Consider the following 71,615-nt stretch of genomic DNA (forward strand, 5'->3'; position numbering starts at 1 on the left):
GTTGAGATCGCTCCAGCCTGGGCACTCTCTGCAGCCTCTCTGGTCCTTGTTTCTTAGCATTGAAAGTATCCCCAGGTGCGTCTCATTCATGTTGGTAAAGCCCCTCAGAGAGCTAAAGAGTGTCAAGGTGGGGCTGGGTGAGGTGGCTTAGGCCTGTAATCCCAGCACTTTGGGAGGTAGAGGTGGGTGGACTGCTTGAGGCCAGGAGTTCCAGATCAGCCTGGCCAACATGATGAAAACCTGACTCTAGCAAAAATAAAAAATTAGCTGGCCATGGTGGCATGTGTAATCCCAGCTACTCGGGAGGCTGAGGGAGGGGGAGATAAAGCCTGAACCCAGGAGGCAGAGGCTGCAGTGAGCTGAGATAGTGCCACAGCACTCCAGCCTGGGTGACAGAGTGAGAATCTGTCTCAAAAAGTGGAAAAAGCAAGGTGGAGCCCCTGTTTCTGGGCCTTTCGCCCTCCCCAGCTGTCCTCTCCGGTCCCTGGACACTTTACCTTCCCTCTCCACCCCTGACCCCAGCTAGCCTCAGCTTGTGGACCAATGCACCTTGGGGCATTGGAGCAGAGGTTGCTGGGATCCCCGAAGCTCTCGTTCCTGGCAGATAAGCCTCGCTCGCTCTAATCCAACATGTGGTTTTAGCTTTAAACAAACCCGGCTTTGAAGAAGTGGCTGGTAGTGATGCAGATTTGAACATACTGACATCAAATGATGTCCAAGGCACAGATGAAGGCAACACATGTCACAAAACAGCATGTTCAAGCTCCCCTCCTGAAATGACCAAGTCGGTGTCTCTGCAGCCAGGCCGGGCACACACACAGGGTGGTGTGAGTTTTTAAAGGTTAACTTGGTGAAGGAGTGGGGTTACTGGATGCTAACACTCAATGTATTTCTGCAGTATTTATATCCTTTAAGCCCTCACTATGTGTTACTTAGAAATCGGAAAAATGCTATTTTGTAGAAGCCAACTCTTGGATCTTAACAGGTCTTAATTTAAAACGGCTTTCAATTCATGAAAGTTGCTCACAGGAAAAGCTTGGCTAGATCTAGAAAAGTATAGGAAGCACAAAAATGGCCTGAAATGCCCCAACCAGAAGCAGTGACTCAATACCATTAATAAGACTTGGAAGTCTGTAATGGTCCTTTACCCAGAAGGATTGAAAGGGTGACAGATGGCCGGGCACAGTGGTTTATGCCTGTAATCCCAGCACTTATAGAGGGTGAGGCAGATGGATCACATTAGGTCAGGAGTTCAAGACCAGCCTGGCCAACATGGTGAAACCCTGTCTTCACTTTATATTTTTATATATTTTTATATAAAAATATAAAAATTAAGCCGGGTGCGGTGGCTCACACCTGTAATCCCAGCACTTTTGGGAGGCTGAGACTGGTGGATCTCTTGAGGTCAGGAGTTCAAGAGCAGCCTGGCCAACATGGTGAAACCCTTTCTCTACTAAAAAAACGTGGTGGTGGGTGCCTGTAATCTCAGCTACTCAGGAGGCTGAGGCAGGAGAATCACTTAAACCCGGGAGGCGGAGATTTCAGTGAGCTGAAATCGCACCATTACACTGGCCCGCCAGCCTGGGCAACAGAGTGAGACTTTGTCTAAAAAAAGAAAAAAGCCAGGCGTGGTGCTGTGCACCTGTAAAGCCAGCTACTTGGGAGGCTGAGGCATGAGAATCACTTGAACCTGGAAGGTGGAGGTTGCAGTGAGCCGAGATTGTGCCACTGTACTCCAGCCTGGATGACAGAGCCAGACTCCATCTCAAAAAAAAAAAAAAAAAAAAAAGTGGGGAGGGAGGTAAGAAGCTTGGGAGCCTGGGGGACCTTGAGCATGGTAGGGTTCCTTGGCGAGGCCTCTGCCACCTGTCACACAGGGAAGGGGTCTTGTAGTATGTGTGTGTCAGCAGCCGAGCTGGCCTGAGACTCCAGGGATAAAGAAAATCCTGGCCGGGCGCAGTGGCTCACGCCTGTAATCCCAGTACTTTGGGAGGCCGAGGCGGGTGGATCACGAGGTCAAGAGATCGAGACCATCCTGGTCAACATGGTGAAACCCTGTCTCTACTAAAAATACAAAAAATCAGCTGGGCATGGTGGCGCATGCCTGTAATCCCAGCTACTCAGGAGGCTGAGGCAGGAGAATTGCCTGAACCCAGGAGGCGGAGGTTGTGGTGACCCAAGATTGCGCCATTGCACTCCAGCCTGGGTAACAAGAGTGAAACTCCGTCTCAAAAAAAAAAAAAAAAAAAAAAAATCCTTAGTGGATGACATTTGCCTAAATCACCAGTAGGCTTGCTTAGGATCTCAAACTTAACCAATGAATGAAAGTACTGTGGCCAGGTGCAGTGGCTCACGTCTGTAATCCCAGCACTTTGGGAAGCTGAGGTAGGAGGATTGCTTGAGACCAGCTGGGGCAATGTGGCAAGACCCCTGTCTCTAAAATGCAAAAAATTTAGCTGGGCGTGGTGCTGTGTGCCTGTAGTCCCAGCTCCTCAGGAGGCTGAGGTGTGGGAGATCACCTGAGCCCGGGGAAGTTGAGGCTGCAGTGAGCCATGACTGCGCCAGTGCCCTCCAGCCTGGATGATGTGAGTAAGACCTATCAAAACAGAAAAAAAGGGATGGGGTACTGACTTGGATTGTGTATAACTCAATGCTTTCATTTTTCATTTTTTTTTTTAAATTAGAAAAGGGGTCTCTCTTGCCCAGGCTGGAGTACAGTGGTGCAATTGTAACCTGCTGCTGCAGCCTCAACCTACTGGACTCAAGTGATCCTCCTGCCTCAGCCTCCTGCATAGCTGGGACTGCAGGTGTACACCACCATACCTGGCTATTTCTTTCTTTCTTTCTTTTTTTTTTGTGGAAATGGGGTTCACTATGTTGCCCAGGTGGGTCTTGAACTCCTGGTCTCAAATGATCCTCCCACCTCGGCCTCCCAAACTGCTGGGATTACAGGCATGAGCCACTGTGCCTGGCTGTCAACATTCCTAAGTAAAGAACAACCGGGCAGCCAGCTTGCTTGGTCACCACCAACAGCCGCATGAGGGGAAAGGAGCGGATGGGGCTGTGACTTGAGAAGCCTGGGAAAGTAACAGGGATCTGCTTTGCAGCTGTTTGCAGACTGTCCCTACACAGTGATTTGCTCAATCTGTAACCTTCAACCCTCTCCCTAAAGATACCTCAAGGAGTAGGGAGGACTCTGTCTGATCTGCAGTTGAGCTTTCTCTGCTTCTAACCATCTATGATATGTGGTTTGAAGGAAGGCAGCAAACATCTTTTATTTTTTATTTTATTATTATTTTTGAGACAGTCTCGCTCTGTCACCCAGGCTAAAGTGCAGTGGGTGTGATCTCAGCTCACTGCAACCTCTGCCTCTTGGGTTCAAGCGATTCTCCTGCCTCTGCCTCCCAAGTAGCTGGGACTACAGGTTCACACCACCACACCTGGCTTTTTTTTTTTTTTTTTTTTTGAGACAGAGTCTCGCTCTGTCTCCCAGGCTGGAGTGCAGTGGTGCGATCTTGGCTCACTGCAACCTCTGCCTCCCAGGTTCAAGTGGTCCTCCTGCCTTAGTCTCCCAAGTAGCTAGGACTACAGGCATGCACCACCACACCTGGCTAACTAAAAAAATTTTATTTTGTATTTTTAGTAGAGATGGGGTTTAGCCACACTGGCCAGGATGGTCTGAAACTCCTGACCTCAGATGATCTGCCCACTTCAGCCTCCCAAAGTGTTGGGATTATAGGCATGAGCCAGTGCACCTGCCATGGTGATAATTTCATGCTTTCCTAATGATGTCTTGGTACAGATCGTTGGCTGCAAAGCAGGAGTCAACTCTGATGTCCTGGTTCTCATACTTCACAGCTATGAGAACTTCGGGAAAATGTCTGATATGGCTCCTTCACCTGCAAAATGGGAATTTTTTTTTAACCATAGTATTAGATGTTACTTCATTTAATCCTAAATGTCTAAAATTCTGGGCACATAATAAATGTTTTGGGCCAAGTGCAGTGGCTCATGCTTGTAATCCTAGTGCTTCGAGAGGTGGAGGCAGGAGGATTGAGGTCAGGAGTTCCAGACCAGCATGGGCAACATAGCAAGACCCCATCTCTAAAAAATGAAAACATTAGTTGGGTATGGTGGTGCACATCTGTAGGCCCAGCTACTTGGGAGGCTGAGGTGGGAGGATTGCGTGAGCCTAGTAATTTGAGGCTGCAGTGAGCTATGATTACATTACTGCGGCCCAGCCTCGGTGACAGAGACCCCATTTCTATAAAAAAAATTAGAAAAATGAGTGACGTGTGGTGGCTTGTTCCTGTGGTCCCAGCTACTCATGAGGCTGAAGTGGGAGGATCATTTGAGCCCAGAAAGTGAAGGCTGCAATGAGTTATGATTGCACCACTGTACTCTAGCCTGGGCAACAGTGAGACCCTGTCTCTTAAGAAAAAAGTTTTGTTCATTGCTCCCTAAATAGACCCATAATTCTTATCTACTCCAGTCTTATAAATGGCCTGTGTCTTAACTCTTGGAGACTTAGAGCTAGAATCTCATTTAAACCCAAATTTTGGTTCAACTGATGACCCTCTTGACACTGGTTATTCTGACCACTAGGAATCTAGTATTCCACATGATCTTTAAAGGATACTGTAATCAATAGCAATGCTTTTTTTTTTTTTTTTTTGAGATGGAGTCTCCCTCTGTCACCCCAAGCTGGAGTGCAGTGGCATGATCTTGGCTTACTGAAAACTCTGCCTCCTGGGTTCAAGCCATTGACCTGCCTCAGCCTCCCGAGTAGCTGGGAGTACAGGCACTTGCCACAATGCCTGGCTAAATTTTTTTTTTTTTTTTTTTTAGTAGAGACAAGGTTTCACCATGTTGGCCAGGCTGATCTCGAACTCTTGACCTAAGGTGACCTACCCACCTTGGCCTCCCAAAGTGCTGGGATTACAGGTGTGAGCCACCACTCCCAGTTTTGTCTTTTTTTTTTTTTTTTTCTTTTTGAGACAGGGTCTCACTCTGTCACCCAGGCTGGAGTACAGTGTCACAATCATGGCTCACTGCAACCTCTACCTCTGGGGCTCAAGTGATCTTCCCACAGAGCATCTGGGACTACAGGTGCCCACCACCATGCCAGATTAATTTTCTTTTTTAATGTGGCGATGGAGTCTCTCCATGTTGCTGAGGCTGGTGTGAAGTGCCTGGGCTCAAGTGATCCTTCCTCCTTGGCCTCCCAAAGCGTTGAGATTACAGGCATAAGCTACTGTGCCTGGTTGATGTGTTAAAAAGCGACTCTTCTCTTCCTTATGGGGCAGAATTTGAGATTGCTTAAAAGTATGCTGGACATGGTGGCTCATGCCTGTAATCCCAGCGCTTTGGGCGGCTGAGGCGGGTAGATCACCTGAGGTCAAGAGTTTGAGACCAGGCTGGTCAATATGATAAAACCTGGTCTCTACTTAAAAAACAAACAAAAAAACCCAAAAAAAACTGGCTGGGCATGGTGGCAGGCATATGTAATTCCAGCTACACAGGAGGCTGAAGGCAGGAGAATCGCCTGAACTGGGAGGCGGAGGTTGCAGTGAGCCGAGACTGCACTACTGTACTCTAGCCTGGGCAACGAGAATGAAACTCTATCTCCAAAAAAAAAAAAAACAAAACCCACAGATGAAAGTGTCAGGCACCGGTGTTTCCTCCGGTGCTGAGGCTGTCTTACAATGCAGTTCCCTTCCCTTCCCAGATGTACTGAGTTCCAGTATGTTGCTAGGAGTAAAGCTACCTTGAGCTTGAAGTTGCATTGAAGGAATCTAAAGCCTGAGATTGTCTTAAGCCAACTCCTGTGAGGGCTCTTTGGACAGCAACCGAAGGACTCTGGATTCACCAAGGTCCCTTTGTCCACAGTGGCTGGGGAAGAGGTCAGTGTGACTCACCATGATTGAGAGCTTTGTGATGTTTAAACCGGTTGCCACTCTCCACCTTTCTGGCTTTGAGATTGGAGAGTGGGAGAGATTGGTCAATTCCAGGAACTAATTTGCATTTCCCATGATCAGATTTGCAGACGAGGTATAGGCTATTCTTGCCCAGGCTCTGGTGGAAGCTAATGCTTTAAGGCAGGCAGAGCAATGAGGATCTGAAACCCAGAGGGACAGTGTGGGCTTTTGGTTTCCTCTGCTCTGCGGCTCAGCTGACGTGCTCTCCTGCAGCTCCTGTCTTGCTGTGGGTGGCAGGAGCTTTAGCTTAGGGACTTGTCCCTGGGGCGGTGGCTGCTGTTACCGGCAGTGCCTCTGACAGAAACTCTGTTGTTCTGTCTCCAGTCCCCTTCTTCCTCCTGGTTTTTTGATAATTCTGCATTCTGTCAGGTCCTAATGTGAGCATCCCCAAGACTCAATCCTTGTTCTGATCTCACATAGAGCTTGTCTCTCTTCTTACAACATCAGTCTTGGCCCTAAATTCTTTCTTTTTTTTTTTTTTTTTTTTTTTTTTCTGAGACAGCTTTACTCTGTTGCCCAGGCTGGAGTGCAATGGCTCGATCTCGGCTCGCTACAACCTCAGCCTCACAGGTTCAAACCATTCTCCTGCCTCAGCCTCCCAAGTAGCTTGAATTATAGGTGCCTGCCACCACGCCTGGCTAATTTTTATATTTTTAGTAGAGACAGGGCTTCGGCATGTTGGCCAGGTTGGTCTTGAACTCCTGACCTCAGGTGATCCACCTGCTTTGGCCTCCCAAAGTGCTGGGATTAGCCACCACACCTGGCTGGCTCTAAATTCCCTGATGTAAATCTCTAAGTTGTCTACACTGTCCCTTTCAAATTGGTATGTCTGAATTACTCTTTTCTACCAAAATTATTCTCAGCTGCTAGTCACTGAAGACTAGAGTCAATTGACCTCTTTATCCAGTTTTCTCTTTTATATAATATAGCCTGGACCATCTTGTATGCTCAGAAACAGATGAATATTCATTGCATACCTATAAGAAGTATTGCCAGCTGCCTTGTGAACATTCAAACTTGGGGCCAGGTGCAGTGGTTCATGCCTGGGAGGTTGAGTGGGAGATTGCTTGAGCCCAGGAGTTTGAAACCAGCCTGGGCAACACAGTGAGATCCCATCTCTACAAAAAATGCAAATTAGCTAGCCATGCTAGCTTGAGCCTGTAGTCCTAGCTACTTGAGAGGCTGAGGCAAGAGGATCACTTGAGCTCAAGAGGTTGAGGCTGCAGGGAGCCGTGATCACACTATTTATTTCACTCTAGCCTGGGCAATAGAGCAAGACCCTTTCTCAAAAACAAAACAAAAACACAAAAGCAAACTCTTTCTAATTAAGAAAAGCAAAGCTCAGACTTGGTTTGATTTGAATAACCACCTCTAATTGAAGGTCAACTCCCCGTCACTTATCACGCACCACCCTCCCTTGACAAATATTTGAGTACCTACTTTGTCATGTATTGTGAAAGAGGTGAGAAATCCCTGCCTAAGACACACATGGTCTTGTCTTGGGGGGAGGGAAGATGGACAGACAAGAAAATATCACGCAGTGGTTAAAGCTGAGAAGAAAATAAAAGACCGGGAAAATAAAAGACTGGGAAGGGCTTTCAGAGATGTTTAACCAGAGGCTGAATGAAGAGGAGCCAAGTGTGCGGAGATCATGGGTGGAGCAGCTCCTTCAAAGACCCGAGTATGATGAGCCTGAAGGCTTGATAATGAAGTCAAGGGGTCTAGAACACAAAGATCAAGAAAGAGTTGTTGGAAGTGAAGGGGGCCGGGCCTGTGTAGAAAGTGTGAATTTTCTTCTAAACTCAATGCGTAGCCAGGAGGGTTTTTTTGAAGCGGGAGAGTTAGATCGGATTCTTTTTTTTTTTTTTTTTTTGAGACAGTCTTGCTCTGTTGCCCAGGCTGGAGTGAAGTGGCTCAATCTCAGCTCACTGCAAGCTCCACCTCCTGGGTTCAAGCAATTCTCCTGCCTCAGCCTCCCAAGTATCTGAGACTACAGGCCCACGCCACCACACCTGGCTAATTTTTGTATTTGAGTAAAGATGTGGTTTTACTGTATTGCCCAGGCTGGTCTTAAACTCCTGAGCTTAGGCAATCTGCCCACTTCGGCCTCCTAAAGTGCTGGGATTATAGACATAGGCGTGAGCCACTGCACCTGGCCTTATTTTTAAAATTTGTTTTGGAGACAGGGTCTTGCTCTGCTGTCCAGGCTGGAGTGCAGTGGTGCAATCATGGCTTACTGAAGCCTCCAACTCCAGGGCTCAAGCAATGTGTCCACCTTGGCCTCCAAGTGCTGGGATTACAGGTGTGAGCTACTGCACCTGGCCAGAGAGAACATTTTCTTTTCTTCTCTTTTCTTTTTGACAGGGTCTTGCTCTGTCACCCAGGCAGGAGTACAGTGGTGCAATCATGGCTCACTGCAGCCTTGACTTGATGGACTCAAGTGATCCTCCCACCTCAGCCTCCCAAGTAGCTGGGACTACAGGTACGTGCCACCATGGCAAGCTAGTTTTTTTATATTTTTTGTAGAGACAGGGTCTTGCTTTGTTTCTAACACTGGTCTCAAACACCTGACATTAAGCAATTCTCCACCTTAACCTCTCAAGTTATGGGGATTACAGGCATGAGCCACTGTGCCTAGCTAATCAGATTTTTTTTTTTTTTTTTGAAACGTAGTCTCACCCTGTTGCCCAGGCTGGAGTACAGTTTGTGATCTTGGCTCACTGCAACCTCTGCCTCCTGGGTTCAAGTGATTCTCCTGCCTCAGCCTCCCAAGTAGCTGGGACTACAGGTGCCTGCCATCACACCCGGCTACTTTTTGTATTTTTAGTAGAGATGGGATTTCACCATGTTGATCAGACTGGTCTTGAACTCCTGACTTTAGGTGACCCACAATCACGTGGAGTCTGTGCAAAGCACAGATTGTAATAAGGCAATGGGAGAAGCAGGGAGACCAGCTAGAAGGTAACGGTCGTAGTGTGGGTGAGGCGATAGTGGTCTGGATTGGGGTGGAGGCAGTCTATTAAAGGATTCTCAGTGACTTGTGCTTGAGACTGCCCTGACCCCCTGTGCTGGTGCGTTGAGTGTAGGATTTTCCTGTTGCAGCCCTTGGGTGGGGGGGGGAGCTCCTCACCATCCTGTATATATGCCTGATTCATAGCTCCTCAGACACACCCTGTGAAAGGCGGCTTCTTTTTTTTTCTTTTTGAGACAGAGTCTCACTCTGTCACTCAGGCTGGAGTACAGTGGTGCAATCTCAGCTCACTGCAATCTCCACCTCCTGGGTTCAAGTGATTCTCCTGCCTCAGCCTCCCAAGTAGCTGGAGTTGTAGGCATCCACCACCATGCCTGGCTAATTGTGGTATCTTCAGTAGAGACAGAGTTTGACCATGTTGGTCAGGCTGGTCTCAAACTCCTTACCTCAAGTGATTAATCTGCCTCAGCCTCCCAAAGTGCTGGGATTATAGCGAGAGCCACTGCAACTGGCATGAAAGGCTTCTGTTTATTACAACCAGCCTACCTGTCTCGTTGAGGACCTAGTCGAAGCCAAAGCAACTTTAAAAGGTTTCCTTCACTGTTAATGCCCAGGGCTGGTCATCTTGGTGCTCTCACGGTGCTCACAGCCTACTGAGCTGGCGTGGCAATGCTTGTAGGAGCTGTCTTCAAGTGGGAGGCTGAGGTGGGAGGATCACTTGAGCTCAGGAGTTCAAGACCAGTCTGAGCAACATGGTGAAACGCCAACTTACTGTGTATACACACACACACACACACACACACACACACACACACACACGCCAGGTGTGGTGGCTCATGCCTATAGTCCCAGCTACTCAAGAGGCTGAAATGGGTGGATTACCTGAGTCCTGGAGGTCAAGGTTGCAGTGAGCCATGATTGTGCCATTACACTCCAGCCCAGGTGACAGAGTGAGGCCCTGATGCCAACAAGCATGCCTTGCAGACATAGGACTTGGAACTGAGAAGTCCAGACTGTTGTTCTTGCTTCCAGGCTGAGCCCAAGGGCTGGGGATGGGGAGTCTGTGCTGTGTATGTGGATTCTAACTTGCACTCAGCTTCTCTGGTCTCAAAAAAGAAAAAAGTGCTGACTTACTGGGTCTGTCCTCTGTTCCACTGGAAGCCCTTGAAAGGTTAGAGCCTGATAAGACTGATATAATAACCTACACAATGGGCACTGAAAATCTCTTTGTTCTTGTCCAACCTGCAGGTAACTTACTACTACCCACCAATATGCCAAGTTTAGATGCTCCAGAAGAGAGGCTGAGAAAATTTAAGTACCGAGGCAAAGATGCCTCTGTGAGTATAAAGCACCCATATGCTTCTATCAAGGACCAGTGCAATGTGCATAAAAAATAGAATGGAGAAGCCAGGCGCAGTTGCTCACACTTGCAATCCCAGCACTTTGGGAGGCCAAGTCCGGTGGATCACTTGAGGTCAGGAGTTCAAGACCAGCCTGACCAAACATGGTGAAAGACCATCTCAACTAAAAATACAAAATTATCCAGGTGTGGTGACGGGTGCCTGTACTCCCAGCTACTTGGGAGGGTGAGGCAGGAGAATAGCTTGAACCCAGGAAGTGAAGGTTGCAGTGACCCGAGATCGTGCCACTGCACTTCAGCCTGGGCAACAAGAGCAATATTCCATCTCAAAAAATGGAGGGTGGGGTGGGGTACAGCAGCTTATGCCTGTATTCTCAGCACTTTGGGAGGCTGAGGTGGGCAGATCATGAGGTCAAGAGATCAACACCATCCTGGCCAACATGGTGAAACCCTGTCTCTACTAAAAATGTAAAAATTAGCCAGGCATAGTGGTGCATACCTGTAGTCCCAGCTACTTGAGAGGCTGAGGCAGGAGAATAGCTTGAACTCAGGAGGCTGAGGTTGCAGTGAGCTGAGCTCTCACCACTACACTCAGGCCTGGTGACAGAGGCCTGTCTCAAAAAAAAAAAAAAAAAAAGCAGGGGTGGTGGTGGTTGGTGGTAGAGAGATGGGTTGACAAGGCAAATACAGCAAAATATTTTTAGATAGATGCCTGAGTGTTCCCTTGAATTATCCTTTCAACTTTTCTGTATGTTTGCTATTTTCATCATAAAGTATTAAAGGTGGGAGCCAGACAACTGTGAATTCCAAGTTTCTATGGGCTCTGGCAATTATTTTATTTCAGAAGCCCAGTTTCTTCATCCATAAAACAGGGCTTCATGGTTAGGCGTGGTGGCTCATGCCTGTGTTCGCAGCACTTTGGGAAGCTGAGGTGGGAGGATCGCTTGAGGACAGGGGTGCAAGACCTGCAACCCTACAACAATCAGCTAGATATGGAGGCGTGTGCCTGTAGTCTATTACTGAGGAGGCTGAGGTGGGAGGATTGCTTGAGCCTAGGAGTTCAAGGCTACAGTGAACTGTGATTACACCTCTGCACTCCAGCCTGGGAGACAGAGCCAGATCCTGTCTCTAAAACAAAACCAAACAAAAAACCAGGCTGGGCCGGGCGCAGCGGCTCATGCCTGTAATCCCAGCACTTTGGGAGACTGAGGCGAGCAGATCACCTGAGGTCAGGAGTTCGAGACCAGCCTGGCCAACATGGTGAAACCCTGTCTCTATTAAAAATATAAAAAATTAGCTGGGCGTGGTGGTGGGTGCCTGCAATCCCAGCCACTTGGGAGGCTGAGGCAGGAGAATCGCTTGAATCTGGGAGGCAGAAGTTGCAGTTGCAGTGAACTGAGACTGCGCCACTGCCCTCCAGCCTGGAAAACAGTGTGAGATTCCATCTCAAAAAAAAAAAAAAAAAAAAAAAAAAAAAAAAAAACCGGAAAACACAGGCTGCTATTTATCTCACAGGGGCTGGATATATTTATCTCCAAGGGCCAGCATATAGGTGTTTAACTACAACTGCTCATGTCAATGATGAGTCGTTCTTGCTGCCAGGCTGAGCCCAAGGGCTGCGGCTGGGGAGTCTGTGCTGTTTATATGATTCTAACTCTGACTCAGCTTCTTTGGTTGCATAGTTTTCTGTTGCTAGTTCTGTATCTCCATATCTTTTTTTTTTAGATGAAGACTCGCTTTGTACCCCAGGCTGGAGTGCAGTGTTGTAATCCTGGCTCAGTCCAACTTCTGCCTCCCAAGTTCAAGCAATTCTCATGCCTCAGTCTTCCAAGTACCTGGGATTACAGGCGTGCACCACTATGCCCAGCTAATTTTTGTATTTTTAGTGAAGGCAGGGTTTTGCCATGTTGTCCAGGCTGGTCTCAAACTCCTGGCCTTAAGTGATCCGCCCTCCTCGGCCTCCCAAAGTACTGGGATTACAGGCATGAGCCACCACGCCTGGCCCCATCTCTGCATCTTGACTGGCATCATAGAAGGTTAGCTCTGCTTTGGGAATCTGAAAGCCTGACTAGGGATGAGGGAAGCACAGGGTGACAGCAACCTGGTCAGGCCACCATCAGGAACCAAATCCCTCTTATAGTAACCTGTTCCAACAATGAAGCTGTCTGGCTTCTAGGACCACTGCAATTAAAGGAAACCAGTCAGAACAAAGGAATTGAGTTCTCCACATGGACAACAACAGGGAGGGCCTGCCAAAGGGAAGAGAGAAACATACAAAACTTTTCACAGGGAAGGTCTGCCTAGCCATGGGGCAAGAGCATGATGGACTCAATGATTCCCACAGGTGTTCCTGCCTTGCCATATAATGCCACCATGGCCCTTTAAAATTTTTTCCTTTTATTATTATTGCTATTATTTGATCACGGTCTCACTGTCATCCAGGCTGGAGTGCCGTGGCATGATCATAGTTCGTCACAGCCTCTGCCTCCCAGGCTCAAGTGATCCTCCCACCTTAGCCTCCCAAGTAGCATCATGCCCAGCTAATTTTTTGTAGAGACAGGGTCTTACCATGTTGGCCAGATTGATCTTGAACTCCTGAGCTCAAGCAGTCCTCCTGCCTCGGCCTCACGAAGTGCTGAGATTGCAGGTCTGAGCCACCATACTTGGCTGATGACCCTTTTTCAAACAAGAATTAAATAGCTTAAGGAACCAGAAGTATCTCATATATTGTGACTTCTTTATAATTACTCTTTAAGACTTCAGTTTAAACTCAGTTATCTAGAAAGTTTAGGTCATTTTCCTCAGGATTCTCAACACTATAAAGTTTGAGTCATTAACTGACAAAAGGAGAAAGAGTGTGAGTGTGTGTGTGAGTGTGAGTGTGTGCAAGTGTGTGCGAGAGTATGCGAGTGTGTGAGAGAGTGTGTGTGTGTGTGTGTGTGTGTGTGTGTTTTAGAGGCAGGGTCTCAGTCTATTGCTCAGGCTGGAGTGCAGTGGTACAATCACAACTCAAAGCAGCCTAGACCTCTCTGGCTTAAGGGATCCTCCCACCTTAGCCTCCCAAGTAGCTGGGACTATATGTACATGCCACCATGCCCAGCTAATTTTTTTTTTTTTTTTTGGTAGAGATAGGATTTTGCTATGTTGTCCAGGCTGGTCTGGAATACCTGGCCTTAAGTGATCCTCCTGCCTTGAACTCCCAAAGTGCTGGGATTACAGGCATGAGTTGCCATGCCCAGCCTTGTTTTAATTTTAATCACCCTCAGTACGTAGTCTTGGGGATGAAGGCCTTATGGCTTACAGACAGGTTTCATTAATAGTGGAAATGGGCCACGCGCAGTTGCTAAGCCTGTAATCCCAGCATTTTTGGAGGCTGAGGCAGGTGGATCACTTGAGCCCAGGAATTTGAGACCAGCCTGGCCAACATGGTGAAATCCTGTCTCTGCTAAAAATACAAAAATTAGCAGGTGTGGTGATGCATGCCTGTGATCCCAGCTATTTGAGAGGCTGAGACACGAGAATGGTTTGAACCCCAGAGGCAGAGGTTGCAGTAAGCCGAGATCACGTCACTGCACTCTAGCCTGGGTGACAGAGTGAAACTCCATCTCAAAAAAGTAGTGGAAATGATCAGGGCATCTAGGACATGGACAGTCCCCTGATCATCCATGGCACCACCTGTCAAACCACCACCGAAAAGGCCTGGGTACATTCAGGAAGCAGCCATACTCTTCAGGAACTGATCAGCATTGGTGAACATGTGTTCAGAGTTATGGAGGGCAATGGGATTCTTTGCCAAGGTGTTTTTACAGCTGAGAATCCTGACCTGTCAAGGTTGTACATGGTCTTGCTTTATTTTGGAACGAAGATCGAATTATTTTCTAGACATGGTAGAAGAGAAAGCAGAAGAGGATGTAAACAGCTGAGATGATTTATTAACTGTGATCTGAACTCTTTCAGCCTGTTGGATTTGTAAAAATGAGATTGGATACTTTGAAATGTGTTTGACAGACTAAATGTGGTGACATCCCACTCCTGGTTCTAAATGCTCCAATTTCTTTTCCTCACTAGCTGAGGCGACAGCAGAGGATGGCAGTCAGCCTGAAGCTCCGAAAGGCCAAGAAAGATGAGCAGACCTTAAAAAGAAGGAATATCACCAACTTCTTCCCTGACACACCTTCTGAAAAAACAGCCAAAGGGGTGGCGGTCAGTATATAGTGTTTAGAGCAGTCTTGTGCAAAATATATTCTTAGTAAGTGTCTCTGACTGGTAAATGCTTAATAGATTCAGAACTTGCAAACTCCCATTTGGGGCTTTTAAAGAAAAGAGTGAAGAGATCACGGTTTGAGCTAAACTGCCTTTGTCAAAAGGAAAATGGCCATTACTCCTGTGTTTGTGAGCTGTGGAATCTAGATCCTAGTGGGGATGGAAAGGGTGCTATTTCTTTTTTTTTTTATTTTACTTGTTTACTTTTTTTTTTTTTTTGAAACAGAGTTTCGTTCTTGTTTCCCAGGCTGGAGTGCAATGGCATGATCTTGGCTCACTGCAACCTCCACCTCCTGGGTTCAAGTGACTGCCTTAGTCTCTCAAGTAGCTGAGATTGCAGACATGCACCACCACACCCAGCTAATTTTGTATTTTTAGTAGAGATGGAGTTTCTCCATGTTGGTCAGGCTGGCCTCTAACTCCTGACCTCAGGTGATCTGCCCGCCTCGGCCTCCCAAAGTGCTGGGATTACAGGCGTAAATCACTGCACCTGGCCAAAAAGGTGATATTTCTAATTGAAAATTCACTTGCTACCTGTAAGCCTGAAAACTGAGGAAATGAGTGTGGGTGAAGGTTATTTCTCAGTGGAGGCATCTAGTCCTTGAATGGGTTAAGTCTTCCCTTCTCCATCTACCGCAACCTCATTAAATGCAGATTCTGGGTTGACTTCAAGATTAGTTTGGTTTCTGTGAATCCCGAATGCCTTGACCAGGAAGTTTCCCTTCTTAGCACCTCAATAATGTTGCCTCTATATGTCTTTTGGGGTACACCACTGTCTGTGTCCTACCTTTACCCACATGTACCCTTTTTACCCTGCTAGGCTTAGGGCTCTTAGACGGCACAGTCTACTTTCATTTTTACCACGTGGGTCCAATGGTGCCTTCCCATTCATCAATGAAATGAGTAGTCATTCTCTGAATTGCCATAGGAATCCGAACTATATCTCTAGTTAGCTTAATTTGTTTGGAGCAGTCCCTGGAATCCCCCATCCAAGAAAGGTATGAAACAAAAGGGAAAATAAGGCCAGATGCAGTGGCTCACACCTGTAATCCCAACACTTGGGGAGGCTGAGGCGGGTGGATCACCTGAGGTCAGCAGTTTGAGATCAGCCTCGCCAACATGGTGAAACCCAGTCTCTACTAAAAATACGAAAACTAGCCGGGCGTGGTGGCGTGTGTCTGTAATCCCAGCTATTCAGGAGGCTGAGGCAGGAGTATCACTTGAACCTGGGGAGCAGAGGTTGCAGTGAGCCAAGATCGTTCCACTGCTCTCCAGCCTGGGTGACAGAGCAAGACTCCATCTCAAAAAAAAAAAAAAAAAAAGTTGCTTACCTTTTGGTTCTATATTAGCCTTTTTAAAAAATTATTATTATTTAAAGAAACGTAGGTATAACTCATACTTCAAAATTCACTCTTGAAGTACCTAATCAGTGGTTTCGAGTAGTCACCAAGTTGTGCAACCATCACCACTAGATAATTCCAGAAACTACTCATCACCTCAAATAGAAACTCCACACTCATTCAGTAGTCACTCCCCATTCCTCACCCGCTATAGTCTCTGCAAACACTAGTCTACTTTCTGTCTCTGGAATAACCTCTTCTATACATTCCCTATAAATGCAATCATACAACATGCAAGCTTTTGTGTTTAGCTTTCATGTTTTCAAAGTTCATGTTGTAGCCTGTATCAGTACTTCCTTCCTTTTGGACAGAGTGATACTCTGTTGTATGGGTAGACCACAGTTTGTGTATCTATTTGTCTATAAGATAAATAAATATAAGTCTCACTCTGTCTCCCAGGCTGGAATGCAGTGGCGCAATCTCGGCTCACTGCAACTTTCGCCTCCTGAGACCAAGCGATTCCCCTGCCTCAGCCTCCCAAGTAACTGGGATTAGAGGCGCATGCCATCATGCCCGGCTAATTTTTGTATTGTAGTAGAAATGGGATTTCACCATGTTGGCCAGGCTGGTCTTGAACTTGTGACCTCAAGCAATCCGCCCACCTTGGCGTCCCAAAGTGCTGGGATTACAGGCATGAGCCACCGTGCCCGGCCTGTTTATCCATTTATTAGTTGGGGGACATTTGAGTTGTTTCCACTTTTTGGTTATTATGATGAGTGCTGTCATTAACATCTGTGTACAAGTTTTTATGTGGATGGATGTCTTCAGTTCCACTGAGAATAACTAGGTTATATGCTGAGTCTGTTTCACTCTTTGTGGTAGACTGTATCGTGGCACCCCAAGTGTCTGCATCTTCTAATCCCCAAATATGTGAATGTCGCTCTATGACAAAAGGGACCCTGTAGATGTGATCAAGTTAAGAACTTTGAGATAGAGAGGTGATTCTGTATTATATGGGTGGGCCTGGCATTCGATGGGTCTTATAAGAAGAGCAATGTGATGATAAAAGCAGATGCGAGGGATGGTGGCTTGTGCCTGTAATCCCAGCACTTTGGGAGGCTGAGGCAGGAGGATCACTTGAGATCAGGTGCTCGAGACCAGCCTGGTCAACATGGTGAAACCTCGTCTCTACTAAAAATACAAAAATTAGCCGGGTGTGGTGGCGCACACCTGTAATCCCAGCACGTTGGGAGGCCAAGGTGGGAGGATCACTTGAGGTCAGGAGTTCAATTCCAGCCTGGCCAACATGGTGAAACCCTGTCTCTACCAAAAACACAAAAATTAGCTGGATGTGGTGATGTGTGCCTGTAATCTCAGCTACTCAGGAGGTGGAGGAAGGAGAATCACTGGAGCCTGGGAGGCAGAGGTTGCAGTGAGCCGAGATCACACCACTGCACTCCAGCCTGGGTGACAGAGCAAGACTCTGTTTAAAAACAAAACAAAACAAAACAAAAAACCACATGTGGGGAGGTGGGCAGATATTAGCATGGTGTGCTTTGAAGATGGAGGGTGGGACCACAAATCAAGGAATATAGGTGATTCCATGAGAAGCTGAAAAGAGCAAGGAAACAGATTCTCCTCTCAGAGACTTCAGGGGGAACCAGCCCTGTTGATATCTTAATTTTAGCCCAGTGAAATCTATTATGAACTTCTGACCTTCCAAATCACAGGAATAAGTCTGTGTGTTCTAAGCCACTAAGTCTGTGGTAGCTTTTGCAGCAGCAATAGGAAACATATGATGTCAAGCTGTTTTCTAAAGTGGTTCCACCATCATACATCTTGACATTCCTAACAATACTTGTTATTGTTTATTTTAAAAAATTATAGCTATCTAGTGGGTTCAAAAAGCTATGTTACTATGATTTTATGATTTTCATGTTTTACCTTTTGTTGTTGTTGTTGTTGTTGTTGTTGTTGTTGATGTTTTGAAACAGAGTCTTGCTGTGTCACCCAGGCTGGAGTGCAGTGGTATGATCATAGCTCACTGCAGCCTCAAACTCCTGGGCTCAAGCAATCCTCTTGCCTCAGCCTCCCAAGTAGGGGGGACTACAGGCATACACCACCACACCTGGCTAATTTAAACATTTTTTTTTTGGTAGAGATGGGGGTCTCACTATGTTGCCCAGTCTGGTCTTGAACTCCTGGCCCCTGTAATCCCAGCACTTTGGGAGGCCAAGGTGGGTGGATCACTTGAGGTCAGCAGTTTGAGACTAGCCTGGCCAACATGGTGAAATCCCATCTCTAGTAAAAATAAAAAAAAATTATCCAGGTGTGGTTGTGGGTGCCTGTAACCCCAGCTACTCAGGAGACTGAGAAGGAGAATTGCTTGAACCCAGGAGGCAGAGGTTGCAGTGAGCTGAGATCATGCCACAGCACTCCAGCCTGGGTGGGGGAGGGGGGAAGGTAGTCTATTTAAGCCCTTTGTCTATTTTTAAGTCAAATAAGTTGGGTTTTATTGAGTTGTAAGAATTCCTTATATATTCTAGATATTAAACCTTAGCAGATATGACTTGCAAATATATTCTACTGCTCTACTGAAATATATTTTCACTTTCTTGATAGTATCCTATGAAGCATAAAAGTTTTTAATTTTGAAGAAATCTGGCTTATTTTCTTTGCTGTGTTTTAGGTGTCATATTCAAGAATCCATTGCCTAATCTAAGGTCACAAAGATTTATGCTTATGTTTCTTTATAAGAGTTTATAATTTTAGCTCTTACTTTTAGGCCTTTGAGCCATTTGGAGTTAATTTTTGTAAATAGTGGGAGTAGGAGTCCAACTTTGTGCTTTTGCATATGATACATAGTTGAACCAGCACAATTATTTGATGAGACTGTTTTCTACCCATTGAATTTTCTTTGTATATTTGTCAAAAAATCAATTGACCGTGAATATAAGGGTTCATCTGTGGACTGTCAGTTCTCTTCCATTGATCTATATGTTTATCTCTGTGTCATCAAATATTTGATTACTGCAGTTTTGTGGTAAGTTTTGAAATTGAGAAGTGTGAGTCTTTCAGCTTTGTCCTTTTTTCAATATAATTTTGGCTATTCTGGATCCTTTGTATTTCTATACGAATTTTAAAATCAGCTTGTCAATTTATTCAATAAAGGCAGCTCAGCTTTTGATGGAGATTGCATTGAACCTATAGAGTGGAGTCATTGAACCTATAAGGTGAAATATTGCCATCTTAATATGAAGTCTTCCCGTCCATGAACATGGGATACCTTTTCATTTATTTCAGTTCTCTTTATTAATTTTTTACAGTTTGCATCATATAACTCGCATTTCTTTCGATAAGTTTATTATTAAGCATTTCATTGTTTTTATGTTATTATAAATTGCTTTATTTTGATTTTTGATCACTGTTAGTGTGTAAAAATACAATTAAGTTTTGTATATCAATTCTGCAACCTAGCTGAATTTATTAGCTCTAGGCTTTTTGTGTAAATTCCTTAGGATTTTCTGTATATAAGATTATGTTGGCCAGGCTTGGTGGCCCACACCTATAATCCCAGCACTTGGCACTTTGGGAGGCTGAGGTGGGCAGATCACGAGGTCAAGAGTTTGAGACCAGCCTGGCCAACGTAGTGAAATCCCATCTCTACTAAAAATACAATAATTAGCTGGGCACGGTGGCACGTGCCTGTAATCCCAGCTACTTGGGAGGCTGAGGCAGGAGAATCACTTGAACCCAGGAGGTGCTAGTTGCAATGAGCTGATATTACGCTACTGCACTCCAGCCTGGACGACAGAGCAAGACTGTGTCTCAGGGGAAAAAAGATTGTCACTTGCAAATAGTTTTATTCCTTCCTTTCCAATCTGGGTGCACTTTATTCATTGCCTAATTAATGCATCTAGAACTTCCAATACCATGTTGGATAAAAGTGAAAAGAGCAGCATCCTTGTCTTATTCCTGATCTTGGGGGAAATCTTTAGACTTTCACCATTAAGAATGAGGTTACTTCTGAGTTTTTTGTAGATGCCTTTATCAAAATGAAGTTACCTTTTATATCAGTTTGTTGAGTGTTTTTTAAATTATGAAAGTATGTTGAATTTTGTCAAATGCTTTTTCTGCATTGAGATGATCATGTGGGTTTCCCTTTTTACTAATACAGGGTACTATGTTGATTTTTTTCACATGTTAAACCACTTCTGAATTCCTGGATTAAATCCTAATTCATCATGATGACCAATATGTTGCTCATATGTTTCATATGTTTATGCATTTGGTTTCCTCCTATTTTGTTGAATTTTGCATCTGTAGTTATACGGGATATTGGTGTGTACTATTCTTGTAATGTCCTTGGTTTGGTATGAAAGCAATACTAGCCTCAAAGAATGAGTGAGAAATTTCTTTTGTAAAGTTGGTAAAGATTTTTTTTTTCTTCTGTTTTGAGATGGAGTTTTGCTCTTGTACTCCAGGCTGGAGTGCAATGGTGTGTTCTTGGCTCACTGCACCTCAGCTTTTTGGCCTTGACATTTTCTGATAAGAGATCAGCTGTTAATCTTATTGAGGCTGTGTACATGAGTTGCTTCTCTCTTGCTGGTTTCAATGTTTTTGATTCTATAGTTTTGGCTTTCAACAGTTAGATTATAATATGTCTGGATCTTGGGATTTATTCTATTTGGAGTTCATTGAGCTTTTCAGATGTGTAGACTAATTATTCTGTTGGATTTGGGAATGTCTTTGTCCATTATTTCTTTAAATATACTTTCTACCTCTTTCCCTCCTCTCCTTCCTATTGTGCATTTGTTGGTATCCTTGAGGGTGTTCCACAGATCTCTAAAAATCTGTCAGTTTTCATCTTCAGTTTCTTCTGTGTGTTATCTTTCTCAGACTGGGTAATTTCACATAACCTATCTTCAGCTTCATTGCTGCTGTATTCCATCGGCTTAAATCTGCTGTTAAGCCCCTTTAGTGAATTTTTTGTTTCAGTTATTGTATTCTCCAATTCCAGAATTTATATCTGGATCCTTCTAATAACTTATATCTGCTCATTGATATTCCCTATTTGCTGAGACCTCATTCTTGTACTTTAGTTCTTTAGACATGGTTTACTTGAGTTCTTTGACTATATTTAAAATCTTTTTCTAGTTGAACATCTGGTCTCCTCAGAGACCATTTCTATTGATTGCTTTTTTCCCACATATATATGTATATGTGTGTGTCCCACTTTCTTTGCTTGTCTCATAATTGTTGAAAACTTGTCATTTAAAATAGTGTGACAACTCTAGAAATCAGATTTTCCATTGCCTCAGGGTTTGTTGTTGTTGCTGGCTGTACTTGTTTAGTAATTTCTGAACAAATTATCTAAAATCTGTATTTTTTGTGATGTGTGGCTACTGAAGTCTCTGCTCAGTTTGCTTACTGTCAACTAATCCGAGATTTATTTTAACACTTGGAACCACAAGGAAAAGAACACTCAATTTTTGCCAAGAAGCTGTGTGTTGGGGACATGCCTTCATCACTCAGCCAGGCAGTTGACAATTCTGCCGTAAGCCTTCACTTCCTGTTTGCATAGAGCCTTAAGATCAGCGAGAGGTGAGAGCTGAGGGTCTTAGTTTTTGTTGTTATTGTTTATAGCATGTGCATAGCCCTATACGTGCACATGACCTCCTAGATTCTTAGGAATATGTCAGAGCTTTCAAAGCCCCAATGGACATCTAATTCCTCAGATATTCCTTTCAAGTTTTTGTGTTAGCCTCTTGTTTATCCCAACTGTTATTCAACCTCACAGGTAGCTGTGAAGTTAAACAACTTACTCCGTTTTCAATGAACATTCTTAGGGAAAGGACTTTTCACCTTGAGTAAGCTCTGAGTCAGCATGGTCTGTAAGTGGGATCTTTCAGGGAATGACCAGGAAGATCAAATAATAATTTTCTGGGAATGGAGCTTCAAAGGAGCACCTACCCATTTTGCCTCTTCTGGTGGCTGTGGTGGCCATTGGTTTCACACAATGATTGTGGACTATTGGTTTTCAAGGCTACCATGGAGCTGAGGGTGGACAGGAATAAGGCAAAGTGCCACAAAGCTCTCATGATTCTTTTTTTTTTTTTTTTTTTTTTGAGACAGAGTCTCTGGTGGGCTGGAGTGCAGTGGATCACTGCAACCTCTGCCTCCCGACTTCCAGCTATTCTCCTGCCCCAGCCTTGTGAGTGGCTAGGACTATAAGAGCATTTCATCATGCCCAGCTGATTTTTGTGTTTTTCATAGAGACTGGGTTTCACTATATTGTCCAGGATGGTCTGGATCTCCTGACCTTGTGATCTGCCTGCCTCGGCCTCTCAAAATGCTGGGATTACAAGTGTGAGCCACCAGGCCCAGCCACTATCATGATTCTTACTGAGATTCAGCTGTCTTTCCTGGATGAATACTTCCTGGCTTGAATAAAACAACTGGCTGCAAGCCTTTGGTCAATTTCTACAGTGCTGAAAAAGTTGATTCTATTTTGGTCAGTTTTCTTATTGCTTCTATGGAGGAGAGAATTTTTTGGACGTCCTTAGTCTGCCATGTTTCGTATCCAGTAGCAAGTTCTTACTGCATGGGATAAAAATGTTCTTGGGATCCAAGTAATGATAGGAATGACTTCTCCCCTAAGCATGGGAAGTGTCACCCAGATCTGTGAGATCCGTGGACCACCAAATGTTCTTGCCTCTCCCAATAGAGAACAGCATGCAAGATGGGACGTCCTGTTCAAGTCAGCCTATTTTAACCAGAGAATGACGGCTAGACGAGGTGATGTTGACAGCTCCTTTTGGCAGAGAATCTGACCTGAATGTGTCTCTCCTTGCAGGTCAGCCTCACTCTGGGTGAAATCATCCAAGGTGTGAATAGTTCAGATCCAGCCCGGTGTTTCCAGGCCACCCAGACAGCCAGGTATCTCTCCAAACAGACTTCTGCTGTTAGCAGGTTCATAGTTAGCCATGAGGTCCAGTGGCCTATTTGGTTTCTTGGCATTGGCAATATGCCTGTAAAACACACACAAAAAGGTAGCCCATCTACAAGTGAGATGAGATTGTGGTTCTACACTGTCCTTGAGGGCAATTTAAAAGATTCGATGTGTTGTCAGAAATGAATTGCTTAATTTACAGAAATTTCCGCTTGTAGATAATACCTTAAAGGGGAAAGTGTTGCTTGATCACTGCAAAATGCTGTCTTCTGAACAGTAGGATATAAAATAGCTCAGACCCAGTTATGTGCCTCATCTGATAGTTAGGAATGCCAAGAACATGTATAAAAGGAGGTTCTTTTTTTATTATTATTCTTTTTTGAGACAGTGTCTCACTCTGTCACCCAGGTTGGAGTGTAGTGGCATGATCTTGGCTCACTGCAACTTCTGGCTACTGAGTTCAAGTGATTCTCCTGCCTCAGCCTTCCAAGAGGCTGGGATTACAGGTGTGTACCACCATGCCCAGCTAATTTTTGTATTTTTTTGTACAGATGGGGGTTTCACCATGTGGGCCAGGCTGGTCTTGAACTCCTGACCTCAAATGATTTGCCTGCTGAGGCTTCTCAAAGTGGTAGGATTACAGGTGTGAGCCACTGCACCTGGCCTAAAAAAAGGTCCTTAAAACCTCCCTCACATGACCTCCCCCTCCCCACCCTCTCTTTCATTACATAGGAAAATGCTATCTCAGGAAAAGAACCCCCCTCTGAAATTGGCTGTCGAAGCGGGCCTCATTCCCAGGATGGTGGAGTTCCTGAAGTCATCACTTTACCCCTGCTTGCAGTTTGAGGCCGCCTGGGCCCTCACCAACATTGCTGCAGGGACCTCGGAGCAGACTCGAGCCGTGGTAGAAGGGGGAGCCATCCAGCCCTTGATCGCGCTCCTGTCTTCCCCCAACCTGGCTGTGTGTGAACAGGCAGTGTGGGCTCTTGGTAACATAGCCGGTGAGACTCTCCCCTTAGCGGGCTAAGAAAAGGGCGGGCCTTTGTTGGTGGGGTACACTCAATGCCCCAGAACCCATTGCCACGTAAATACCTAGAAGTGCTGTCAAGAGTACAATGAGCTATTTCATAACTTAGCGCGAGGCCAGGCACAGTGGCTCACAGCTGTAATCCCTGCACATTGGGAGGCCGAAGTGGATAGATCACTTTGAGGTTAGGAGTTTGAGATCAGCCTGGCCAACATGGCAAAACCTCATCTCTACTAAAAATACAAAAATTAGCCGGGTGTGGTGGCGTGTGCCCTGTAGTCCCAGCTACTTGGGAGGCTGAGACAGGAGAATTGCTTGAGCCTGGGAGGAGGAGATTGTACCGCTGCATTCCAGTGTGGGCAACAGAGGGAGACTCTGTCTCAAAAATAAAAAAAACCCTCAAATCCAAGTTTAGAAGCCAAATATTGAAGCTGAAACAGGATGATACAGTGTGTACTGAAGCCATAGGCTAATTAGAGCTATCTGTCAATACCAGGGTCCTACAGCCTCAGGGCTTAGTGGCTCCAAGAACAAGTCTTTGGCTCATGCAGTGTGGGAGTTTATGACAGACCCTGACATAACTCGAGATCCTAGAAGGACTCTGCCTTCCATGGAAGCTGCTAAGGGAACACGCCAAAAACAAAAACAAAAAAACAAAACTCCTTGGTTTGGGCTAAAAAGCATTCCCTGCAAATGCAATCCGAAGACTCCCTTTTTGAATGTGGCGCTCAATGCCGTGTTTCCTTCGGGGTCTAGTGAGTTAGTGCTGTAGGGTTGGAAGCCCTCAGATTCCTGGCTGACATCAATCTAGTATCTTTTTAAGGAAAACTCAGCTGAGTCCCTCAGGATTTTGACAAATTAAGATCAGCCAACTATTAGCATTTTCAAGTTCAGAGAAGCAGCAACCCACCATGACTGAGTCAGCAGAAACGGTACGATTAGACCTCCAAGGATTTCACATATTGGAATTAGCAAACAGAATGTAAAATAACTGCGAAAACAAAACAACACAAAAATGCTTGCAGAGACTTAGCGTAGTGGCTCATGCCTTTAATCTTAGCACTATAGGAGGCAGAGGTGGGGGGATTGCTTGAGCCCAGGCATTTGAGACCAGCCTGGGCAATGTAATGAGATCTCATCTCTACAAAAAATAAAAATATTCACTAGGCATAGTGATGCATGCCTATAGTCCCAGGGACTCAGGAGGCAGAGGTGGGAAGATTGATTGAGTCCTGGAGGTCGAGACTGCAGTGAGCTATGATCGTACCACTGCACTCCAGCCTGGGCAACAGGGTAAGATCCTGTCTTAAAAAAAAAAAAAAATGGCTTGCAGAAGTACCTAGTAGAGAAGCTGTCTTCCCATTTTGCTTGGCGTGCAGTAAAGTAGGCAAGACTGTAGGGTACGATGTGACGCCTTGCCTTATGGTTAACAAATACAAATAGAGACTTATGGGTCTAAAATTGTTATGCTAGCTAAAGTAGCCGATGGCTGGTCACCAGCACCTACGGATCCCCAGACTATTCTGAGTTGCATTGGAAGTATTGCCCTGTGCCAGGGTCTTCTGGGAAGACACCTTGGTCTGCACCAGCCTTCGTCTTCCTAAGAACCATGCTGTGAAATGCCATCAGCCCACCTTTGCTGAGTTGGCTGGCTCTGCTATGCCCATAGCCTCTGTTTCTAACATTGCTGACGAGGGATGCCTGCTTGTTACATCAGGACTGTCCACCCACCAGCCATGCCAGACACCCAGAATTGAGTATGTGGCTATGTTACCTACTTGCCAAACCTGGGAATGAGTTTTTTTCTCTTGCCCTTTGCACAGACCCTTAAAAAACAGGTCACCCGCTTCAGGATTGTCTTTGTTCTCTCCCTGAATGTCACATTCTGATGTATTTGTAGGCGACGGCCCAGAGTTCAGAGATAAGATCATCTCAAGCAATGCTATCCCACATCTGCTCGCCTTGATTTCACACACCCTGCCAGTGAGTGTCTTTTTCTCTCTTTATTTTTTTGAATTAAAAATTTAAAATAATTTTAATAGAGATGGGTGTCACTATTCTGCCGAGGCTGGTCTTGAAATCCTGGCCTTAAGCAATTCTCCTACCTCAGCCTCTCAAAGTTCTGGGATTATGGACGTGAGCCACAGTACCAGGCCAAGCGAGTGTCTAAATGTGAGAGAACCTAGCTAGGTAACAAATTCTAATGTTGGGAAATTGGGAAGTACTTCCAAATCAATGCTAGATCATGTGGCTGCTGTCTAGTCTCTTAGGGACTTGAAAACAAGGCTCAGGGCTGGGCATGGCGACTCATGTCTATGATTCCAGTGTTTGCTGGACCAAGACAGAAGGATCACTTGACACCAAGAGCTCAAAACCAGCCTGGGCAACACAGGTGAGACCCGGCTTCTAAAAATAAAAAAAAATTAGCCAAGCGTGATGGTGTATGCCTGTAGTCCCAGCTACTCAGGAGGCTGAGGCAGGAGGATTGCTTGAGCCCAGGAGATGGAGGCTGCAGTGAGCCAATATCACACCACTGCACTCCAGCCTGGGTGACAGATTGAGACTCTGTTTCATAAAAAACAAAAAACAACAACAACAAAAAAAACAATAATAGCAAGGCTTAGGACTGAGTATCATTTTAGGTAAAGATTGACTCAGTTCTGTCTTTAGGGACCAGTAGCACTGATCCCTCTGTTTGAGGCACTGGAAGAGGTCCACAAGCTTACCATCTTGCAAAATAGATGGCTGAGATCTCCATTCTAGGATCATAGTTTAACATTTATGCCTAGTGTTCCATTATTGGAACGCTAAGCTTGTGGGAGTTATTTATAACCTGCTCAAGGTTACCAAGGTCTGATTTTTCACCACAAAAATGTCGCAACCTCTGGCATAAATGGGTTAACGTCTCACCAGTTCTGTTCATGGGGAACAGGATCTTTTGAGGCTGAGAGTCAAGGTTGGTTGATTGTGGTTGTTGATTGAAGAGGACTTCTGGTTTAGGAACTGGGTTCTAGGTTGCCCTCAAACAAAAAGAAGCTAGGGGACTATGTTCAAAACCTTCAGCTGGGCGCTGTGGCTCACGCCTGTATTCCCAACATTTTGGGAGGCTGAGGCAGGTGGATCACCTGAAGTCAGGAGTTCGAGACCAGCCTAACCAATATGGTGAAACCCAGTCTCTACTAAAAATACAAAAATTAGCCGGGCATGTAAGTGGATGCCTGTAATCCCAGCTACTTGGAGGCTGAGGCAGGAGAATTGCTTGAACCTAGGAGGCGGATGTTGTAGTGAGCCAAGATTGTGCCCCTGTACTCCAGTCTGGCAACAGAGTGAGACTCTGTCAAAAAAAAAACAAAAAAAAACAAAAAAAAAACCCACTTCAAGCTGGAAAGAAAATCTGACATGGTTGAGCAAAAAAAAAGACTAGCCATGACCCAAGGAGGGTTCCAACTAGAGAATACTTACAATGTCAAGCAGGGAAAGGGCTTAGACACCCTCTTGCTGGCAATGGGGAGGCTTTGGAGGATTTTGAGGCAAGGGAATAAAGTGGTCTGATCTTCCAGAAACACCCATCTGGCTGCTTGCAGTAGAATTATATAGCAGAGGGAGATGGTGGAGCAGGTGGGTCTGGAATGTGGCTATCATAGACATGAAAGGGAGACAGGAAGAAGCCGGGATGCCCCTAGGTTTCAGGTTAGGTTGTTCAGATGACTGTCTATTCTTAGAGAAAGGGGAAAGTGCAGGAAAAAAAGAAATCGTACCTTTCATTGTGGGGGTTAAGTTGAGGCAACTTAGAGACGCATTACAGCAGAGTCGGGTTGAGAGATGTGCCCCCCTAGGTGACCTATGTGTATGTATCACCCAGCTGGGCAAGGTCAACTGGGGCCAGGGGTCACAAACCTGTCCTGACAAGCTGCTTGCTTTGTAAACAAAGTTTTATCAGCTGGGCATGGTGGAGCACGTCTGTAGTCCCAGCTGCTTGGGAAGGCAAGGTGGGAGGGTTGCTTGAGGCAGAGGCTGCAGTGAGCTATGATTGCATTTCTGCACTCTAGCCTGGGTGATGGAGTGAGACCCTGTCTCAAAAAAAAGTTTTACTGGCACACAGCCACGCTCATTTATTTACACACTGTCTGAGCTGCAAGGATAGAGTTGAGTTGTTACCACAGAGGCCACAGGCTGAAAATGTTTACAATCTGGCCCTTTATAGAAAGAGCTTGTCAACCCCTGACCTTGAGTGTGAGGAGGGCCTGGGACCCAGTCCTGCGGGCTCTAAGGTTCTAAAGTCGGGCAGAGCCTGTCAGAATGACTGAGCAGCAACAGTTCATTTGGCCGTAGAAAACCAGGCGTGGTGTCATGGTTGCCAAGAAGATCTCTTTCAAAAGGTGAAGGGCTGACTTCTAACCACAGCAGAGAGGGACAGTCACTTTAGGACCAAGAAACAGTTGCTGAGTTTGGTGACTTGGAAGGAGGTGATTCCCATTCCTAACCCCAAAGAATTAGGGGCAGAAACATGACTAGAATGGCCTGAAGAACAGCTGGAGGCCAGGCGCTCATGCCTGTAATCCCAGTACTTTGGGAGGCCGAGGTGGGAGGATTCCTTGAACCCAGGAGTTTGAGACCAGCCTGGGCAACATAGCAAGACGCTGTCTCTACGAAAAAGCATGCCTCGAGCGTAGCTACTCAGAAGGCTGAGGTAGGATCACTTGGGTCTGGGAGGTGGAGGCTATAGTGAGCTATGATCGTGCCACTGCACTGCAGCCTGGGCAACAGAGTGAGAGCCTGTCTCAAAAAAAAAAAAAACCCCAACAATTGGGAATCTGGGAGGTAGTGAATATAGATGCCTCCTTGAGGATGGACACTGAAAGAGGTGGGGTGATGGCTAAAAGGGGTGGAAGGGGGAGCGGCTCACAGTCCTAGAATGTTTTTTTTTTTTTTTTTTTTTAATTGGTGGGAGTGACTTGGAGTCAGAGGTAATTCTGGGCAGAATCTGTAAAGGCAAAGATTAAGGGCCAGGTGTGGTGACTCACGCCTGTAATCTCAGCACTTTGGGAGGCTGAGGTAGGCAAACCAGTTGAGCCCAGGAGTTGAAGTCCAGACTGGGGAACATAGCGAGACCTCCTGTCTCTACAAAACTTAAAATTAATAATCATTAAAGGCCAAAATGGATGGGATTCAGAGGCAGAGTAGGAAGACTTATCCTCAAATAGAAGACCAGAAATATGGGGATGACATGCCCGTGGTGTTCTAGACCAGTGGAAAGACCAAGTAAACCTTGCTTGGGAAGGAACACTTTGAAAGACACAAGGAAGGCTCCACCTAAAGTTGGAATGTGAAATATAAAGCTCATCCTGTGTCCCTAATACACATCACTGCCTACAACACATTTCTATTTGAAGCTCAACGCTCTGATTCAGCTGGGCACACAGCCTGTAATCCCAGCACTTTGGGAGGCCGAGGCCGAGGCTGAGGCCGGCAGATCACTTGAGGTCAGGAGTTTGAGGCCAGCCTGGGCAATATGGCAAAACCCCATTTTTACTAAAAATTTTAAAAATGAGCTGGGCGTGTGTGATGGGTGTCTGTAATTGCAGCTACTCAGGAGGCTGAGGCAGGAGAATCGGTTGAATCTGGGAGGTAGAGGTTGCAGTGAGCCAACATTGTGCCACCGCACTCCAGCCTGGGCGACAGAACAAGACTGTCCAAATGAATGAATGAATGAATGAAAGTGTTAAAAAGTTCTGGTTCATGCTGATCCATGATACTGATTGGAAATGGTAAGAACACACTGCTGTTTGCATTTTCTCTCCTTTACACCGGATGCTGGAGGCAGTCTCCTTGTTACAGATCACATTCCTGCGGAATATCACGTGGACCTTGTCGAACCTGTGCCGAAACAAGAACCCGTACCCTTGTGACACTGCGGTGAAGCAGATACTGCCGGCCCTCCTCCACCTCCTACAGCATCATGACAGCGAGGTTCTCTCTGACGCCTGCTGGGCGCTGTCCTACCTCACTGACAGCTGCAGCAAGCGCATCGGCCAAGTGGTTGACACGGGGGTCCTGCCCAGGCTGGTGGCGCTCTTGAACAGCTCAGAGCTCAATGTCTTGGTAAGTGTCATCACGGGCCCTGCAGATTCGTGTCCTTGAATCATAGTCACTTCAGCAGGCTCTGGGGCAAGGCTTGTCATCTGCATTTCCCTGGTCTTTGCTATTGTCTCTCTCTCTCTATTTTTTTTTTTTTTTTTTTTTTTGAGATAGAGTCTCACTTTTTTCACCCAGGCTGGAATGCAGTGGTATGATCTCAGCTCACTGGAACCTCCACCTCCTGGATTCAAGTGATTTTTCTGCCTCAGCCTCCCCAGTAGCTGGGATCACAGGCGCCCACTACCACCATGCCTGGCTAATTTTTGTATTTTTAGTAGAGACGGGATTGCACCAGGTTGGCCAGGATGGTCCTGAACTCCTGACCTCAGGTGATCTGCCCACCTCAGCCTCCCGAAATGCTAGGATGACCGCACAAGCCACTGCGCCCTGCCGCTTTGTTATGTTATTAAACATGTTGCCTACGTCATACCCTGCTTTGAAAGGTGGGTGCGTTATATTGACGATGCCTCTGTGCTGCCATGATACTCTTGACTTTCCTAATCTTTTACCTACTTTCATACTCTGCAGCCTTAATGATCATCTGTTTTGAGATTAGCATAGGATTTCTCAGATGTCAAGGTTGGTTTTGGGATGGTGCTAGGGGCATGGAGAACATGAGGTAAGACAAGCTTTTTTTTGGGGGGGGGGATAGAGTCTTACTCTGTCACCCAGGCCAGAGTGCAGTGGCATGATCTAGACTCCCTGCATCTTCCATCTCCCGGGTTTAAGTGATTTTCCTGCCTCAGCCTCCCGAGTAGCTGGAACTACAGGCATGCACCATCACGCCCAGCTAACTTTTGTATTTTTAGTAGAGATGGGGTTTCACCATGTTGGCCAGGCTGGTCTCGAGCTCCTGACCTCAAGTGATCTTCCCTCTTTGGACTCCCAAAGTGGAGAAGCAAATTCTATAAGTTGCTTATCCCTGAGTTCTGTGGTCTATTTGGAGATGCCCTGGTAAGGCTGTGACTGGCCTGAAGTACCACTTATACCTCTCACTTTAGTATCACGTAAGTAGCCTAATAGGCTAGGAACATTCTAGAACTGTTGCTGGACTTCACTGGGGCTGCCACTACAGTGCAGAAAAACCCAAATAAAGCCATCATCAGCCCTTGTAGGAGAGTTGTTTTGAGCCCAATCATAGACCTGTCCTGGGGATCTTCTGAGTTTTTGTGAAGGAGTTCCTGACTATACCAAGAAATGCCATTGCGATCTCATTATCTCCAATTAAATATTCAACAAGCTTGATACTGCTGCTAAATACTAATTCAGTCATTATTACATGATAAAGGCTATAGTCACCGGGCACAGTGGCTCACGCCTGTAATCCCAGCACTTTGGGAGGCCAAGGCGGGCAGATCTCTTGTGGTCAGGAGTTCGAGACCAGCTTGGCCAACATGGTGAAACCCTGTCTATACTAAAAATATAAAAATTAGCTGGCTGTGGTGGTACATGCCTATAATCCCAGCTACTCAGGAGGCTGATGCAGAATTGCTTGAACTCTGGAGGTGGAGGTTGTAGTGAGCCAAAATCACACCACTGCACTCCAGCCTGGGGGACAGAGCAAGACCCTGACTCAAAAAAAAAAAAAAAAGGCTATCATAAATTTAGCATGCGATGATGAAATTGAAAGCATATGAAAAGCACAACAGCATTTCTCAATAAAGATATTTCTTGGGTATTTCTATCCTACTTGAGCCAAACAGGTCGGAGACCTAAAAGTTCCTTTAAATCACATGGAGATAGTGATGGGCCAGGCGTAGCAGCTGATGATTGTGATGCCAGCACTTAGGGAAGCCAAGGCGGGAGGATCACTTGAGGCCAGCCTGGGCAACATAGCGAGACCCCCGCCTCTACAATAAAATTTAAAAATTAGCTGGCCATGGTGGCACACACCTGTAGTCCTGGATACTTGGTAGGCTGAGGGAAGAGGATCACCTGAGCCCAAGAGTTAGAGGCTGCAGTGAGCTATGATCACGCCGCTGCATTCCAGCCTGGGTAACAGTAAGACCTTACCCCTAAAAAAAAATAAAAAGGCCATGCATGAGTTGAATAAATAATGATCAGAGATACAGTTCCTGTGCAGACTTCCAGACTACCGTCAGCAAAGCATGGCAATGTTTGAGAGGGAACGGGTTGGTGTGATTGTTGCCTTCTCCTGTGACAGACTTGCAATACTTGGACAGCTAGTCTTGTTCTTCCAGACCCCTTCTCTCCGCACCGTGGGAAACATTGTCACGGGCACAGATGAACAGACGCAGAGGGCCATCGACACGGGCATACTGAACGTGCTCCCCCAGCTCCTCCAACACAACAAGCCCTCTATCCAGAAGGAGGCAGCCTGGGCCCTGAGCAACGTGGCAGCAGGGCCCTGTCACCACATCCAGCAGCTGCTTGCCTACGACGTCTTGCCTCCTTTGGTGGCTGTGCTAAAACACGTAAGTGGTGCACACAGGGACCATGGCAAAGGACTACTTTCCAATAGCACTGTGTTGAACTCCTTCAGGAATCCAGACATAGGCAAGCAAATTAATTGAGATCACAGGGGAGCTATGAAACCTGAGATTCCTAGGTCTGCCTGAAAAAAGGAAGGGGGCATTCCATTCTGAAGAACCCATTCGAGATTCGCAAGATGTGGCCGGGCGCGGTGGCCAGGCTGGATTCAAACTCCTGACCTCAGGTAATCTGCCCACCTCAACCTCCCCAATGTGGTGAAAACCCATCTCTACTAAAAATACAAAAAATTAGCCGGGTGTGGTGGCGGGCGCCTGTAGTCCAAGCTACTTGGGAGGCTGAGGCAGGAGAATCGCTTGAACCTGGGAGGCAGAAGTTGCAGTGAGCTGAGCTCGTGCCACTGCACTCCAACCTGGGCGACAAGAGCGAAACTCCATCTCAAAAAAAAAGATTTGAAAGATGGAAAAAGCATTGTTCAGTGACAAAGTGACCCCATGGCTCAACCATCCAGAAAGCTCTTGAGCTACTAAATATTGGCTTATGTCTAAGTGGTAGCGAAGGAATGTGCTGTCTATTCTCTCCCTACCAAAAGAGGGTGGAGTTTTTGTTTTTAGGAGGAAAACCCTATCAGGCTATGGTGATATTAGACACTGAAGGGAAGCCAAGTTAAATTGATTAAAGTGGCAATGTCAACAAAATTCTAATCTAAATGTAGAAATACAATAAAGCAGGCTGAGCACAGTGACTTATGCCTGTAATTGTAACATTTCGTGAGGCTGAGTAGGGTGGATAGTTTGAGCTCAGGAGTTCGAGACCAGCCTGGGCAATGTGGCAAAACTTTATCTTTACAAATTATATATATATGTACACACACATACACAAAGTAGCCAGGCGTGGTGGCATATGCCTGTAGTCCCGGCTACTTGGGAGGCTATGGTGGGCGGATCTATTGAGCCTGAGAGGTCAAGGTTGCAATGAACTAGCATCACACCACTGCACTGCAGCCTGTGTGACAGAATGAGACCCTGTGTCAAAAAAAAGAAAAAAGAAAAAAGGGTCAGGCACAGTGGCTCATACCTGTAATCCCAGCACATTGGGAAGCTGAGGCAGGTGAACCACCTGAGGTCAGGAGTTCAAGACCAGCCTGGCCAACATGGTGAAACCCTGCCTCTACTAAAAATACAAAAAATTTGCTGGGCATGGTGGTGGGCACTTGTAATCCCAGCTACTTGGGAGGCTGAAAGAGGAGAATTGCTGGAACCTGGGAGGCAGAGGTGGCAGTGAGCTGACATCGCGCCACTGCACTCCAGCCTGGGCAACAAGAGTGAAACTCCATCTCTTTAAAAAAAAAAAAAAAAAAAAAAAGAAAAGAAAAAAGCTTCATTCTTCTGATTTACACTCCCCTTTCGCAAGAGCAATGACTATCCTTTGCATTTTTCTTTTTGCCACCTTTAAAGAATTGAGCTGTGTTTAAACCATCTGTAGTCAGGAGTGGTTACCTTGGGCTAGGGGTGGGGAGGCAGGCGGAGTCCCATGGGGGTGAGGAGAAGCTACTGGCAGTGTTCCTGTTCTCAGGTTGGGTAGTGGGTTCCCAGGGGTGCATCAGGTATGACAGGCTAGGCAAGAAAGGCCAGGCGTGTCACCGAAATTATAGCTTCTTCCAATCTATTCGGTACTACTTGTCCTGCACTCCCCTGTGAATCTGTACATATTCTAGTGAGAAACGTCTAGTTATAAACCAAAGAGCATTTATATTTCAAGTGGTGTCTTTTGAACTAGAACTTGATTGGACCCATAAGTTATTTGTTTTGTGTTTTTACACTGAGGTCAGTTTTCCCCAGCCATAAAATGGGAATAATAAAATGGGAATAGAAAAATAGAAGATAAACTCTTCCCATATCTCTGGGCCAAGTATACATTATAAATGCAAAGATTTATTGAGTAATCTTCCTTTCTTTTTTTTTTTTTTTTTTTTGATACGGAGTCTTGCTGTGTTGCCCAGGCTGGAGCGCAGTGGCACGAGCTTAGCTCACTGCAAACGTTTCCTCCCAGGTTCAAGCGATTTTCCTGCCTTAGCCTCCTGAGTAGCTGGTATTACAGGTGCACACCACCACGCCTGGCTAACTTTGTGTTTTTAGTAGAGACAGTGTTTCACCATGTTGCCCAGGCTGGTCTTGAACTCCTAAGTTCAGGCAATCTGGCTGCCTCAGCCTCCCAAAGTGCTGGGATTGCAGGTGTGAGCCACCACGCCCAGCCCGTTGAGCGATATTTCTAGGCTCTTTCTCTGTCACCTCTGGGCTGGCTTGGTCCCTCAGGCTTTATCTGTGTTCCCAGCCTTTATAGCTTCTTGTCCAAATCTTTACTAGATCAGAAAGACTAGAAATGCAGACATAGGTCACTATCATCTAAAACCCCAAGCATAACTCCGTCTATGTAGATTGACTGGATTGGTTAATGTCAGTTTCATTTTCCCATAGCCTAATGTGGGCAAATGAGCCTATTTAATCTTAGAGCCTCCCTTTAAGACCCCATCTCAGTCTGTCTGCCTGCTTCTTAGCTTTTCAAAGATGCCGTCTTCTGATCAAAAACTAGAGACAGGGGCTGGGCATGGGGGCTCACGCCTGTAATCCCAGCACTTTGGGAGGCTGAGATGGGAGGATCACTTGAGGTCAGGAGTTTGAGACCAGCCTGGCCAACATGATGAAACCCTGTCTCTACTAAAAGTATAAAAATTAGCCAGGCATGGTGACAGGTGCCTGTAATCCCAGTTACTCAGGAGGCTGAGGTCGGAGAATCTCTTGAATCTAGAAGGTGGAGGTTGCAGTGAGCCAAGATTGTATCACTGCACTCCAGCCTGGGAGACAGAGTGAGCCGTGGGGGTGGGGGTGGGGGGGTGAGAAAGAAAAAGAACTAGAGGCAGATAGTCAAGGCATTCTATGTAAATGGTACAGGCATTCTTGGCTGTCACCAGGCTCCCTAGAAAGTGAACCAAGTTGGTGTCACTATATTTAGGTTCTTCAGGACCTGTAGAGAATGTAAACATTCTTGTTCTGCAGGGAGAATTTAAAGTCCAGAAAGAGGCTATCTGGACGGTGGCGAACTTTGTAACGGGGGCCACCATGGATCAGCTGATCCAGCTCGTCCATTCTGGGATCCTGGAGCCCCTGGTGAATCTGCTCACAGCCCCAGATGTTAAAATTGTTCTCATCATCCTCGATGTCATCTCTTTCATCCTTGAGGTGAGATGTCCTGAACAGGTTGGTTTGTAAATAGCTGTCTCCAACTGGATGAAGATATTTAATTTGGCTCGTAAAACCCAAGTTGCCTTTGGGAAGCCGAGGCAGGTGGATCACCTGAGGTCGGGAGTTTGAGACCAGCCGGGCCAACACGGTGAAACCTGTCTCCACTAAAAATACAAAAATTAGCTGGTAGTGCATGCCTGCATCCCAGCTACTCAGGAGGCTGAGGTGGGAGAATCGCTTGAATCCAGGAGGCGGAGGTTGCAGTGAGCTGAGATCATGCCACTGTACTCAAGCCAGGGTGACAGAGCCAGACTCTGTCTCAGAACAAAATCCAAGTTGGATTATTTCTGTTCCCCTAATCCCTCCTCCCTCCTCTGTCCACGTGTCCTGTGGATTAACACAAAAAGAGCCATCTTGAAGGACCACTGTCTTCATTTTCTCAAACCAATGTCTATGTGCCAGGTATTTTTTTCAGATGCTCAGACTATGACAGTGCAAAGTCCTTGCTGTGATGGACATTATGTATGAGGAGAGAAACGGAGGACAGATGCATCGGGGAGGGAGCTATGGATAAAGTAAATCAGATAAAGGGGCAGTCACTAATAGCTCAGGTTGGGGAGTGGCTGTAGCTATTTTTATTTATTGAGAGAGAGAGAGGATCTCTGCTCTGTCGCCCAGGTTGGAGTGCTGTGATCTTAGCTCACTGCAGCCTTGATATCCTGGCTCAAGCAATCCTCCACCTCAGCCTCCAGAATCCCTGGCACTACAGTCAGATGCCACCACGCCTGGCCAGTGTTTGTATTTTTAGTAGAGACGGGGTCTTGCTGGCTGTTCTCTAACTCCTGGGCTCAAGTCATCCTCCCGCCTCAGCCTCCCAAAGAGCTAGCATTACAGGTGTGAGCCACCATGCCTGGCCAAGAGGATTGGCTTCTCAGGCGGCTCACACGGTGCTGAGAAGTCACTTGGACATGTGGCCCCTCTCCATCGAGGTGACTGAGTGTCCTCACATCACAGCAATTGCCTTCCTATGGAGCAAGGGGTCTTAAAACAAGGCAAGGGTCTCAGTGTCCTTTGCGACGTGACCTTGGAGGTCACATTATGTCACTTTTATAACATTTTATTGGTTACACAGGTCACCATGATTCATTGAGTGGGGAACTACACAGGTTTTGAGCATCAGGAGTCAGGGATCATCAGGGCAATCCTGGAGGCTAGCTAGATTCATTTGGTTAGGGTCCTTTGCAAAATCACTCTTTTTTGAGCTGGGAGTGATGGCTAATGCCTGTAATCCCAGCACTTTGGGAGGCCGAGGCGTGTGGATCACCCGAGGTCAGGACTTCAAGACAAGCCTGGCAAGCATAGTGAAACCCCATCTCTATAAAACAAAGGAAAAAAAAAAAAAAAAGGAAATTAGCCAAGTGTGGTGGCTAATGCCTGTAATCCCAACTACTCAGGAGTTTGAGGCATGAGAATGATTTGAACCGGGAGGTGGAGGTTGCAGTGAGCTGAGATTATACCACTGCACTCCAGCTTGGACAACAGACCAAGGCTCTGTCTCTGAAAGTAAAAATTTAAAAACAAATATATTTTGAAACAGGATCTCATGCTGTCACCCAGGCTGGAATGCAGCGGTGTAATCTCAGCTCACTGCAGCCCCAACCTCTGGGCTAAGGTTATCCTCCAACCTCAGCCTTCCAAGCAGCTGGGATTACAGGCTTATGCTACCACACCCAGCTAATTTATGTATTTTTAGTAGATATGAGGTCTTGCTATGTTGCCTAGGCTGGTCTTAAACTCCTGGGATCAACTGATCCTCTCACCTTAGCCTACCAAAGTGCTCGGATTATAGGAATGGGCCACTGTGCCCAGCTTAGTTAAGGTCCTTTTATAGGTGACAAAACCATCTGAAAAACTTCAAAGTGACACCAGGAGCTCCCTTTCAAGGCCCACTTTAAGCATCTTTTTAATGTAACTGTCTTGAACAATTTGAGTCAAGACTAGATTTGAAACTCAACCCAATGGCACCCTGCAACTTAGAGCAAACTACACAGATAAAGAATAGATAATTTGGACCAAGTGCAGTGGCTCATGCTTGTAATTACAGCACTTTGGGAGGCAGAGGTGGGCAGATCACCTGAGGACAGGAGCTCAAGACCAGCAGGGCCAACATGGTGAAACCTGCTCTCTACAAAAATATTTTAAAAATTAGCCAGTCATGGTGGTGTGCACCTGCAGTCCCAGCTACTTGGGAGGCTGAGGTAGGAGAATCTCTTGAACCTGAGAGGTGGAGAGTGTAGTGAGCAGAGATTACGCCACTGCACTCTAGCCTGGGTGATAGAGCAAGACTCTCAAAAAAAAAAAGATTTGGGCCAAGTGCAGTGGCTCATGCCTATAATCCAGCACTTTGGGAGGCTGAGGCAAGAGGATCGCTTGAGACCCAGAGTTGGAGGCTAATCTAGGTAATGCGGCAAGATGCTGTCTCTACACAAAATGTTAACAAAATTATGATACCTTCCAAGTCCTTCCTGTGTATCTTCTCGTATTTTTTTTGAGACTGTGTCTCATGCGGTCATCCAGGCTGGAGTGCAGTGGCATAGTCTCGGTCACTGTAACCGCTGCTTCCCATTTCAAGCATTCTTGTGCCTCAACCTCCTGAGTAGCTGGGATTACAGGCACTGCACCATGCCCAGCTACTTTTGCATTTTTAGTAGAGATGGGGTTCTACCATGTTGGCCAGGCTTGTCTTGAACTCCTGACCTCAAGTGATCCACCTGCCTTGGCCTCCCAGAGTGCTGGGATTCCAGCCGTGAGCCACTGTGCCTGGCCCTGTATTTATGATATATGTCTATATATCATGGATACCTGGAATGGGAGGAAGATCATGTAATTTTCAACCAATTTGGGGAAAGCAAAACTGCAGCTACCCCTTCCGGATTAGTAACCTTTGGTCTGCTTCCACTGAGGGCAGCTCCCTTGAGGGCTGGCAGAGGTCCTGCCGGGGGTCTCATGTGCCCTCGCACTTGGTCACAGGCGGCAGAGAAACTGTCTGAGAAGGAAAATGTGTGTCTTCTGGTAGAAGAACTCGGTGGAATTGATAGAATTGAAGCTTTACAACTGCATGAGAACCGTCAGATTAGCCTGTCGGCTTTGAACATCATCGAGAAGCACTTTAGCGAGGTAAGTGACTTAGGAGTGCGAAGGAGTGTCCAGGGGTCCTGGTAGGGCCACCTCTGCAGAGGGTCACCCTGCCAGGGCCTGGGCTGTTGGTTGTGGGAGGTGACTGGGCAGGTGGGCTTCTGTCCTGCCCCATCCTCCAAAGTTAATGTGTTTCCCCTACCCTTGCTGTATCGGGTCACCTTCTTTGCCTGGAAGTTCTTCTAATGCCTTGGGAGCTTGTCCTGCTGCCTCGGGAGCTTGTCCTGCTGCCTCTGGCGTAAAACTTCACTCTACTGGTCTCCTTTTTGGGAGATGTATGGCAGGGGAGGGGATTCGATGCTAACGTGACCTTTTATTTTTTTCAGTTTTTATTTTATTTTTATTTTTGAGATAGTCTCACTCTGTTGCCCAGGCTGGAGGACAGTGGCGTGATCTCGGCTCACTGCAACCTCCGCCTCCCAGATTCAGTGGATCCTTGAGCCTCAGCCACTCCCGTAGCTGGGATTAGAGGGATGTACTGCCACACCTAGCTAATCTTTAGCAGAAACAGGGTTTCCCTATGTTAGCCAGGCTGATCTCAAACTCCTGGTCTCAAATAATCCACCCACCTCGGCGTAATCCCAAAGAGCTGGGATGACGGGCATAAGCCACCATGCCCAGCCCATCTCCACCGCGTTTTTAACTTCCCAAATGGAAACTCCCTATTAACTACAAAGTCCCCAACACACATTTCCCCCAGCCCTTAGTAACTATCATTTTGCTTTCTGTCTCTCTGAACTTGACTATTCTAGGGACATCATGAGTGGAATTGCACAATATCTGTCCTTTGGTGACTGATAGATTTCCACTCGGCATAGTGTCTTCAAGGTTCATCCATGTCATAGCACGCATCCGGATTTCTTTCCTTTTTAAGGCTGAATAATATTTCATTGAATGTATATGCCACATTGTATTTATTCATTCACCTGTGAATCGATAAGTGAGTCTTTTCTACCATTGGCTATGGGGAATACACTGCTATGTATTTATTCATTCACCTGTCAGAGGATATGTGAGTTGCTTCTACTATTTGGCTGTGATGAATACACTGCTATGAACATGGATGTGTTAGCCTGTTAGAGTCCCTGCGTGAATTTTTTTTTTTAAGATGGAGTTTTGCTCTTGTTGCCCAGGCTGGAGTGCGGTAATGCAATCTTGGCTCACCACAATCTCCATCTCTCAGGTTCAAGTGATTCTCCTGCCTCAGCCTCCTGAGTAGCTGGGATTACAGGCATGTGCCACCATGCCCAGCTAATCTTGTATTTTTAGTAGAGAGGGGGTTTCTCCATGTTGGTCAGGCTGGTCTTGAACTGCTGACCTCAGGTGATCCGCCTGCCTTGTCCTCCCAACATGCTGGGATCACAGGTGTGAGCCACCACGACTGGCTGCATTTTTTTTTTCAAGACAGGGTCTTGCTCTGTTGTGCAGGCTGTCAGGCAGTGGCTGTAATGATAGCTCACTGTAGCCTTGACCTCCAGCAATCCTTCCACCTCAGCCTCCCAAGTAGCTGGGACTACAGGCATGCATCACCACACTGGCAGCTAACTTCTATTTTTTTTTTTTTTTTGGTAGAGATGGGATTTCTCTGTGTTGCCCAGATTGGTCTCAAACTCCTGAGCTCAAGCAAGCCACTCCTCTTAGCCTTCCAAAGTGCCGGGACTACAGGCATGTGCTACCACGCCTGGCCCTATTCTTTGGAGTATATACCCAGAAGTGGAATTGCTAGATGATATGGTAATTCCATTATGCATTTGTGAAGAACTACCATGCTCTTTTCCATAGTAGAAGTACCATTTCACGTCCCTACCAAGGATGTACAAGAATTCCAGTTTATCCACACTCTTGCCAACACTTGTTATTTTCTGGGTGTTTTGGTAGTAGCTATCCTCATGGGTATAAAGTAGTATCTCATTGTGGTTTGATTTTCAGTCATATCAGATACTTTTATATGAGGAAGGCAACCTCATATTTATTACATGACCAGATAAACATTTATTACATGACCAGATAAAAGTCAGTGAAGTTGATGAAGTTGATGTATAGTATATCTGAGTGAGAGGCAACAAGAAGATACTGGGGAAGGGAGGAAAAAGGGTGGGGGGCCCTCCTTGTGGTGAACTGATAGAACCTTCTCAGATGAGCTGCCAGTATACCCCATGGATGGGGCAGTGCTATGTGAAGGCCTGCTAGCTGACCAACAGAAAAAGGCAGGGTGACGGGCTGACACTAAGCTGTCAAAGGTGACTTATCAGCAAAATACAGGACTATACAATCAATATGACCTGATCATATTGATTGTATGCTGGTGGATGCTGTGGTTAGCTGGGGCAGTTAATCTTGATTTGGGACAACAGAGGATGCTCTTGGCTGGGAGCAGTGACTCATGTCTGTAATTGGGATTACACTTTAGGAGGCTGAAGCAGACTGATCACTTGAGGGTCAGGAGTTTGAGACCAGCCTGGCCAACATGGTGAAACCCTGTCTCTACTAAAAATACAAAATTAGCTTGGCGTGGTGGTGCATGAGTGTAATCCCAGCTACTCAGGAGGCTGAGGCAGGAGAATCGCTTTAACCTGGGAGGCGGACGTTGCAGTGAGCCAAGATCGCACCATTGCACTCCAGCCTGGGCGGCGGACAGAGCAAAACTTCATCTTAAACAAAACAAAACAAAACAAAACAAAACCTCAAGTCAGGTGCGGTGGCTCACGCCTGTAATTGCAACACTTTGGGAGACTAGGTGGGTGGATTGCATGAGCCCAGAAGTTCGAGACCAGCCTGGGCAAGATAGCATGAACCCATCTCTACAAAAAATAAAAAAAATTAGCCAGGCGTAATGGCATGTGCCTGTATTCCCAGTTACTCAGGAGGCTGAAACAGGAGGACTGCTTGATCCCGGGAGATGGAGGCTGCAATGAGTTGTGATTGTGCCACTGCATTCTAACCTGGGCAACAGAGCAACACTGTCTCAAAAAACTAAAAAAAAGATGACCTAGAATGGTGATAATGGTTATAAGCATCTTCTAGGTTAAGGGTTCCTATGAAAACCTCGTAAAAAAGAGACTTGGCCGGGCAAGGTGGTTCATGGTTGTAATCCCAGCACTTCGGGAGGCCAAGGGGGTGGATCACCTAAGGTCAGGAGTTTGAGACCAGCCTGGCCAACATGGCAAAACCCCACCTCTACTGAAAATACAAAAATTAGCTGGACATGATGATGCACGCCTGTGATCCCAGCTACTCAGGAGGCTGAGACAAGAGAATTGCTTGAACCCAGGAGGCAGAGGTTGCAGCGAGCTGAGATCACTCCACTGCACTCCAGCCTTAGGTGACAGAGGAAGGCTCTGTCTCAAAAAAAAAAAAAAAAAAAAAAAAAAAAGACTCCTCTCTCAAAGGGGGTTGAATCCCTGGGGCTTATCCAAGAACTCTAGGTTAAAGACTTCTCATCTAGAAATAGTAGCTATTCCCATCGTTTCCTTACTCATTGTCAGGATGGTGTTCTAGTATATCATAACTGCATTTAAAAACAAGCTAGTCACAAAAGGACAAATGTGTGATTCCACTTACATGTGGTACCTAGAGTCGTCAAATTTGTAGAGACAATGGTGGTTGCCAGGTGCAGGGCGGAGGAGGAAATGAGGAGTGATTTAATACAGTGATCCCCAGCTTTTTAAATTTATTTATTTTGAGACAGAGTCTCACTCTGTCGCCGAGGCTGGAGTACAGTGACACGATCTCGGCTCACTGCAACCTCCACCTCCCAGGTTCAGGCAATTCTCCTGCCTCAGCCTCCTGAGTTGCTGGGATTACAGGCACGTGCCACCATGCCCAGCTAGTTTTTGTATTTTTAGTAGAGACAGGGTTTCACCATGTTGGTCAGGCTAGTCTCGAACTCCTGACCTCATGATCCACCTGACTCGGCCTCCCAAAGTGCTGGGATTACAGGTGTGAGCCACCGTGCCTGACCTGATCCCCAGCCTTTTTAACACTAGGGACCAGTTTTTATGGAAGACAAATTTTCCACTGACTTTGGGGTTAGGGGATGGTTTCCAGAAGAGCATTATATTTATTGTGTACTTTATTTCTATGATTACATGGTAATATATAATAAAATAATTACACAACTCATCATAATGTAGAATTGGTGGGAGCCCTAAGCTTTTTTCCTGCAACTAGATGGTCCCATCTGGGCGTGACGGGAGACCGTGACAGATCAGGAGGCATTAGATTCTCATAAGGAGTGGGCAACCTACATCTCTCTCAGGCACAGTTCACAATAGGGTTCATACTCCTATGAGAATCTAATGCTGCTGCTGATCTGACAGGAGGTGGAGCTCAGGCGGTCATGCGAGCCATGGGCAGTGGCTGTAAATACAGAGGAATCTTTTTTTGCTGCCCTGCTGCTCACCTCCTGCTGTGTGGCCCAGTTCCTAACAGGCCAGGGACAGGAGGTTGGGGACCCCTGATTTAATAGATGCTAAGCTTCAGTTGTACAAGGTGAAACAGTTCTGGAGGTGGGTGGTGGTGGTGGTGGTGGTTGCTCAATGTGACTGTGTTTAATTGCTACTGAGGTGAATGTACTTAATTAATTCAATGTGAATGTACTTGATGGCTTAGACATGGTGAAGAGGGTGGATTTTGTTACAAGGTGCGTTTTGTCAAATGTGCAGTGATGATGTGCTGAGAATCCTGGAGGTATAACAGTTTTTGTTCTCTCCTGAAGGAAGAAGATGAGAGCCTAATGTTAATGAGCCAAGTCGTAGACCAAGATTGTGAATTTATAAATTGTGACTGCTTAGCAAAAAAATAGCCAAGCTCCCTTACTCCTAACCCAACAACCCAATGCCAGTGGATAACCTCTTTAAGAAGCAGCAGCCCTGTATCTTAGTGTAACCCAAATGTAAAGCTTTTAAACTTAACGTTAATAAAATGTTCAGCATGTACACCTTTCTCTATCTGAACTTCAGATAAACCACTTGCATCTTAAAGCCATGTGGAATTCATCTCCTAAGAACATTTGTTTAGGCTGGGTATAGCTCCTCATGCCTGTAATCTCAGCGCTTTGGGAGGCCAAGGCAGGTGGATCATCTGAGGTCAGGAGTTCAAGAACAGCTTGCATAACATAGTGAAATCCTGTTGCTACTAAAAAGACATAAAATTTGCTGGGAGTGGTGGTGTGTACCCATAATCCCAGCTACTCAGGAGGCTGAGGCAGGTGAATCACTTGAACCCGGGAGGCAGAGGTTGCAGTGAACCAAGATTGTGCCATTGCACTCCAGCCTGGGCAACAAGAGTGAAACTGTCTCAAAAAAATAAAAATAAACATTTGCTTAGTAATTGGCTTTTAAAAGATCTTAAAGCAATACCTTCAAGCAGTAGAATGGTCTTATAACTATCTGGACAGACTTTGTTTTTATTTTTTTATTTTTTTCTTTTTTAAGATGGAGTTTCACTCTTGTCACCCAGGCTGGAGTGCAGTGGTATGATCTCAGCTCACTGCAACCTCCGTCTCCCAGGTTCAAGCGATTCTTCTACCTCAGCCTCCCGAATAGCTGGGACTATAGGCACCTGCCACCACACCCAGCTAATTTTTGTATTTTTAGTAAAAGAGATGAGGTTTTGGCCAGGCATGGTGGCTCACACCTGTAATCCAAGCACTTTGGAGGCCAAGGCGGGCAGATCACCTGAGGTCAGGAGTTTGAGACCAGCCTGACCAACATAGTGAAACCCCGTTTTCAAAAAAAAAAAGAGATGGGATTTCACCACGTTGACCAGGCTGGTCTTGAACTCCTGATCTCCAGTGATCCACATGCTTCAGCTTCCCAGAGTGCTGAGATTATAGGTGTGAGCCACCGCGCCTGACCTCTGGACAGACTTTGACTTGAGGATACCATATCATTGGTTCTTGGTGCTGCAGGGATAGTGTTACTGGCTTGCTTTCCTTTGGCAATTAACACCCTGACACTGATAAGATCAAAGATGATCATCTGTAGAAATTCAATCTCTGTTATCCTTCCTAGAAAGTTCAAGAGAGAATGTGTGTGTGTGGATTTAAGCCATCATCTATAGTTCAGGACAGTGCCACCACACACAGCTAACTTTTTAAAGAATTCTGTAGAGATGGGGCCTCACTATGTTGTCCAGGTTAGTCTTGAACTCCTGGCCTCGAGCTATCCCCTCCCCTTGGCCTCCCAAAGTGCTGGGTTTATAGATATGAGCCACTGCACCCCGCCTACATTTTATATTTGAACGATGACTTTCTTATATACTTTGTTTTCATAACTTAAATTAACTTTGATACAATGTACGCATTTTATAGAGCTAAAGAGATTTAAACAAGGGAGGACCCAGCCTGCCTCTTCCACCCTGCTCCACCTTACCCAACCCCCGAGGCCAGAAGTTTCTACTCTTTGATCTATTTATTCTAGTCTATGCTTTCATAATTCTAAACATCATGCTTTCGCTACATTTAAAGATGATGCTCAAATTTACAGAAGAGATACCTGGGTTTTTTGTTTGTTTGAGATGGGAGTCTCGCTCTGTTGCCCAGGCTGGAGTGCAGTGGCATGATCTTGGCTCACTGCAACCTCCACCTCCTGGGTTCAAGGAATCCTCTGTCTCAGCCTCCTAAGTAGCTGCGATTACAGGCATCTGCCACCATACCCGGCTAATTTTTTTTGTATTTTTAGTAGAGACAGGGTTTCACCATCTTAGCCAGGCTGGTCTGGAACTCCTGACCTCATGATCCACCTGCCTCGGCCTTCCAAAGTGCTGGGATTACACGCATGGGCCACTGTGCCTGGCTGAGACACCCTTTTTTAAAATAGCACCTGCCTGTCTTCCTATCATATATACCTAATTTTTGTTAGCTTGATGTCAGGTTTTGTCATAATTATGTAAATTATATTCAGAAGTGTGTTTTCCTTGGAATTAATCCACATCTTCACTCATATCTTTGTTTTCCTTGGGCTTACCTCATGCCAAATGCTTTGCTACAAGTGTAAACCTCCTGCTGAATGTAATACATCAGTAATCTACCAACATGCTTGTCATCCACACCGGCTGTAAAGCTCTCTGTTTACTCCAGCCTGGAATAGTTACCCCCATCCTCTGGTACATGTCTGTTGTCCTGGGATCGGCTTTTACCAACATCCTGGAGGCTCCACTCACTTTTCCTGGGTCTGTTTTCCTGTTTCCTGGATCTCATGCCTGCCTTCACTTGTTTTTCCTCTTTATTTTAGAGCCAAGGTCTCACTCTGTTGCCCTGGCTGGAGTGCACTGGCACCATCACAGCTCAGCTCACTGCAGCCTTGAGCTACTGCGCTAAAGCAATCCTCCTGCCTCAGCCTCCTAAGTAGCTGCATCATAGGTGTGTACCACTATGCCCCGCTGATTGTTTAATTTAATTAATTTGGCTTTAAAATTTTTAATTTGGTTTTGGGAAGCCACGGCAAGAGGATTGCTTGAGCCAGGGAGTTCAAGGCTACAGTGAGCAATGATGGTGCCACTGCACTCCAGCCGGGACTACAGAGTGAGACCTTGTCTCTAAATGAGAAAACAAGTGAAGGTAGGCATGGGATCCAGGAAACAAGAAGCTGATCTTGAATTCCTGGGATCAAGCAGTCCTCCTGCCTTGGCTTCTCAAAGTGCTAGGATTACAGGCATGAGCTACTGTGACCCACTGGCTTTTAATATGGGTGTATCTTGCTTCTGAGAGAAGGTACATGGGAGGTTAAATTTCAGACACTGCTCATCTGAAAACGTACTTTATTTTTTATTTTTTTTGACAGTCTCACTCTGTCACCCAGGCTGGAGTGCAATGGTGTGATCTTGGCTCACTGTAACCTCCGCTTCCCAGGTTCAAGAGATTCTCCTGCCTCAGCCTCCCAAATAGCTGGATTACAGGCACCCACCACCATGCCTGGCTATTTTTTGTATTTTTAGTAGAGTCGGGGTTTCACCATGTTGGCCAGGCTGGTCTTGAACTCCTGACCTCAATGGGGTTACAGGCGTGAGCCACTGTGTCCGGCCTTGAAAACGTGTACTTAGCTTTGACTCCTGGTTGTTAACCAAGCTTCAGAGAGTGTTCTCGACCAGAAACTATGACCTTCAGAATGTTGCAAGCATTGATCAATATCTTCTAGTTTTCAGTGTTGGGTTCAAAGCCTTCTTCTCTGATCACCAATTATTTTGTGCATGACTCTCTTCCCCTGTCTCAGCTTCACTGACTGAAGTTTGTAGGTTGTGTCTCCAGTATTCTTAAATGTGCTGTCCTGAATAGAAACCTATTTTCTCTATCCAAGTATGAGCCTTGCAATCTAGAAATTATGTTCTTTGGTGTTTGTTTGCTGTCGTTGTTGAGATGGAGTTTCAGTCTTGTTGCCGGGGCTGGAGTGCAATGGTGCGATCTCGGCTCACTGCAACCTCTACCTTTTGGGTTCAAGTGATTCTCCTGCCTCAGCCTCCAGAGTAGCTGGGATTACAGGCATGGGCCACCACGCCCGGCTAATTTTGTATTTTTAGTAGAGTCGGGGGTTTCTCCATGTTGGTCAGGCTGGTATCGAACTTCTGACCTGCTGATCTGCCTGCCTCGGCCTCCTAAAGTGCTGTGCTGGGATTATAGGCTTGAGCCACCACACCCGGCCCATCCTTTACTTTTTTTTTTTTTTTAAAGAGCTTGGCATGGTGGCTCAGGCTTATAATTCTAGCACTTTGGGAGGCTGAGGTGGGAAGATCCCTTGAGTCCAGGAGTTTGAGACCGGCCTGGGCAACATAGTGAGATGCCCATCTCTAAAAAGCAAAGAAAAAAAAATAGAGTTATCTCCCTTGCCATCACTGTTTTTTCCACTGAAATGGATTCTCTAATTTTCTGTCTCATTCTCTATTTTCCTTCTTTATTTTTTACTTTCTGGGGTATTTATTCCACTTCGCCTTATTTCCTCTTCCAGGCTTTTCATTTCTGCAGTCACTTAATTGGAGACATTTTGTTTGCACAGGTTTCCCTTGTCAAGCCTCCTTCATTAATGCAAGATCCTATCTGTGCTATCCACTCTAGCTGTTTGTGCACTGATTCTTGGATGGGGGGGTGTCTGTCTGTTTTTAGTTTGGTGTGCCCACGGCAAAGGCCTCCATCAAATGTCCGATGTCCTTGGATCTCTGCTTATAATAGAAAGGTCCTTGGGCTGATTGGAGCCGTGAGAGGGGCCTGTCATTGGTGGACATCTGCTAGGTGACTGCATAGGAATCTGGCCCTTCCAACAAGTGATCCCAACAGTCAGAGCTGCAGACGTTATTTATTTATTGAGACAAAGTCTCACTCTGTCACCCAGGCTGGAGTGCGTGGCACAATCTCAGCTCACTGCAACCTCCACCTCCCGGGTTCAAGTGATTCTCCTACCTCAGCCTCCCAAGTAGCTAGGATTACAGGTGTGTGCCACCACGCCTGGCTAATTTTTGTATTTTTAGTAGAGATGGGGTTTCACCATGTTGGCCAGGCTGGTCTTGAATTCCTGACCTGAAGTGATCGAACTGCCTCGGCCCCCCAAAGTGCTGGGATTACAGGCGTGAGCCACCATGCCTGGCCCAGAGCTGCAGATCTTTATTCACGGACTGTTTAGTTTTCCTGCAGAGGAATCCTTCAACCATTCATTTGTGAGACCTATGCTTCCCTCCTTCCATTCTCTGGGCAGGGCACAGGAACAAGGTCAGATTGTTTATTTTTGAGACGGAGTCACGCTTTGTCGCTCAGCTGGAGTGCAATGGCGAGATCTTGGCTCACTGCAACCTCCCAGGTTCAAGCGATTCTCCTGCCTCAGCCTCCTGAGTAGCTGAGATTACAGGCATGCACCACTATGCCTGTAATCTAATTTTTGTATTAGTAGAGAGGGGGTTTTACTATGTTGGCCAGGCTGGTCTCGAACTCCTGACCTCAAGTGATCTATTCGCCTCAGCCTCCCAAAGTGCTGGGATTACAGGCATGAACCACTGTACCTGGCCAAGGTCAGGCTGTTCAGTGGGCAAAACACTCACTTTTCTCAGAGTTGCTCCCTCAGATATTGTCCTCCCCAAGTCCAGAGTCATTACACCCGCCCTCCCAGGGACCCGCCAAGCTTTCAGGCTGGAGGCTAAAAATCCAATAAAATTGTTTCAGGTTACATTAGTAGAGAGTTCAGGATAGAAAGCAAATGAATGTCAAGAGCTAGATGTGCTTTAAAGTTCTTTAAAGTGGGTGGTGGTGCACCCATGTCAAAGATAAGGAAACACAGCTGGGCGTGGTGGTGTGTGTGTGTGTGGTCCCAGCTACTAAGGAGGTGGAAGAATCGCTTGAGGCCAGGAGTTTGAGATCAGCTGCAGGCATCATAGCCAGATCCCACCTCTTCAAAAAACTTTAAAAATTAGCCAGATAAGGCAGTACACACCTGTGGTCCTGGCTACTTGGGAGGCTGATGTGGGAGGATCACTTGAGCCCATGAGGTTGAGGCGGCTGTGAGCCATGATCCTGCCGCTGCACTCCAGCCTGGGCAGCAGAGCCAGACCCCATCTCTAAAAAAATAAAAATAAAAAGGTGCCAGGCGTGGTGGCTCATGCCTGTAATCCTAGCACTTTGGGAGGCCGAGGTGGGCAGATCACAAGGTCAGGAGTTTGACGAGCCAGTCTGGCCAATATGGTGAAACCCCCCTGTCTCTATGAAAAATACAAAATTAGTTGGTGTGTGCCTGTAGTCTAGGCTACTCGGGAGGCTGAGGCAGAAGAATCACTTGAACCCGGCAGGTAGAGGTCGAAGTGAGCCGAGATTGTGCCACTGCACTCCAGCCTGGGTGACAAAGCAAGACTCTGTCTCAATAAATAAATAAAAATAATAAGGGAACAAGTCCCAAAGTGCTGAAGATGAGCACCAAGTAATGGCAGGGCCAGGATTCACTCTGCTGGTCTGGAAGCCCATGTTTTGTGCGTGTTTGGGGGAATGGGGGTTTTGCTCTGTGAGAGACACTAACCCCCTATCCCCACATCCCTCAGAATGCTGGCTATTGCCACTTGCCTGAGAATCATCCAAGAAAATGGCAAAAATGCAGAATTCTTGACTGGGTGTGGTGGCTCACTCCTGTAATCCCAGCACTTTGGGAGGCTGAGGCGGGCGGATTGCGAGGTCAAGAGATCGAGACCATCCTGGCCAACACAGTGAAACCCTGTCTCTACTAAAAATACAAAAATTAGCTGGGCATGGTGGCATACACCTGTAGTCCCAGCTACTCGGGAGGCTGAGGCAGGAGAATTGCTTGAACCCGGGAGGCAGAGGTTGCAGTGAGCTGAGATTGTGCCACTGCACTCCAGCCTGGTGCGTGGCAACAGAGCGAGACTCTGTCTCAAGAGAAAAAAAAAACATAATTCTTGCACCTCAAACAGACGCTGTGGGGTAGGACCTAAATATCAATGTGTTTAACCAGCTTCCCAGGGGCATGAGAGGCAAATACTAAAGCAGATGTTCTTGCCCTTAAGAGGTTTAGATTCTAGTTAGGGAGACAGACAATACACCAATGTATGGTAAGTCGGGTTCCAGGAAGAAAGCAGAATCAGAAAACATGGCAAGGGTGGTGTTTAGACTTGGTGCTAAGCCAGTGGTCCCCTTTTTGACACCACAGACTGGTTTTGTGGAAGACGATTTTTCCACGGATGGCAGGGTGGGGTAGGGTGGAATGGTTTTGGGATGATTCAAGCACATCCCATTTGTTGTGTACTTTATTATTACGTTGTGATAGATAATAAAACAATTCTATAACTCACCATCACATAGAATCCACAGGAGCCCTAAGTTTGTTTTCCTGCAACTAGATGGTCCCATCTGGGGGTGATGGGAGACAGTGACAGATCATCAGGCCTTAGATTCTCATAAGGAGGCTGGGCATGATGGCTCATGCCTGTAATCCCAGCACTTTGGGAGGCCGAGGTAGGTGGATCACCTGAGGTCGAGAGTTCAAGACCAGCCTGGCCAACATGGAGAAACCCCCTCTCTACTAAAAATGCCCCCCCCCCCAAAAAAAAAGTGCTGAGCATGATGGCATGAGCTTGTAGTCCCAGCTACTCAGGAGGCTCAGGCACTAGAATTGCTTGAACCCGGGAGGTGGAGGTTGCAGTGAGATGAGGTCGCGCTGGTACCCTCCAGCCTTTTGTGACTCTGTCTCAAAAAATTCCGCGGAGCGTGCAGCGTAGATCCCTCGCATGCACAGTTCACAATAGGGTTCTCTCTCATGAGAATGTAATGCCGCCGCTGATCTGATAGGAGACGGAGCTCAGCTTTGCTCACCTGCTGATCACCTCCTGCTGTGTGGCCCAGTTCCCGTCAGGCTATGGTCTGGTCTGGGGGTTGGGGACTGCTGTGCTAAAGACAAGGCTGGCCTGGAAGGAGGTGAAGAAGGTAGTCTTGCAGATCCCCAGGAAAGGCAACCCAGGCAGAGGAGACACTGGGGCCAGGGCACAGAGGTGAGAGCTGGCTCCAAGTGTGTGAGCAGTAGGCTCCAGGGCTGGAGTGAAGTGGGGTATGAGAGGCTGAGGCTGGAGAGAGTGTCAGGTCACAACTGGGGGCCTTGTAAGCTGAGATGTGGGCTTCAAATTTTATTCTAAATATTAAGGGAGGCCAGGTGCAGTGGCTCGTGCCTGTAATCCCAGCACTTTGGGAGGCTGAGGTGGGTGGATCACTTGAGTCCAGGAGTTTGTATCCAACCTGGCCAACATGGTAAAACCCCATTTCTACTAAAAATGCAATAATTAGCCTGGAGTCATGGTGCGCACCTGTAATCCCAGCTATTTGGGAGGCTGAGGTATGACAATCACTTGAACCTGGGAAGTGGAGGGTGCAGTTAGCTGAGACTGTGCCACTGCACTGCAGCCTGGGTGACAGAGCAAGACACCATTTCAAAAACAAAAAAATACAGGAAAACACAGGAGCATTTGCAGTAGGGAGTGACAGTCCCTAACAGTTTATAAGGGTCTCTCTCTCTCTCTCTGACTGTTGTGGATGGCTGGAGTGGAAGCAGAAGGAGCAGTTAGGAGACTGTTGGAACCATCACAGACTGAGTGAGAAAAGGAGGATCAGACTGGATGGAAGTGATGTTGGCGCCAGTCTTGCACAAACAGCCTGCAGAGCTGCTGGTTTGTTCCAGCTTCAAAGGACAAGCCGCTATGACATTCATTGTTTATGCCTTCTTCTTTTAGAGACAGGGTATCGCTCTGTTGCCCAGGCTGGAGTACAGTGGTGCAGTCACAGCTTACTGTAGCCTCAATCTTCTGGTCTTAAGCAATCCTTCTGCCTCAGATTCCTGAGTAACTGGGACCACAGGGGCATGCCACCATATCAGGCTAATTTTTTTTTTTTTTTTTTTTTTTTGCTTTTTATAGAGATAGGTCTTGCTATGTTGTCCAGGCTGGTCTTGAACTTCTGACCTTGAACAATACTCTGGCCTCAGCCTCCCAAAGTGCTGGGATTACAGGCATGAGCCACCATGCTCAGACTCATATTTCTTTCTCTCAATTCTAGGTCTAACCAAACTTCAAAGCAGAAGTTTTCCTGTAGGTCACTGGGCTGAAAGAAAATACTGGGAACACATGTCTTGCAAGAGAGGGGTTGTCTCCAGTGGCATTCCTGCAGCCTTGGCCAGACAAAGAGCTTTGGGTGGGTTTAGCCAGCATCTCCTAAACATAGGTGACTTTTGGTCCCCTTCACTTTTCGTCTTCATGTAACACTTATGAATGCAGAACGTTCTTCAGAAAAAGATGTGTGGGCAATGGTCAAAAGGAAAGTAATTAGGCCAGGTGCAGAGTCTCATGCCTGTAATCCCAGCACTTTGGGAGGCTGAGGCGGGCTGATCACCGAAGGTCAGGAGTTCGAGACCAGCCTGGTCAACATGGTGAAATCCTGTCTCTACTAAAAATACAAAAATTAGCCTGGTGTGATGGTGCATACCTGTAATTCCAGCTACTCAGAAGGCTGAGGCAGGAGAATTGCTTGAACCCGGGAGTGGAGGTTGCAGCGAGTGAAGTCATGCCACTGTATTGCAGCCTGGGTGACAGAAAGACTCTGTCTCAAAAAGAAAAAGTAACTGGGACGGAAGGGACCTAGAAATGTAGATTAGGTGCCAGGCAGTGTGGTCATGGATATGAGATATGTTGAAAGAGGGATTAAACTGGGCGAGGCAATGTGCACCTGTAATCAGTATATTCGTCTGTTTTGGCATTGCTATAAAATACTTGAGACTGTGTGGTTTATAAAGAAAAGAGGTTTGGCCGGGTGCGGTGGCTCATGCCCGTAATCCTAGCACTTTGGGAGGCTGAGGCGGGAGAATCACAAGGTGAGGAGATCGAGACCAGCCTGACCAACATGGTGAAACCACATCTCTATTAAAAATATAAAAGTTAGCCGGGCGTGGTGTCAGGTGCCTGTAATCCCAGCTACTTGGAAGGCTGGCGCAGGAGAATCACTTGAACTAGTGGGGCGGAGATTGCAGTGAGCCGAGATCACGCCACTGCACTCCAGCCTGGCAACAGAGTGAGACTCCATTCAAAAAAAAAAAAAAGAGGTTTCATTGGCTCATGGTTCTGCAGACTGCACAGGAAGCATGGCTGGGGAGGCCTCAGGAAACTCACAATCATGGCAGAAGGGGAAGGGGAAGCAGGCACATCTTACTTGGCCAGAGCAGAGGGAAGAGAGAGAAGAGGGGGGTGCTACCCACTTTTAAATAACCAGATCTCAAGACAACGCACTGTGATGAGAACAGCAAGGGGGAAATCTGCCTCCATGATCCAGGCCCCACCTCCAACACTGGGGATTACTATTTGACATGAGATTTGGTCAGAGACACGAATCCAAACCCTATCACCCAGCTACCCCGGAAGCTGAAGCTGGAGCATCCCTTGAGCCCAGGAGTTCAAGTCCAGCCTAGACAATCTAGCAAGACCCTGTCCCTAAGGGATTGGACTTGGTTTGCACAAGTTGAGTGTAGAGATTAGATCAAACTAAATTTTGGCTCAAAAGTGTCACCAAAACATCATGCCCAAAGCAAGTCTTTGGTGGCCTTTGATACATGGAGAGAAAAGGGTGTTTGGGTGTTGGTCTAAAATACTGTTGGCAAACAGTTCATATGTACCAACTGCTCATTTAGTGATAGAACAAGTCTATGATTTAGTGGACATAGGGGCCTGCAATCAGTATCTTCATCTCCTTCTGAGGCGATTATCTGTCTATTGTTGAGGGGTATGATGGGGGCAGGGGCACTCCTGAGGGGCTCTGCCATCTCACATGAAGATGGGGGCACCTGGGAGATTCCAGTTCCTCGTTCCTCATCAGTTCAGGATGTCCTAGGTGGCAGATCTTTGGCCAAGCATACTCTCCTCTTTCTCTGAGATTTTTTTTTTTTTTGAGACAGAGTTTCACTCTGTTGCCAGGCTGGAGTGTAGTGGCACGATCTCGGCTCATTGCAACCTCTGCCTCCCGGGTTCAAGTGATTCTCCTGCCTCAGCCTCCCGAAAAGCTGGGACTACTGGCACGTGCCACCACACCCATCTAACTTTTGTATTTTTAGTACAGACGGGGTTTCACCATGTTAGCCAGGATGGTCTTGATCTCCTGACCTCGTGATTTGCCCGCCTCGGCCTCCCAAAGTGCTGGGATTACAGGCGTCAGCCACCGTGCCTGGCTGACTTTTTTTTTGAGACAAGGCTTCACTCTGTTGCCCAAGCTGGAGTGCACTGGCACAATCTCAGCTCACTGCAACCTCTGCCTCCCAGGTTCAAGTGATCCTTCCGCCTCGGCTTCCCTAGTAGCTGGGACTACAGCTGTGTACTACCACACCCGGCTAATTCTTGTAGTTTTAGTAGACAGGGTTTCGCCATGTTGACCAGGCTAGTCTCAAAACTCCTGACCTCAGGTGGTTCTCCTGCCTTGGCCTCCCAAAGTGCTGGGATTACAGGTGTGAGTAACCAGGCCCGGTCTGAGACTTTGAATCTTAGACCCGGGGCTGGGGACAGAAGAAACAGCTCATGTGTCTTTGATGACTCCAGTGGCAAGCCCTGCAGTCGACGTTTCCAGTGGCTGCCTGCATCCTGCCTCTCCAGGCCTCCTCTTTGGTCTTATGTGCTCTTGGATTCTCTCTCAAATTCTTTTTTTTTTTTTTGAGACAGCGTCTTGCTCTGTCGTCCAGGCTGGGGTGCAGTGGCGAGATCTCAACTCACTGCAACCTCTACTCCCAGCTTCAAGGGATTCTCCTGCTTCAGCCTCCTAATTGGGATTATAGGCGTGAGCCACCACACCTGGCTAATTTTTGTACTTTTAGTAGAGATGGGGTTTCTCCATGTTCGTCAGGCTGGTCTCAAACTCCTGAACTCAGGTGATCCGCCTGCCTCAGCCTCCCAAAGTGCTGGGATTACAGGCGTGAACCACCGTACCCGGCTCAAATTCTTTTTAAGTAGCCAGAGTGGGTTCCTCTTGCTTGCAACTGAAGGCTCTTAAGCACATGAGTAGAAAATGACACCACAAGGCCGGGCGCGGTGGCTCAAGCCTGTAATCCCAGCACTTTGGGAGGCCGAGGCGGGTGGATCATGAGGTCAAGAGATCGAGACCATCCTGGTCAACATGGTGAAACCCCGTCTCTACTAAAAATACAAAAAATTAGCTGGGCATGGTGGTGCGTGCCTGTAATCCCAGCTACTCAGGAGGCTGAGGCAGGAGAATTGCCTGAACCCAGGAGGCGGAGGTTGCGGTGAGCCAAGATTGCGCCATTGCACTCCAGCCTGGGTAACATGAGTGAAACTCCGTCTCAAAAAAAAAAAAAAAAAAAAGAAAATGACACCACAGCTCCAGCCATTATTTAAATCTAAAAGATCTATTATGTCTCATTCTGTCAAGACAGAGACATTATATAACATTTGAATTTTTAAATATGTTAAATATATAATAGTAATACACAAAATATATAACATTATGTAACATGAATTTTTAAAATATGTTAAATATGTAATATTAGTTATACACAAAATATATATTAGGCCAGGCATGGTGGCTCATGCCTGTAATCTCAGCACTTTGGGAGACTGAGGTGGGAGGATTACTTGAGGCCAGGAGTTCAAGACCAGCCTGGGCAACAGAGTACAACCCTATCTCTATAAAGATAAAAAATTAGCCAGGCATGGTGGTGAGCATCTGTAGCCCCAGCTACCCAGGAGGCTGAAATGGAAGGATCACTTGAACCCAGGAGTTCAGGGTTCCAGTGAGCTGCAATTACACCACTGCACTCCAGCCTGGGCAACAAAGTGAGACTCTGTCTCAAAATAGATATATATATTATACATATATGTGTAATAGATATCTATATAAATATATATATCTATATGATATATAAAAATATAATATATATAAATTTATAGTGTATATATAAAATATATAGAAAATACATTACAAATTTAAAAATTAACAGAAAAAATGTATATATAAATTCAAACTAGAAAAACGCAAACATAAAAATGTTTGTGACTTCGCAACATGTTTTCCCCCATTCGTAGACCGTAGTTGAAGGGAGGCAGAAAGGTGAGATGGTATGCAAAGATATGTCTTTGAGAAAAAAAAGTTTTCATTTAAAAAGCTGGAAGCCCATCGAGCTTAGTTACTGTTGTCCAAGTGATTTAACCTTGTTGGCTCAAAATACTGTCAACCTCTTTTTTTTTTTTTCTTCTCTCTCAATTAACTATTCTTTGCTAAAATTGCATGACAAAGGAGCCTTTGTAGTTTGAAGATACTGATACCAGCTTGCCTAGCAAGGTTTAAAAAAAGGAGCAGTTTGCCTTTTGTACATGGTCTGGGTGCAGAGATGGTGTTAGTCACCTTCTGGCTGGGGGCCTACGTGCTTAGACTCAGGGAGTTGGGATGACTGGTGAGGCAACAAAGAGAGGAAGGAAGGCGTGAGTGGCTGTAGGTCAGCTTACAGTGTGAACACTGAACTAAAACAACTTTGACCTTTTGCATTTGCCCAGAAATTGTCATGCACCATTGAAAAATGCAATTCTCAGCCAGGCACAGTGGCTCACACCAGTAATCCCAGAACTTTGGGAGGCCAAGGCGGGTGGATCACCTGAAGTCAGGAGTTCAATACCAGCTTGGCCAACATAGTGAGACCCCATCTCTGCTAAAAATACAAAATTAGCTGGGCATGGTGGCGCATGCCTGTAATCCCAGCTACTCAGGAGGCCAGGCTGGAGAATCGCTTGAACCTGGGAGGTGGAGGTTGCAGTGAGCTGAGATGGCGTCACTGCACTCCAGCCTGGGCAACAAGAGTGAAACTCTGTCTCAAAAAAAAAAAGCAATTCTCTTGGTTAGCCATGCACACTGTGTAACTTATCTGACTTCTCTGCTGTTTGTTCCTGAACCGGGTTGTATTAATGAGATACATTGTAAGGCAGCGCAGGTTGCTTCGAGGCATGAAAGAGAGAATAATTTGGTTTGGAGCCATGAACCTGGGGTCAGTCCTACTCTTTTTCTAAATAACCTAAGCCTGGACATGTCATGTAATTTCTCTGTTAAGTGCCTCGTCTGTGGATTCTTTTCTGTGAATTCCTTTGGGCTTCAGTTTTTTTCGTCTGTAAAAGAAGGGGTTCAAATGTCAAACGAGGTGGTGCAAAAATGGTTATCCTCAATTTCCAAGTAAAGAAACTGGAACTCATAAGGTTAGCCAACTTGTGCTTCATCTTTCAGTAAAGTGGCAGACAGGGAATCACTAATAACTAATTCAAAGCCTCATGAATTAGTTATTTGCTATATAACAAATTTCCCAGAAACTTAACAGCTAAAAAAAAAAAATTACTATACACAGCTTCTGTAAGGAAAGAATCTGGGGACAGTATAGGTGGTTCTGGCTCAAGGTCTTTTATGAGGTTGGATTTAAGTTGTCAGCAAGAAGTGTGATTTCATCCGAAGGCTCAGCTGGGAGAGGACCTACTTATAATTGTAGCATGTGATGGTTAGAGGGTTTCAGTTTCTCAGTGGCTGATGGCTGGGGATTTCAGTTCCCTACCACATAGGCTCTTCCCCTTGGGCTTCCTGAATCTCAAATGACAGGAAAATTTGCTTCTCTCAAAGCAAGTGATCAGGGAGAGAGAGAGAGAGTGAGTGTGTGTGTGTGTGTGTGTGTGTGTGTGTGTGTACATGGAAGAGAGAATGTTCAAGACAGAAGCCACAGTCCTTTATGACGTAATCTTAGAAGTGGCATACAGGGCCAGGCACGGTGGCTCACACCTGTAATCCCAGCACTTTGAGAGGCTGAGGTGGGCACATCACTTGAGGCCAGGAGCTTGAGACCAGCCTGGTAAATAAGATGAAACCCTGTCTCTACTAAAAAACTACAAAAATAAGCCAGGCGTGGTGGTGCATGCCTATAGTCTCAGCTACTCGGAAGGCTGAGGCAGGAGGATCACTTGAACCCTAGAGGTTGCAGTGAGCTGAGATCATGCCACTGCACTCCAGTCTGGGTGACAGAACAAGACTCTGTCTCCGAAAAAAACAAAAAAAGCATACAATCACTCTGCTATATGCTAATCTTGGTAGGATGTGGGAGGGGCCGCACAGGAGTGTGAAGTCCAGAAGACAGGGGTCATTGGGAACCATCTCAGAGGCTGGCTTTCCCACTCATCCACTCCACCCTGAGGTGGATCATTTGTTCTCATTGGAAAGGACATCATTTGGATGTTAACCTGGAGTTACTGAAGTCTCAGCAGAGAAATAGAAGAGAATCAAATGTGTTGGAACTGAGAAGATGCAATAACTGGAATTTAAAATTTACTGGATGGTGGCCAGTACAGTGTCTCAAACCTGTAATTCCAGGACTTTGGGAGGCCAAGGCAGGATGATTGCTTGAGCCCAGGAGTTCAAAACCCACCTGGGCAACATAGTGACACCCTGTCTCTAAAAAGAGTAAATAAATAAATTTACTGGGTGGGCTAAAGAGCAGAATGGAGGAGATGGGAAAGAATCCATGCGCTTGAAGATAAAACAATAGAAAGCTGCAATTAAACCTCTAGATCCAACTACCAGTTTATAAGAAATACAAAAGATAGAGGAAAAACGCTCACAGACTCCAGACTGTGAGAAGCAGGCAGGCCACTTCATTCCTCCTTCTAATAAATTGCAACTAAAAAATTGCTCAGCAGGGGAGGGAACTTATAACAACTTTAGACTTCAATGACATATTGACTAACCAGAATGGGCCTCATTTATATTCTGATACCACCAAACAATTGAGAAAATAAAACACACATGATGTTTATGAGACAATTGGAAACTTGAACATTGAATGGAGGTTTGATGATGTCAAAGAATTATTGGGTGTTTTGGTTAATCGTCATACTGGGGTTATGTTAGAAATAAAGTCCTTTTAGAGAAATCTGAATGATCATAGATGAAATGATGTGATGTTTGGAATTTGTTTCAAAGTAATAATGGAAGAGGGAAGTGAAAGAGACGCATTCATGGGGTGGAATTGGCAAAGTGATCGTGGTTACTGGGGCTGGTGATGGGTCCATGCGGAATTATATACTCTTCTGTTTCTTTCTGGGAGTGTTTGAAGTTCTCTATAATATAAAGTTAAAAAGACAAAAAGCTTTATATCCCCCTATTTCACATAGGTGACCAACTGCCCCCTGCCCCACCTGGTGGCAGTAAACTGAAAGTTTGTTCTCTTTTTTTTTTTTTGAGAGAGAGGTCTCTCTGTGTCACCCAGGCTGGAGTGAAGTAGCATGATCATAGCTTACTGCAGCCTTGAACTCCTGGGCTCAAGGAATCCTGCCACTTCAGCCTCCCAAGTAGCTGGGACTACAGGCACGCACTACCATGCCTGGCTACTGACATTGCTTTTATGAAGCAAAACATAGGATATGGCCGGGTGTGGTGGATCACACCTTTAATCCCAGCACTTTGCGAGGATGAGGCAGGTGGATCACTTGAAGTCAGGAGTTCAAGACCAGCTTGGCCAACGTGGTGAAGCCCTGTCTTTACTGAAAACACAAAAATTAGCTGGGTATGGTGGTGCATACCTGTAGACCCAGCTAACTCAGGAGGGTGAGGCAGGAGAACTGCTTGAACTCAGGAGGTGGAGGTTGCAGTGAGCAGAGATTGTGCCACCGCACTCTAGCCTGGGTAACAGAGTAAGAGTCCATTTCAATAAATTAAAAATAAATAAAAATAATACTAGAAATGAAAAACAACGGTAGAACTGGAAGATGAAATTGAGGATATTTTCCATAAAGCAGAGCAAAATAGCAAAAATAGAAAGGATGAAATTATATAAAGTCCAGAACTGGAGGTCTGAAATCTGAATAAAGGAATTCCAGAAGTAGAGAAAAAGAAAAATACAGAGGAAAGAAAATTATCAGATAAGTTGAGAGCATTTCCCCAAACAGAAGAAAACTGATCTCCACATTTAAAGGATCCAGTGAATAGCCAAGAGACATGGATGAAAGCTGATTGATGCCAAAGCATGTCATTGTGAAAATTTAAAACTCTGATTAAAAAAAAAAAAAGATCCAGTTGGGTGCAGTGGCTCACACCTGTAATCCCAGCACTTTGGGAGGCTGAGGTGGGAGAATCACTTGAGGTCAGGAGTACAAGACCAGCCTGGGCAACATAGGGAGACCCATCTCTACAAAAAAATCAAAAAATTAGCCAAATGTGGTGGCATGTGTGTGTAGTCCCAGCTACTCAGGAGGCTAGGAGTTCAAGACCAACCTGGGCAACATAAGGATACCCATCTCTCCAAAAAAATGAAAAAAAAAAAAAAAATTAGCCAGATTTGGTGCCACCTGCCTGTAGTCTTAGCTACTCAGGAGGCTGAGTTGGGTGGATTGCTTGAATCCAGGAAGTTGAAGCTGCAGTGTGCTGGGATCACACCACTACACTCTAGCCTGGGTGACAGTGAGACCCTGTATCAAAAAAAACAAAACAAACCTACACATTTCTGGAGTGTAAAAACAAGTCATGTTTAAAAGATCAAGAATCACAATGGCTTGCTTTCTTACCTGACAGTCAAGAAATTTTAAAATCACATTCATAGGGCATTCAGTCAGCTAATCTATTCACAGGAGAATTCTAACAGGAATACCTAGATGTGTGTCTACAAGAAGAAATCTAAATGAATTGTCCTGAAAAATCAACCTGGGCTCCTATTCTTAAATATGAAAGATCAGACACAAGAAGAAAGTTGGCATGATGGAAGAGAAAAAGGCAAATGAATAAAACCATTTTCCAGAAGAAACAGTCATACTCAGAGAATTAGGAGGAATTAAAACCAACAGATTTGAGAAGATTCTGCGGCCATAAAACAAAAAGATACCATGAAAGAGGAATAATCTCAAAAATTAAATGATTACCAGAAAAAAAATTCAACAGAAAGGTTTGAAGATAAAGAAATCTGGCCGGGCACGGTGGCTCAAGCCTGTAATCCCAGCACTTTGGGAGGCCGAGGCGGGTGGATCACAAGGTCAAGAGATCGAGACCATCCTGGTCAACATGATGAAACCCCGTCTCTACCAAAAATACAAAAAATTAGCTGGGCATGGTGGTGCGTGCCTGTAATTCCAGCTACTGAGGAGGCTGAGGCAGGAGAATTGCCTGAACCCAGGAGGCGGAGGTTGCAGTGAGCCGAGATCGCACCATTGCACTCCAGCCTGGGTAACATGAGTGAAACTCCGTCTCAAAAAAAAAAAACAAAAAAAAAAAACAAAACAAATTTATCAGAATTGAAGAAAGTAAATCTCTAGGCTGAAAGGGCTCATTGAATACCAAGCAGAATAAAAATGATCAATCCCTGGATTTGATACTGTAAAATTTCAGAATGCCAAGAATAAATAGAAGACTCTTTCCAGAAGGAAAAAATAGATTATAAAAGAATGAGAATTGGATTGGCCTCAGATTTCTCTTTGTGGACACTGAATGATAGAAAAATTCTAAGTTCTGGCTGGACGCAGTGGCTGTGTCTGCAATCCCAGCACTCTGGGAGACTGAGATGGGTGGATCACCTGAGGTCAGGGGTTTGAGACCAGCCAGACCAACATGGCAAAACCTCATCTCTACTAAAAAAAATTCAAAAGTAGCTGGGTGTGGTGGTGGGTGCCTGTAATCCCAGCTACTTGGGAGGTTGAGGCAGGAGAATCGCTTGAACATGGGAGGTGGAGGTTGAGGTGGGCTGAGATCGTGCCATTGCATTCCTGCCTGGGCAACAACAGTGAAACTCTGTCTAAAAAAAAAGAGGAAAATTCATAAATTTAGAACCATAAATTATTTAGAACTACATTGCCATATAAGGCATAATCATATTTTCAGATATAAACTCAGAAAGATGAAATTTCAAGTACTAAGAAAGTTACTTGAGAATGTACTCCATTAAGAAAGGATGTAAGTAACATATCCCACCTCCAGAAAAGAGAAAGATAAAATACAAGAAATGGTGAAACCAACCTAGACTAAGTCCCCTGAAAAGCAATCTCAAGATGAGAGTTGTACAGGAGACCTGGAAGGCTGTTTTCTCCATATTAGAACAGATGGGGCAGCGAGCTACAGGTAGGCTGTCTTCAACAAGAAGAATAAAGTTAATTCTCGTTGGAAGAATGAAATTGATTCCAAGCAGTAAAATGGCTAAGATGCCAGATGATACTAATGGCATGACAAAGAAAACATCAATCTGGGCTGTGCACAGTGGCTCATGTCTGTAATCCCAGCACTTAGGGAGGCCGAGGCAGGCAGATTGCTGGAGCCCAGGAGATTGAGACCAGCCTGGGCAACATGATGAAAACCCACCTCTATAATTTAAAAAAAAAAGTGGAGTGTGGTGGTGCTGACTGTTAGTCCTAGCTATTCAGGAGGCTGAGGTGGGAGGATCATTTGAACCCAGGAGGTTGAGGCTGCAATGAGCTGTTATCATATCACTACACTCCAGCCTGGGCAACAGAGCAAGATCCTGTCTCAAAACCAAGAAAAAACCCCATAAATCTGTTCTTTAACACCAATAAGAGGAAAATAAAGCAATTAGAAACAACAATAAAAAAATATATAAGAAGACTCCAGATCCAAACATGAAGCCAACTGGAATGTGGTGTGATTTTGACCTTGATTCTAAAACAATCCATTTATAGAATCAACAGACAAAACAGGGAAGCCAGTAATGCACACAGAAGAGAATGTGACTTGTCATCCTTGACATTGTCAGCGTTCAGCTGAGAAGGATGAAGGTGGGAGTATAGAGTGGAACAGATGGCTGAGTGCCAATGTCTTTGTCTAACATGGAGGGGATCATAAGTAACAAGATGATAGGAGAGGAAACAGGTTCAAAAAATATTTAAAAGTACAAATAGAAAAACTGAAAATAGTAACTATAAAAATGGAGGCAGGAAGAAAGAAGTGTTAGTCACCACTCTTCATCTTTCATAAATGAAGAGCCAACACATAATGTCCTAAATTGGTGAATCAAGAAATATATGTGCATATGTCTGTATACATATACACACACAGACACACGTGTGTGTGTATATATATAAAGTTTTATACAAAGTATATATGTGTTAGTATATGTGTAGAAAATAATTCTGGAAGCCTGTTCACCAAACTGCTGACTTCTGTCTAGGAGATAGAATTGAGTGGATGTGTCAAGTTTATCATCGGTAGCTTTTTAGTGATTTAAAATCTAGGAAAACCTCAAACATTAAAACTGTGTAATTTCATGGTGTATTTACATGAACATAGATTCAAGACCTAAGTTTCTGAAGCATAACTACATACGATCAAAGTCTGTTAAATGACCTGGGAGTTACCTGTAATAAAAAGGCATTTTTACTGGGTGTGGTGGCTCACACATGTAATCTCAGCACTTTGGGAGCCCAAGGTAGGCTGATCACTTGAGGTCAGGAGTTCAAGACTGGCCTGACCAACATGGTGAAACCCCATCTATACTAAAAATACATAAATTAGCCAGGTATGGTGGTGGTGGGCACCTGTAGTCCTAGCTACTTGAGAGGCTGAGACATGAGAATCACTTGAACCCGGGTTGCAGTGAGCTGAGATCATGCCACTGCACTCCAGCCTGGGCAACAGAGAGACACTATCTCAAAAAGAAAAGCATTTTGTGTGTGAGCTACTCTCCTCTAAAGTAAACATTCTTTTTTTGCTCACTTTCAGCAAAGTATGAATGGGAAAAATATTCTATATCCCTGATTTACTTGTCTTTGAGAAGTGTGATTATTTAGAAAACATTTAAAGTGCATTTTGGGAAGGGGATCATAACATTAAACAGTTATTAAAAATTATGGAAACTGGGCCGGGCGCGGTGGCTCACGCCTGTAATCCCAGCACTTTGGGAGGCTGAGGCGGGTGGATCACGAGGTCAAGAGATCGAGACCATCCTGGTCAACATGGTGAAACCCCGTCTCTACTAAAAATACAAAAAATCAGCTGGGCATGGTGGCGCATGCCTGTAATCCCAGCTACTGAGGAGGCTGAGGCAGGAGAATTGCCTGAACCCAGGAGGCGGAGGTTGCGGTGAGCCGAGATCGCGCCATTGCACTCCAGCCTGGGCAACAAGAGCGAAAAAACTCCGTCTCAAAAAAAAAAAAAAAAAATTATGGAAACTTCTTTTCTTTTCCTTTTTTTAGAGACCTTTGCTCTGTCACCCAGGCTGAAGTGCAGTGGTGTGATGATGACTCACTGCAGCTTTGAACTCCTGGGCTCAAATGATCCTCCCACCACAGCCTCCTGAATGGCAGGGACTATAGGCATGATCAACCACACCTGGCTGATTTTCATTTTTATGTATTTTTTGTAGAGATGAGGTCTTGCTATGTTACCCAGGCTGGTCTTGAATTCCTGGGCTCAAGTAATCCTTTCACCTCAGCCCTGTAAAGTGCTGGGATTACAGGCATGAGCCACTGTACCCATCAGGGAGCTTTTATTATGTATAAAGTTCTGGTTACTATATAGATATTCAGTAAATATGCAAAGAAAACCAAAGTCTCTTTTTAGACACTTGTAGGTTTACTCCAAGATCAAGAACAATCTTTTCTTTCTTTTCTTTTCTTTTTCGAGACAGAGTCTTGCTCTGTTGCCTGGGCTGGGGTGCAATGGTACAATCGTGGCTCACTGCAACCTCTGCCTCCCGGGTTCAAGCAATTTTCCTGCCTCAGCCTCCTGAGTAGCTGGGATTACAGGCATGTGCCACCACGCCTGGCTAATTTTTTGTATTTTTAGTAGAGATAGGGTTTCGCCATGTTGGCCAGTCTAGTCTTGAACTCCTGACCTTAGGTGGTCCTCCCAAAGTGCTATTGCAAGCATGAGCCATTGCGCCTGGCCAAGAATGATCATTGATATAACACTTCTACAAAGCACTTTCAAAGACATCATCTTCTATACCAGTAATGCTTGCAATAAGTTGTATGATGTTGGTATCACCTCTGTTTTATAGATGACAAAATTCAAATCTCAGAATTTAAGGGAACATGTTGATGCCAAATTCACACCAGGGAATTAATTGTTCTGGGGTTTATCCTTGTTCTTTTTTTTTGGAGACAGAATCTCACTCACTGTTGCCCAGGCTGGAGGGCAGTGGCTCAATCTTAGCTCACTGCACCAGTGCCTCTCAGGTTCAAGTGATTCTCCTGCCTCAGCCTCCCAGGTAGCTGAGATTATAGGTGAGGGCCACCATGACTGGCTAATTTTCATATTTTTAGTAGAGATGAGGTTTCACCATGTTGACCAGGCTGGTCTTGAACTCCTGACCTCAAGCAATCTGCCCTCCTTGGCCTCCCAAAGTGCTGGGATTACAGGCATAAGCCACTGTGCCCAGCCCCAAATATCATGTTCTAAACAACTGGTAAGTTTATGTCTTTTTTTTTTTTTTGAGACAGACTCTTGCTCTGTCGCCAGGCGCCAGGCCGGAGTGCAGTGGCGCGACCTCAGCTCACTGCAACCTCTGCCTCTCGGGTTGAAGTGATTCTCCTGCCTCCGCCTCCCACGCAGCTGGGACTACAGGCGCATGCCAACACGCCCAGCTAATTTCTGTATTTTTTAGTAGAGACAGGGTTTCACCATGTTAGCCAGGATGGTTTGGATCTCTTGACCTCATGATCCACCCGCCTTGGCCTCCCAAAGTGCTGGGATTACACATGTGAGCCACTGTGCCCGGCCAAGTTTATATCTTTTTAAAGCCATTCACTATTGGTACCAACCCCCTACCCACTTCCTTTCTCCTCCCACATATATAAAAATTATTTTGCAAAGTATTGCATTTAGGGAGCTTAAACTCCTTCGGGGAAATGTGTTAGTCCAACAGATTCCATGAAACATCCCTACGATGCTCACCCCCTTAGCAAGGTAAGCATTCTCCTACGACCAGCCTGTTATTATAAAAATACTCCATTCCTATGCATGGTGGCTTGTCACAACATTTAAACCTTCTCTTAGCTGGGCACAGTGGTGCGTGCCTGTAGCCCCCAGCTACTCGGGAGGCGGAGGCTGGAGGATCGCTTGAGTCCAGGAGTTCTGGGCTGTAGTGTGCTATGCTGATTGGGTGTCCGCACTAAGTTCGGCATCAATACGGTGACCTCCTGGGAGCAGGGGACCACCAGGTTGTCTAAGGAGGGGTGAACTGGCCCAGGTTAGAAACAGAGCAGGCCAAAACTCCTGTGCTGATCAGTAGTGGGATCGCACCTGTGAATAGCCACTGCACTCTAGCCTGGGCAAACAAGATGCCATCTCTAAAAATATATAAAAATTAAAAAAAAAAAAAAACCCTTCTCTTAATTTTTGTCAATGAATTGAGGATCCAATCATAATCTATAAATTCAACTAAAGTAAGTACAGTCTTTCCTTAGTGAAAAATAAAACTGTTTTCCCATTTGATCCTGAGGTTTCTCGCTTATTAAAGAGAGGCATGGCAGTCCTCATTTTGCACGCAGTGAAGACATCACAGACCTTGCTTTCTGAGCAGATTGCGATGTCTAAAATGATTATACCTTTAAGTGACAACCCGATATGAAAACTCACAGCAGAAATAGATGCGGCTTGTGGAGACAGAACTGCTCAAGCCTTTTAAATAGCAAAGGTTGGGGCCGCTTTACAAGACATAAAGTTACCAAAGATATGTCCCAAGTATATTTAAATTTGTAAGTTTCCTGAATTAACCACTGTTAATTTTTGAATCTCTTTAGAAACTAAGATCAGCAGCAAAACCACCAAACATGCAAGTTACTTTCCGCATATAATCCTGATGAACCCACCAAACGCTTCCCTTTGGATGCCCATATCCAAGGCGTATTGGTGTCCACAGAGAAGGGGACTGCTTCAGTCAGTCCTTTCCACCACATTTATACATTTTTTTTTTTTTTTGAGAAGGAATCTTGCTGTGTTGCCCAGGCTGGAGTGCAGTGGCACAATACTGGCTCACTGCAACTTCTGCCTCCTGGGTTCAAGCAATTCTCCTGCTTCAGCCTCTCAAGTAGCTGGGATTACAGGCATCTGCCACCATGCCCAGCTAATTTTTGTATTTTCAGTAGAGATGGAGTTTCACCATGTTGGCCAGGCTGGTCTCGAACTCCTGAATTCAGGTGATCCGCCTGCCTCCACCTCCCAAAGTGCTGGGATTACAGGCATGAGCCACGCACCCAGCCTATACACTGTTTTAATAATGTGTTTATGTGATGCGCTCCATGACTAGATGTGAACCACAAAATACAGGGACTATATCTTGTTGACCTTTTAAAATTCCTTGTATGTTACCACATTGCCTGGTACATAGGAAGTTCTTAATGTTTGTGACCAGAGCAGTGGCTCACACCTATTATCCCAGCACTTTTGGAGGCTGAGGTGGGAGGAATGCTTGAGCCCAGGGGTTCAAGACCGACCTGTGCAACATAGGGAGACCCTGTCCTTAGAAAAAAAAAATTTTTTTTTTTAAATTATCCAGGTGGTTGGATGCAGTGTCTCACATCTGTAATCCCAGCACTTTTGGACACCAGTGCAGGCAAATCACCTGAGGTCAGGAGTTCAAGACCAGCCTGACCAACATGGAGAAATCCCATCTCTACTAAAAATACAAAATTAGCCGGGCATGGTGGCGCATGCCTGTAATCCCAGTGACTCAGGAGGCTGAGGCAGGAGAATCGCTTGCACCCGGGAGGTGAAGGATAAGGTGAGCTGAGATCACGCCATTGCACTCCAGCCTGGGCAACAAGAGCAAAACTCCATCTCAAAAAAAAAAAAAAAACAGGAAAAAGCCGGGAATGGTGGTGCACACCGGGGTCCCCAGCTACTCAGCATTGGGAGGCTGAGGCTGGAGGATTAGTAAAGCCCAGGAAGTGGAGAATGCAGTGAGCTATGATTGCACCATTGCACTCCAGCCTGGCAACAGGACAAGATCCTGTCTCAAAAAAAAAAAAAAAAAAGTTTGCTTACTATTCTACAGTACAAAGAGAGGAAAGATGAATTAATATTACTAATAGTTGCATACAAATGACAAAATTGTGTTTTTAAAACATGATTCCTGGGAAGAAAAAGAACAAAATCTTAAGGCCATTCTGTGGATTAAGTCCTAGGCAAGACTAGGTCCAGAGAAATCCTAGGCAGATGGAGGATTGATGCAGGCTAAAGCGACAGACAGACAGTATTGGCTATCAGTAAAATGCAGGCACCGAAAAAGGGACAGGAAGCTGGATTGGAGATCGCTGTCCTTGAAAAACCTTCATCGTGTTCACTAAGCAGGAATAGCAACTAATAATGACCTAGCATCCCTCTGTCACACAAACCAGTTGCTGTTAAACTCCAAATTAACTTAATTTGTTTATATGAATGCCTTTAAGTAATGAGGTACAGCTCCCCACCCCTTTCTTGGTAAGTAGGGGAATCTTTGTCACATTGATCCTTACTTGTTTCCATTTTTGCACCATCAGGGTAAGATTAGAGCCTCACCAGGACTCAGCGGAAGGGTGAGCTTGATGTAGATACTCTGCAAATGCAGAGGGCAATGATTTGGTTATGGGTTCTGCACAACTGTATGAGTGGGGAATTGGTCACCTCCTTGCCAGCAGGAACTATGGTGAATATTTGCCACAGCTGGGCACTCAGCTACCATTCTTCTTGATTAGTACAAGAATGTCTGATTCATGAAGTTTCCAGTTTGTTGGAAGTCACCACACCTGTAATCCCAGCACTTTGGGAGGCCAAGGTGGGTGGATCACTTGAGGTCAGGAGTGCGAGACCAGTTTGGCCAACATGGTGAAACCTCATCTCTACTAACTATTAAAAATACAAAAATTAGCTGGGTGTGGTGGTGCACGCTTGTAATCCCAGCTACTTGGAAGGCTGAGGCAGGAGAATAGCTAGAATCCGGGAGGCAGAGGTTGCAGTGACCCGAGATGGTGCCATTGCACTCCAGCCTGGGCGACAGGGCAAGACTCCATCTCAAAAAAAAAAAAGTTATTGGGCTGAATACAGTGGCTCATGCCTGTAATCTTAGCCCTTTGGGAAGTCGAAGCAGGGGGATCACTTGAGGCGACTAGTGTGGGCGACAATGTAAGACCCTGTGTGTACAAAAAATAAAAAATTCAGCCAGGTGTGTGTGTTGGCACACGCTTGTAGTCCCAGGTACTTGGGAGACTGAGGTGGGAGGATTGTTTGAGCTCAGGAGTTCAAGGCTAAAGTCAGCCATGATCACGGCACTGCCTTTCAGCCTGAGTGACAGAGTGAGACCCTGTCTCTTAAAGAATAAAAAAGGAGTTATTAATCTAGGGGCTAGAGGCCCTTACACGATTCATAAATTGGTTTCAGGTGATCATAAACCCACTGAAATCAGAAGCAAGTTTTGATGTATATTTGCACATATGAATTTTTCTGGAGGAAGGAGTCCAGAGTTTCCATCAGATTATCAAAGAGGTTTGGGACTCAGAAACTAGTTAAGAACTATTGCAGTCTAGCCGGGTGCAGTGGCTCACACCTGTAATCCCAGCACTTTGGGAGGCCGAGGTGGGTGGATCACCTGGATCAGGAGTTTGAGACCAGCCTGACCAACATGGAGAAACACCGTCTCCACTAAAAATACAAAGCTAACTGGGTGTGGTGGTGCATGCCTATAATCCCAGCTACTTGGGACGCTGAGGCAGGAGAATCGCTTGAACCTGGGAGGTGGAGGTTGCAGTGAGCCAAGATTGTGCCATTGCATTCCAGCCTGAGCAACAAGAGGGAAACTCTGTCTCAAAAAAAAACAAAAAACAAAAAACAAAACAAAACAAAAATCAAAAAACAAAACAAAACAAAAAAACTGCAGTCAGATCCAAAGAGAGATTTGCCCACTAGAACATTTTGCAAATGCCCAATAACACTGATACAGGGAACTGATACATTTCTGGGAAACAAAAGCTGTCAAACTCTACCTAGAAAGCAGGGTCAAAACTGCTCTGTGTAAAGCCATTGCAAAAAGGACACTTTAAGAGGCTCACCAAGTTCCATCTCTGTTTCAGCAGAATTGTTAGACATTTTGCATCTATTTATTTGTTCCAGATAGCTTTAGAAGATAATATTTTTGAGGAATGTGATACATGATGAAAGGATAAGAAGACACACTATAAGTTCACTATGATAGTGACTGATGATTTTTAAGTGGGCAAATGCTTTTTGTTATTTTTTTATCAACTTTTTTTTTTTTAAAGACATGGGGTCTCATTCTGTGATCTAGGCTGGAGTGCAGTGGCACAATCATAGCTCACTGTAGCCTTCAACTACTGGGCTCAAGTCATCCTCCCCCTCAGCTTCCTGAGTAGCTGGGACTACAAGCATGCACAACCTTGCCCAGCTAATTTTTAAACTTTTTTGTAGAGATGGGGGTCTTGTTATGTTGCCCAGGCTTTTATCTTTTTTTTTTTTTTTTTTTTTGAGATGGAGTCTCGCTTTTGTCATCTAGGCTGGAGTGCAGTGGCACAATCTCAGCTCACTGCAACCCCTGCCTCCTGGGTTCAAGCGATTCTCCTGCCTCAGCCTCCCAAGTAGCTGGGATTACAGGCACCTGCCACCACGCCCAGCTAACTTTTTTTTTTTTTTTTTTTTTGAGATGGAGTCTCACTCTGTCACTCAGCCTGGAGAGCAATGGTATGATCTCGGCTCCCTGCAACCTCCGCCTCTCAGGTTCAAGCGACTCTTCTGCCTCAGCCTCCAGAGTAGTTGGGACTATAGGCGCCTGCCACCACACCTGGATAATTTTTGTATTTTTAGTAGAGATGGGGTGTCACCATAGCGGCCAGGCTGGTCTTGAACTCCTGACCTTGTGATCTGCCCACCTCGGCCTCCTAAAGTGCTGGGATTACAGGCGTGAGCCACTGTGCTCAGCCTTTTTTGGTATTTTTAGTAGAGATGGGGTTTCACCATGTTGGCCAAGCTGGTCTTGAACTCCTGACCTCAGGTGATCTACTCACCTTGGCCTCCCAAAGTGCTAGGATTACAGGCATGAGCCATCGTGCCCAGCCTTTTGTCAACTTTTAATGGAGTAAGTGGTATGGCTAGAATATACAAGCGGCTCCATGAGTACACTTTTATTGAAAATGGTGCTGGAAAATGCATTCATGTTTATGCCTTTGCACAGCTGTTCCTTCTATCTATAATGCCCTTCCTCACCACTTTGCCCAGCAAACTTGAACACTGGCTTTA

The 71,615-nt window shown here is 45.8% G+C and overlaps 1 protein-coding gene across 1 annotated transcript; it reads left to right on the plus strand.

Annotated features, from left to right (window-relative positions):
* The first annotated feature begins 9,945 nt into the window (after positions 1-9,945).
* KPNA7 (karyopherin subunit alpha 7) lies at positions 9,946-44,021 on the plus strand. The gene is made up of 10 exons (XM_032266538.1): positions 9,946-10,286; positions 14,378-14,512; positions 22,769-22,851; positions 23,597-23,865; positions 25,792-25,874; positions 29,730-29,993; positions 32,231-32,464; positions 35,537-35,719; positions 38,753-38,899; positions 43,635-44,021. The coding sequence occupies exons 1-10, from the start codon at positions 10,158-10,160 to the stop codon at positions 43,719-43,721; spliced, it is 1,614 nt and encodes a 537-aa protein (XP_032122429.1). The 5' UTR covers positions 9,946-10,157; the 3' UTR covers positions 43,722-44,021.
* Positions 44,022-71,615: the final 27,594 nt, after the last annotated feature.

The sequence above is a fragment of the Sapajus apella genome, unplaced genomic scaffold, assembly GCF_009761245.1.
Source record: "Sapajus apella isolate SASKATOON/1434 unplaced genomic scaffold, GSC_monkey_1.0 scaffold159, whole genome shotgun sequence".
Taxonomy (NCBI): Eukaryota; Metazoa; Chordata; class Mammalia; order Primates; family Cebidae; genus Sapajus; species Sapajus apella.

Coding starts and splice junctions, on each gene's coding strand:
- KPNA7 (XM_032266538.1), top strand. CDS start 10,158: ATGGGCACTGAAAATCTCTTTGTTCTTGTCCAACCTGCAGGTAACTTA. Junction 10,287..14,377: donor ACCGAGGCAAAGATGCCTCT/GTGAGTATAAAG, acceptor TTTCCTCACTAG/CTGAGGCGACAGCAGAGGAT. Junction 32,465..35,536: donor TGGTGGCTGTGCTAAAACAC/GTAAGTGGTGCA, acceptor CTTGTTCTGCAG/GGAGAATTTAAAGTCCAGAA.